The following is a 72,089-nucleotide window of genomic DNA, read 5'->3' as shown; positions in this document are numbered from 1 at the left end:
ACTATATAAGTTCAATGCCATCCTGATACGAATACTTTTTATCCTTCTTCAAAGAATTGCAATAACTGATTACCAACTTCATATAGAGGGGGAAGAAGCCCAGAATTAGCAGAGAACTCCTCAAGAAGAAGGACAAAGTGGGAAGGCTTGCTCTACCTGACGCACGTACGGCCACAGTAGTCAAAACAGTGTGGTACTGGTATAACGACAGACATTCAGACCAATGGAAAAGTGATAAAGACCCATAAATAAAAACATCAGCATACAGGCAACTGATTTTTGATAAGGACCCCAAAAATATCAAATGGGAAGCTGATTCCCTCTTCAATAAAGGGTGCTGGAAAAAATGGATATCTACCTGCAGAAAAAGGAAGCAAGACCCCGATCTCACTCCATGCACAAGAATAAGCTCAAAGTGGATCACAGACCTTGAAATAAAACCCCAAGAAATTAGGGCCATTAATAAGGGAATTGGGACAAACCTGAGAACCTTGACACAGGGAATACCTAGGCTATTGGAAATAGGAAGGGCACAAATATAGAGGAGTCACAAATAGACAAGTAGGCTATACTGAAGATAACTTACTTGTGTACATTGAAACACTTCACCGAGAGAGTAACAAGAGAGCCCACCAACTGGGAAAAACATCTCTAGCAATGACACATCAAATAATGGCCTTATTACTAAAATCTAAAAATATCTTGAAAGCTTACAATAATAGAAAAACTAACTGCCCACTGAGGAGGTGGACAAAGGACTTGAACAGAAGTTTCAGAGTCTGAAATTCTAATGGTCCATAAACATATGAGAAAATGTTCCCGATCATTAGCCATAAGAGAAATGCAAATTAAAACAACTATGAGATACCACCTAATACCCTCAAAGATAGACCAATACAAAAAATCAGAAAACAACAAGTGTTGGAGGGGCTGTGTGGAGACAGGAACTCCCATCCACTGCTGGTGGACCTGTAGGTATGTACAGCCACCATGGAAATTGATTTGGCAATTTCTAAAGCAGATAGAAATTGAGTTACCATACGACCCAGCAATCCCCTTACTGAGCATATACCCAGAAGAGGCAAGAAACAAACCACGGCCAGACATCTGTGCTCCAATGTGCATTGCAGCACAGTTCACAATCGCGATGAGTTGGAAACAACCCAAATTCCCATCAACAGACGAATGGATTAAAAAACTGTGGTACATACATACAATGGAGTACTATGCATCACTAAAATGCAGTGATGAACGCATGAAGCATATCACCACATGGGAAGAACTGGAAGAAATTATGCTAAGTGAAGTAAACCAAGGGCAAAAAGGACAACATGAGTCTGCTGAGTTAAGTTTATAAAAAGAAAAGAAAACAATGCAAAAGGGGCACAGGGAAAAAAGCTACTGTATACAAACACCCCAAGTGTGAGGTCCAGGTAGTATGGCAGGGGCCAGACCAAATCCAGGGGTACATATGGTAGCCAACTATAAAGGAGGGGGTGGGGAAAGGGGAGAGAAAGATAGAGATGTGTGGCAGGGGAATAGGGCACTGACCCACCCAAGGGGAGGGTATTGTTTGTGTCTCCACAGAGAAAGAGGGACCAGACTTAAATCTGATGTTCCAGGATGTGAATGCAGCATGCCAGTATGAAGAGGGGAGTCAGTGGAGGGGCCCGAGGGCTTGGCCCCAATCCCAGCTACCTGGAAAACTGCCCCTCTACCCAGAAGAATTTACTTTAGAGGACGACACTGAAGCTGCAGCTAGGGGAGAGGGACATGTCTGATCAGAGCACATGGGAGCAAATGAATGGGGAGGAAGAGAGAGTGGAGCACATCCTGGCCCACCAGGCCTGGAGGACGATATTCCCACTATGAACAGCCAATGTACAGAGTGGACTATATGGTTGAGAGCCCACTATGAGACACAATGTCCCTTGCTGACCCATGGCCCTGCAGGGCACAACACTGGAGACTCAGTGTCAGGATTGGCCTGGTCTGACCCACCACAGTGAGGCAAAACACTAAGGGCATACTGTAGAGCAATGGGGGAGCAGAGCAGGGAGCTCCCGAGGGAGTGCAAAGGATAGACTTTTGGGCCAGAGCATGGTACCCCATCCAACTCGACTGGAGGACACCTAGAGGTCAAAAAGCAGACCTTGATCTATTTACAGGTGCTTAAAAAAATTTTTTTTTCTTCTTATATTTAAAATTAATTTTTTTTCTTGGTCACTGTTTTTCTTTTTTGTTGTAATTGTGTTCTCTTGTCACTTTGTCTTGGTATGCCTTGTTTTTTGTGCATATTATTATATCTGCAGATTTATTTAGATAGGCTCGATGGTCAAGGAGAAAACAGTGGGATCGATGGTTCCGGGGGGGACATGGGAGAGGGGGAGGTGGGGGAAAGGAGGTGGTGTGACCAACTTAGGGACAAGGGAGCAACAAGTGATTCAAAATTAGTGGCAAGGAGGGTGTGAGAGGCCTTGTGGGGATTCAGCAAGGGCAATGTACCCAAATGAAGGCTGAGCATGATAATGGGACAAAAGGAAAGTAATATAGAGGAGAGAACTAAGAGGCAAAGGGCATTTATAGAGGTCTAAATACAGGCATGTACATATGTAAATATATTTATATATGAGGATGGGGAAATAGATCTATGTGCATATATTTATAGGTTTAGTATTAAGGCAGCAGATGGACATTGAACCTCCACTCAAATACTTACTCAATGCAAGAACACTTGGTTTTATTAAATTGGCATTCCATGATGCACACCTTCCTGACAAGATCGCTGAAGACAAATGTGTGTATTAGTAAATGTGGTGACGAAAGCTGATGATGCCTGGCTATCAGAAGATATAGTGTCTGGTGTCTTAAAGACACTGGTCAGCTTTCTTCACCACTTTTGCTTATGCACCAATTTGTCTTTAGCGATTGTATCTTAAAGGCTTGAAGGTAAACAAGCAGCCATCTAGCTCAGAAGCAACAAAGCCCACATGGAAGAAGCACACCAGGCTGTGTGATCACGAGGTATAGAAGGGACCAGGTATCAGCAATCAAAGAACAAAAAAATCATATAATTGTAAATGAGGGGGAATGCAGAGTAGAGACCCAAAACCCATCTGTAGGTAATTGACACCCCCTTACAGAAGGGTCTCAGGGAGTTGATGAGCCAGTCAGGGTGCAGGGTAACAACGATGAAACATACAACTTTCCTCTAGTTCTTAAATGCTTCCGCCCCCCCCTACTATCATGATCCCAATTCTACCTTACAAATCTGGCTAGACCAGAGGATGCACACTGGTATAGACATGAGCTGGAAACACAGGGAATCCAGGACAGATGATCTCTTCAGGACCAGTTGTGAGAGTGGCGCTACTGGGAGGGTAGAGGGAAGGTGGAGTGGAAAGGGGGAACTGATTACAAGGATCTACATATAACCTCCTCCCTGGGGGACAGATAACATAAAAGTGGGTGAAGGGAGACGTTGGACAGTGTAAGATATGACAAAATAATAATAATTTATAAATTATCAAGGGTTCGTGAGGGAAGGGGTGGCAGGGAGGGAGGAGGAAAATGGGAAGCTGATAGCAAGGGCTCAAGTAGAAAGGAAATGTTTGAGAATGGTGATGGCAACAAATGTATAAATGTGCTTGACACAATGGATGAATGTATGGATTGTGATAAGAGTTTTAAGAGCCTCTAATAAAATGATAAAAAAGAAGACGGTGGTAGAGATCAGAACAGTGATTTATTTGGGAGGCATGAAAACAGATAGAAGATCTTAAAAATAGCTAGAAAGCTAAAACTTGTCACAGTAAACATTAAAAAAACCCCACAGTGACTGTGCATTTCTCTATAGCAACACAACACAGGAGAAGTACATAGATCAACGGTTTCTGAATTCCAAAGGAAAATGATTTACAACCTAGAATTCCACAACCAGTCAGTGTATTAGTTAAGTGGAGTGGAATAAACACATTTTCAAACAAGCAAGATTGATTCTGTATATTTTTACTTTAAAAATTGCTAACATTTAAAAAAATAAACAATTACTCTAAGAAAGATGAAAATACAGACCCGTGGAAAGAGGGGCCTCACACTCATGGGAGGCAAAATGAGCCTGCAAGCTGGTGGTGAGGAGAGGTGCCAGGAGGGGTCAGGCAGATGACGCTCTTTGCAAAGTTATTCAGCAAAGGATACATAGTCACGCTTTACTGTATTCCCTAGTTGTCAGTAGTGGTTGCAGAGTACTCATAATGTAAACTCTGCATAGTGAGATATTATCTGATTCAAATAGACACTTATAAATTTATTTCAACTCATTAAAGACTATGATATTGGACATTCGGTGTTACTGGGAGAGATTCATATTCATATCTATCCCAAAGAAAAATAATCCAACAGAATGTGGAATTATCAAGTATCCTTAATATTGCCTGCAAGCAAGCTCCTTCTGAAGGTAACTTTAACATGGACACAGAACTTTATCGATAGGGAGCTTCCAGAAATTCAAGCCAGACTCCCGAGAGGATGTGGAATGAGAATTCAATTCCTAATGTCAAATAGAACTTGAGTGAAATATGTTTATCTGTGTCTTATCGAGTATGCAGAGGCATATGGCCTTTAGCGCCTCAGGTCAGCATTGCAGATGCTGGCACAGATCTGCTGTTGACAGCCTCCCTGTGTGCCAGCAGGAGTCCTCTGGGATCAGGTACTCTGACAACCCACAATGGTGTCCTGCAAAAATCATTCAGTTTTTTTTTTTCATTTTAAAATTTCCCTTCCATAGATTTTTCCCCCTTTTTCTTTCTTTTTTTTCTCTGATATTTTTCCATTCCCCCTTTTCCTTATTTTTAATTACTTTTCCCTTTCTTATTTCTTTCTTCCTTGCCCTTTTCCTTTATTAAAAATACAATGATTATTTTCACTTTCTTTTTTTAAATTAATTTATTTTTTAAACATTTTATTAGGGACTCATACAACTCTTATCACAATCCATACATACATCAATTGTGTAAAGCACATCTGTACCTTCATTGCCCTCATCACTCTCAAAGCATTTGCTCTCCACTTAAGCCCTTGGCGTCCGGTCCTTTTTTCCCCCCTCCCTCCCTGCTCCCCGCTCCCTCATGAGCCCTTGATAATTTATAAATTATTATTTTGTCATATCTTTCCCTGTCTGACATCTCCCTTCACCCCCTTTTCTGTTGTCCATCCTCCAGGGAGGAGGTCACATGTAGATCCTTGTAATTGGTTCCCTCTTTCAAACCCATTCTCCCTCTACCCTCCCTGTATCGCCACTCACACCCCTGGTCCTGAAGGTATCATCCGCCCTGGGTTCCCTGTGCCTCCAGCTCCCATCTGCACCAGTGTACATTCTCTGCTCTACCCAGACTTGCAAGGTAGAATTCGGATCATGATAGTGGGGGTGGGGGTGGGGTAGGAAGCATTTAGGGACTGGAGGAAAGCTATATTCTTCATTGGTGCTACATCACACCCTGACTGACTCATCTCCTCCCCTAGACCCCTTTGCAAGGGGATCTCCAGTGGCGGACAAATGGGCTTTGGGTCTCCACTCTGCACTTCCCCCTTTGTTCACTATGGTAAGATTTTTTTTTTCTGATGATGCCTTATGCCTGATCCCTTCGACACCTCATGATCGCACAGGCTGGTGTGCTTCTTCCATGTGGGCTTTGTTGCTTCTGAGTTAGATGGCCGCTTATTTACCTTCAAGTCTTTAAGACCCCAAACGCTATCTCTTTTGATAGCCGGGCATTTTCTTTTTTAATGTTTTATCTATTCCCTATTTTATTTTTTATTCTGGTTTCTCCTCTGTTTTTTGAAGGGTTGGGGAATGTCCCACCTAAGAGCACCTGTACCCACATTTGTCCAGTCATGTCCACACCTCATGCGGCCCCATTCACTGGGTGAAGTCCACCATTCACTCATACACCACCTGATCAATGACAGACAGTGACCCCCAGCATCCCACTCCCTCACAACAGCTCTACCTAAAGGAAGAGGGAAATACTCACAGACTCGTCTTCTATCAGACCTACAAGGAGACAAGTAATGACGGTCTAAGTGCTAATAAGCTAGGAAAGAAAGTAGCACACCTGTTTCACTGACTTGTCTACATCAGAACAAAATAAAGCAAAACAAAAAACCAAACCAAAACAAACAAACAAAACACCCAGGCAACACATACAATCACCAATTAAATAAAAATACAACATCACAATGTTTCTGGTACAACAAACGATTTCAGTTTACAGAAATACGATAGAGTGGCTCAACAGGTGACTAATTGCAGAGAAATTAAACTTTGCTAGGAAGAAATGATATTGAGACTGTGTGAAATTCAAAAGAATTAGAATTTGAGGAAAGTGCAGACAAAATTAAAACACAGGCAGAAATGTAGAAGAGTTCAGGAAAACATTACAAGAAAAGAGTGACAAAATAAATGAAAAATCAGAAATTATACAAAAAAACTAAACAGAAATCCAGAAAATTAATACAAAAATAGCAAAAATAGATAATGCATTGATAGGCAAATGAGTGCAATTTAATCAACAGAGGATGGAATGAGCCGATCTTTAAGAGAAACAATCAGAAAACAGTAAGAAGACTAAGAATTATGTGGGACACCATTAAGCAGAACAACTTTTATGTAGTCAGAATTCATGAACAGTAAGAGACAAAAGATAAAATAAAAAATATCCAAACAGGAGCGTCCCTAAGGAAAATCACCGGGACATATCATAATCACCTTTTTCAAAGTCAAAGATAAAGAATAATCCTGAAATCAAGTTGGGAAAAATGAGAAGTTATCTACAAAGGAGAACCAATAAGACAAATTCCAAATTCTCAGAAGAAATCAAGCAAGCAAGAAAGCAATGGGATGACATACATAAAACTTCGAAAGAAAAAAACAGGCCAATCAAGAATCATATGTCATTTTGTGATGATTACCTTCCCTGACATGATTGCTGAAGACAAAAAGTTTCATAAGGAAATGTTGTGAAGGAAGCTGATGGTGCCCAGCTGTCAAAAGATACAGCATCTGGAGATTTAAAGGCTTGAAGATAAGCAGCCATCCAGCTAAGAAGCAACAAAGCCCACATGGAAGAAGCACACCAACCTGTGCGATCATGAGATGTCCGTGGGAATCAGGTAACAGGCATCAAAGACCCAGAACAAAATATCACATCGATGTGAATGAGGGCGAGGGTGGAGTGGAGGCCCAAAGTCCATCTGTAGACAATTGGACATCCTCTTACAGAAGAGTCACAGGAAGAGAGGAGCCAGTTAGGGTGCAGTATTGCACCAATTAAACATACAACTTTCCTCTCATTCTTTAATGCTTTATTTTCCCCAGCCCCCACTATCATGACCCCAATTCTACCTTACAAGTCTGGCTAGAGTAGAGCATGTACATAGGTACAGATAAGAGCTGGAAACACAGAGAATCCAGGACAGATAAACCCCTCAGGACCAATAATGAGAGTAGCAATACCAGGAGGGTTAGGGGAAAGTTAGGGGAGAAAGGGAGAACTGATCACAATGATCTACATATTGCCCCCTCTCAGGGGGACAGACAACACAAAAGTGGGTGAAGGGAGACATTGGTCAGTGTAAGACATGAGCATTAAAAAAAATAAATTATTGAGGGTTCATGAGAGAGGGAGGGTGGGGAAGGGGGAAATGAGCTGATATAAAGGACCCAAGTAAAAAGAAAATGTTTAGAAAATGATGATGGCAACATATATTCAAATGTGCTCAACACAATGGATGGATGTTTGGATTGTGATAAGAGCTGTACAAGTCCCATTTAAAATGATTTTTAAAAAAGAATCATAATACCAAAGAATCCCCTTCAAATATAATGGCTAAATTAGAACATTTACAGGTACATGGAAGTTAAGGAAATTTGTGGAAATCAGGCAAAACTTGTAAGAAGTATTAAAGAGAATTCTTCATATTAAGAACCAAGAACAAACTGAGATTAACTCACAAGATGTCACCACTCATAAAAGAACCAATATTCAAATAAAGCTACAAGACTGAAAATAGGGAGCCAGAGGTATTAAATTCTAAACTGTACAACTACAAAGGAAAAAGAAGAGTTAAATTGTGTAGTTATAGAATTTCTATATGGAGAGGAAGTCTAGATGATTTCAAGATCGGATAAAGAATTCAAACTTTGGAATAAAATAATAAATTATAGGATAATCTCCAAGGAAGCTACTAAATCTTCTCATCCCAATAAGAAGAAAGTACAATGAAATGATTTAATTTTTGAAAAAAAAGGAAAGCAATAAAGATCTACTAAATACTAAAACAACCACAACAAAAGAAATGACAAGAAAATCCACAAGTAAAATGAACGCATCACAGAAAATTATATGGAACAAAGAAGCCAACACCACCACCAAACGACAACAACAAACAGTAAAGTGACAGCAATAAATTCATATCTATTTATAACCACACTGAATGTAAATGGATTAAATGCGTCAGTCAAGAGCGAACAGAAGCGTGGATAAGAAAACATGGCCTGTCAATAGTCTATCTACAAGAGACTTGCCTTAAACAAAAATAGAAATAGAGTCAAGATCAAAGAACATAGAAGAAAAGAAAATTATGTTCTAAAAAGCTCAGGAGTGACAATATTAACTTCTAATGAAACATAGTTCGGTATAAGAGAGAAAAAATGACATTATATAAAACGGCTTCAAAAAGTTAATAGAAAATTCAATTATCTTTAAATCTATGTTTTCACCCAGCTTTTAAAGCCATCCATGTATTGATTAAGAGGACATTGTCATACTAAATACCTGAGTACTCAATGAAACAGTCTCGAAGTACATAAGGCAAATTTGACAGGATTAAAAAGATCACTCCACAATAATGGCAGGCTATTTGAATACACTGCTTTCAATGGGTACGACAGTTGCAAAGAAAACACACTGAAGTGCCGAAGAACACAGCCAACCAACTTGGCCACCTGAACATATGTATGTACGTTGTTGTTGTTGTTAGAGGGCACGGCGTTGGTTATGACCCATAGAGACCTGATGCACAACAGGATGAAAATCCAGCAGGTCCTGTGCCCTTTTCACACTTGTTCCTGTGCTTGTTGCAGCCACGGTGTCAATCCATGTCACGCAAGGCCTTCCTCTGTTTCACCTCTCCTCCACTTTACCAACAGTGTCTTTCTTGGGGACTGATCTCTCCTGACATATGTCCAAAGTATGTAAGACCAAGTCTTGCCATTCTAGCCTCCAAGGAGCACTCAGGCCTTACTTCTTCCAATACAGATCAGTTTCTCCTCTGAGCAATTCATGGTACTTTCGATATATGTCTCCAGCATCATGATTCAAATGCACTGAATTTTTTCTACCATCTTCCTTTATATTTAGTATCCAATGTTCACCTGCCTACGATGCAAGGGAGGGTTCCATGGCTTGGGTCAGGTGTAGCTTAGGCTTCCACAGGGCTTACCAGAAAATCGTCACCGTGGTCGACTCCCTTTCAAGAAATCAGCTCCTCTTCAGTCACATTTTGAGTGCCCTTGGACCCGAGGGGCACATCTGCTGGCAGTACTTCTCATAATGTTCTGCTTCCTTTCTTTAGACTTCAGTATCTGAAAATGCTTTGAAGCTAAGCATAAGGATTTCAACCATTTTTTCTCCCAAGTGGAGAGTCAAGTCCTTCTTTGCTGTCTGTTCTTTGCCCAGAAACGCAGCTGAAACCTGTTCACGCTGGGTCACCCTGCTGGCATTTGAAATACCAGTGACACAGCTTCCAGCATCCCAGCAACACCCACACCACCACAGCACGACAAACAGATGGTGGAATTTAGAAGTAATTTCCAGCTTTTCTATCTCAATAAAATAAAATAAAATGCCTCTCTCCATTTCTCTCTCTTCCATTGAGACCTTCTTCATTGATTTTACACATATATTATATTCCTTGGGTGTTTTCATATGTTCTGGAGCTGGTCTATGTTCTGGGTTTCTGTGTATGTGAGAGTGTGGTAATATACTTTACACATACAGTGTATGTGACGTGGTGTGCGCCATGTTGTGTAACCAGCACTATTAGCCATTTCCAAATATTCCCATTACTCTTTACAGAAACTCATTGTCCCTAACCAATGAGTCAGCTTCCCGCCCTCACACCTACCCCCGCTAGTCACTAATGCACTTAGGTTTGTACGCACTTTTCTATTTTATTTTACTTTCAAACAATTTATTTGAGAAGTGGATGAAGATTTACAGAGAAGATTGCCAGTTTGACATTAAACATGTCGTGCACACTTTGCTTCATTCGTTCCAATTCTCTCAATTCAGCAATAGTCACCCCACCTCCTCCCTAGGTTTCTCACCTCCACACATCCTTCTCTTCGAAGCCCTTTAAACTTGTCCTTGGACAAGTGCTGTCCCTTGACTACACTTTTCTAGTTGAGATATCTCACACAAGTGGAATAAGACAATAGTTGTCATTTGTGACCAACTTATTTTCCAAGTAAAAAATTATCTGTCCAGTCTGCTGTCAAATATATGCACTGGCTTATTTTATTTATGGTATTTTACATTCCTTGAAGTTCTGTTTATCTCTTTTTCAACCTGTCCCATTTAATGATCTGCTGTCCTAGTAAATATTTTCATGTTTGTCATTTGTTTCTTGAACATGGTCAGAATAATTTGAAGTTCTACAAAAACTAATGGAAAAAGCTGTACGGATGACTTGGTTAGTTTATCATTTGATTTCTTAAAGAATCTTTCTCATGTGATTATATTTACTGATTATCTAGTAATTTTTGATTCACGACAACTCCTTGACTTGAAAAATGAAACAAATGGCTCTGTTCTTCTGTTTGCTTTGTCAAGCCTATTGTGGATGGTCTCGCTTGGGCCGACATTAAATCAAATAAAATTTGAGAGTGCCTGGTTCATTCAAACTATGTAGTCCCAAGGTACAAACACTTGCGAAGAGCTGTCAGTGGTGACAGTCTTCCAGTGACGAATTCTTTTCTTTAAATACTTATCCATCTCATTCTCTTCAGTACCAACACAGCCCACTCCATTGCCCCCAGAAACTGGAGAAACTGAAAAATGACTATTGATCTGGGTTGCTCACCCTCTCCCTCCTGAGCTGAAACTCTGAATCCTGACCTCTTTTTGTGCTGGTGTGGCTACACAATACTGATGACGAAACCACAAACCAAACTCATTGCCACCGAGTACAGAATGACTCACAGTGACCCTGTAAGACAGGGTAGAATTTTCCCTGTGGGTTTCTGAGACTGACTCTTTATAGGAGTGGACAGCCTCATTTTTTCTACCAAGAAGCGACTGGTGTTTTTGAGTTGCTGACCTATGGTGAACAGCCCAGCATATAACCACTGTGATGCCAGGTCGCATAAGAGCTGTAATTCCCTTATTTCAGATTCTGACGTCGTAGGGCTGGGATTGTGTCTGAAATCCTACATTCCTGACAAGCAGTGGAGGAGGCTGGTTCTGCTCACCATGGAGCACATTTGGGATACAAGATGGACACCACAATAATGTGGGCACATGTGAACAACAGCCAAAGAGAATGGCATGGATTGTGTATAGGAGTGGTGGACATGATTGAATTAGTACTGAATTATACATTTGGATGGACAAAGGGATAAAACCCTACGGGAGGTCCAGCCTGGCTAGCTGAAAAGAATGGAGAAGGTGGCATATCAAGAATTTATACCTGTGTGATTCTTCTTATAGGAAACTCTTGCAGAGGTAAATTTTTCTCATTATATTTGGCTCACCATGTATTCTAAGAGCAGGTATTCCTTGACTGTAAAAGGTATCATCTACATGCTAGGAGAGATAAATGTAGGCTATGTGATATGACCAACGCGCCCTCACCTCCTTTAACGGAAGTATCAAACAAGTGCCTACCCCACGTGAAATGCTAAATAGCTGAGGGTAAACGGAGGACCCTGAAAGGACCCACATTTTATCCATTTGTGGTCATGGATGAGTTTTCATTAATACAGGCAACAACCACACCAATGTGTCCTGGATGTTTGCTCCTCTGTACCTTACATCAGGATGCTGACCTCTTGTCAGCACATCCTAATGAGTCTAGTCCTGTGTCGGAAGGGGGTAGAGTAATTTACTGACGTCAGACTTTCTTTTTGGAGCATAAAAATGAACTCATTCCCTCTTCTCCCTCTCTCAGATTCTCCGCCATCCTGAGTGTGGTGTTGCCCCAACGTTACCATGCCGTCTCATAAGACTTTCAGGATAAGGAGATTCCTGGTCAAGAAACAAAAGCAGAATCGGCCCATTACCCAACGGATTCGAATGAAAACCAGTAATAAGCTCAGGTACAACTCCAAGAGAAGCTATTGGAGAAGAGCCAAGCTGGGCCTGCAGGGAGGCCCCTAAGGGATGGCACGCATGGTCGTACTTGCCCAGGTTCACATCATGTTGAGTTGTGTTAAGACTTTTGCCACCATCTGGTCAATTGAACTTGTATTGGCAAATAATCGGATTTCTTCCTTGGTTTTCATGCTCCCGCATCAAGTTTAACAATAAATAATTGTGTTAGTTTGGGTAGACTAGAGAAACAAATCCATGGACACACATATGTGTATAAGAAAGAGAATTATATACAAGAGCAATTGAACATTGAGAAAACATCCCAGCCCAGTCCAGATCAAGACCATAAATCCGATATTAGCCCATATGTTCCGATTCCAATCTATAAAGTCCTCTTCAGACTCTTGAAACACATGCAATGACGCCGAATGAATAACGATCACAAGTCAGTGGGTAGAAAGTCTTTGGATTCGTGGCATTGGAAACATCTCAGCACTGGCAGGGGTCTCTACGTGGCTTCTCTGGCTTCAGAGGTCTGATTGCATCAGGGTAGGTCCATGTGGCTTCTCCAATTTAGGGCACTATAGTTCCTTGTGTCTTGTCAGCTGCAATATCTCCCAGGGAGTGGCAGAGAGAAGTGTTCCCCCCCTCCCCCGCCTCTAAGGAGGAAGTACAGGATTTCCCAGAATTCTCAAGAGAAGGCCATGCCCACACAGAGGCCTTATCGACTATGATCTGATTGACAAGCTAGACTCCACCCCTACACTCTAAATGCTCAAATTGACAAACGATTATGTATCAACCACAATAATGTGAGGCTGTTGGTTTGAGAAAAAAAATCAACTCAGGATAGTGCCTTCTCCTACACCACTTGATTTTGAATCCAAGTTTTGGCTCAGGGATACCTACTTCACTTTTAAGTACAGGCTCTTCCACTCCACCTTTCTGAAGGGAACACCTCCCCAGGACAAGATCATAATGACCTTTTATAACCTACTTACTTTCAGAAGAGCATAGGAGGCAAATGGGAGGAGGGTGTCCTCAGATGGCCAGGTAGGCTGGTGGAGTGGAAGATCTGATTATAGTCATGGCAAAGGGGCTGGCAGAAATAAAGAGCATGACTTGTCTCAATCTGGGAGATAAATGGGAGAGAGGACAGGGGACCCCCTGGGGCCTGATGAAATGCAAGCATCACTTTCTTGCTGTATTAGTTGTACCAGGAAGGTGTCACATACTGGGGACTGTGCATACTCTTCTGTAACCAGAATAACAAGCTCCCAACCCCAAAACTCATAGCCTTGGAGTCAATACTGACTCAGAGTGACTCCCTGTGTGCTTCTACACTGTACCTGTTTAAGAGAGTAGAAAGCCCAGTGTTTTTTCCTCAGAGCTGCAGGTGGTTTCCAATGGCCAATCAGATGGATGACAGTCTAACGAATGACCACTACACAATCCAGCAAGGTACAATTCTAGTTCATGGAGGGTCCTCCGAGGTCTAGAGCTGTAAGCAGACTTTACCAAATGCACAGTCTAAAAGTCACAAAACTCAACTTTGAATAAGCGCCTTTTGAATACAGTCTTATGCTTTGTACCCAAAGGTGTTGGTAACTTCGATCTTCTGAGTTCTCCCAAAGGCAGATCCATTTAAAAATTGCTCGCAGGGAGCATAAGGAATCAGTAGGGAAGTGAAACAGGGAGAGAACGAAAGCCAATGAAATAACTCTGAGTCAGTTACTGTTGTGGATCATGAGCTCCATCCCAGTGGGAGCCACCTGAGAAACCCTGTGGAACATGCCCTAACATTGTCCACCAGTCTTCCTTGGTTGAGGTTGCCCTCTAGTTGCCCTTGGAGTTGAAAGTTCTTGAGCTTTAAACGTGCTGAGAACCCTGAGGGAATGGGGCAAAGCATCAAGTACACTGTTTTGCCTTTTCTTTTATGGAAGACCTAAGAAGAGCCAAAGACTTCTGGATCAGAACACTGAAGCATATGGTGGGCCTGCTTGCCTATGACACTGCACCAGCATCGTGATCTAGAGTCCACAGAAGGCTAGGTCCTCGGGAGCTGGTCTTGCCCTAGTGGGACCAGTGATGAAGCGGTATGCACTGTGGCTTTGAAAATCTGAAGTAGGTCCTACTGGAGTGATATTTTTCCTGGTCAAAATGTACATGGGACTATGGGGGTGTGTCTCCTCATCCCTCTATTCAGGGTTCACATTCTTAGGACTATTGCTGAGTGTCATTTTGAGAAATGAGAATCCAATCATCGACCCTGGGATAGTCCCACACTATTTCTTCCCTCATGCTCAGTTGTTTGTGACTATTTCCTGGTCATTTCTCCTCAGGATTTAGTGTGTTCTTCTTCCTGTGGGTGTGTAGATAGGTAATACTACACTGTACATGACGTTTATTCATTTAAAGTCTCAATGAATTCTCTGCACCAGGAACTAGTGAACTACCCAGAGGGCTGGGCAGTTCTAGACCCAATTGAAGCAGAACCTCCTTTCTTACTCATGCAGATAAAATGCCTGTGCCCTATTAACACATATTAGATCACGTGAGAGTCAGAGAAGCAATCACTCAGGATTGCATGCACAGAGAGGCATCTATAAAGAGTTTGGTGGCGGTATCACCTGGATCTGGGAAGTTGGCTGGCCTATGATATTCTCTCGCTCCTAGGTCTTTGTCCTATCATCGTAGGGCTCTGGGACTAGACTTGGACAGCATTCATGGGTACAGTTGCTTCTCCTGGGAAGTAGACTGTAGACTGTAGCAAGTAGACTCCTGGGAAGAAGATGAACATGCTAAGTAAGTTCTCAGGAGTGTAGATTTTGGTTGAACATAGCCTTTTCCTGACCCAGGGACAATTTGTGGCCTGGAATTGGCTCATAGTCTCTCCTGGGAAAATCTTAGCCGGTCTGAAACAAAATTACTATAATAGAAAAGAGATCTACAGTTAGCTAATTATAAGGTCCTCATGGAAAGCACCAATTGAGAGGAGGGTTATTCCATTCTCTAGCCCTCACATACGAGTATTTGTGTTGTGATTTCTTTACAGTCTCAGCCAGGAAAGAACCTCTCTTCGGGAACATTCAGGACATTAGTCACCAGGTGTGGTTCTTTCAAGACCAGACTCTCATAACCGTTCCAAGGAAGCATGGCGTCATTCCAGGTAAGTGGCCAAGATTTGTTGGGGTCACAGCCCCTTTGGCCAGTGCTGTTGTGAGTTCTGTGCTCAGCCTTTTATTTCACGTACACGTGCAACTGCGCCAACTCAGAGGTGCAGCCATTTCACGGGAAACAGGGACTTGGAGATTACCAACAATGATCTAGGTTCTAGATCTATGACTGCGGTCGTGATGTCAAAGAAGACTCAAGGGGCCGAAACCGGAAAATGAGGAAATAACTTTTCCTGTGACTCTTTGAGGTCAGGCCAGTTTTGACTCGATTGAAGTCTGATTTTGCAAATGGACCGAGTTTTGTGTAAAGGGAGATACGTGTCTTGGGAAGATAGCGGGTGCTCACTTGGTGTGCACTCCTTTAGTGAATTCAGCCTCAATTACCTGCTTCAGATATGCCACTGACACCTGAACTCTCGTTTCATTGTTGCATTCTCAGTCACCGTGACCTTAATTGCATGCAATTATCCGGAAACTCTTGAGAAAAACAAAGGCAATCCCATTTATCTGGGACTGGAAGAGCCGCAGGTCTGCCTGTGCTGCAGAGAGGTAGAGGGCCAGCCCACACTGCAAATTATGGTGAGTAGAAAAACAAGGTATCTTGTCAAGGTTTGAGTAAGGTAGAGGAGACCATTTAATTTTAATGCCATTTGATAACATCCCATACATCAATTGTTTCAAGCATATTTGTACATATGTTGCCATAATTATTTTCTGAAATTTTACTTTCTATTGGAGCCCTTGGTATCAGCTCCTCTTTTCCCCCTTCCTTCCCCCCTCCTACCCTTGTAACCCCTTGATAACTTACAGATTATTATTGCTTTTATGTCTTACACTGACTGCTGTCTCCCTTCACCCATGTTTCTGTTGTTCATCCCCCTGTATGTGTGTGTGGGATTATGTGCCGATCATTTCAATCAGTTCCCTCTTTCTCTCCTCCTCCCCCGACCTTCTCCCTACCCTCCCGGTATCAATATTCCCAATTCTGTTCCTGAGGGGTATCTGACCTGGATCTGTGTGTCATGAGCTCTTATCTGTACCAGCATACATACTATGGTCTACTAGCCAGAACTGAAAGGCAGGACTGGATTCATTATAGTGTTGGGAGTGGGTGGTGGCAGTGGTGGTGTTGGTGGTGGTAATGAGGAAGCCTCAAAGAACCAGAGGAATATTGTGTGTTTCATCATTGCTATATTGTGCGCTGGTTGACTCATCCCATTCTTATGACCCTTCTGTGAGGGGATGTTCTATTTTCTACAGAGGGGTTTTGGGTCTCTGCTCCAGCCCCCTCCTCATTCTCAACAATATGTTTGTTTGTTTTGGGTCTTCTGGTGCCTATTACCTGATGCCATCGACACCTCATGATCGCACAGGCTGGTGTGTTTCTTCCATGTGGGCTTGTTGCTTCTCTGCTAGATGGCCACTTGTTTAACTTCAAGCCTTTAAGAACCTAGATGCTATAACTTTTGATAGCTGAGCACCGTCAGCTTTCTTCACCACATTTGCTTACGCACCCGCATTGTCTTCAGAGATCGTGTCAGGAGGGTGAGAAGGCCAGAATGTCAGAATCAAGTATTCTTGCATTGAGGGAGGGCTTGAGCAGAGTACCAAGGTCCTCTTCCACTTCCTCAATGCATTGCCATATAAATAAATATACGTTCTTAGGTCAATACCTCTATTTTCATAAATGATTATATTTACATAAGTGCACACCTATACTTACACCTCTATCCACAGCTTTGCTTCCTAGATCTTTCCTCTGTTTCCTTTTCCTTTCCTCCTGCCCCACCATCACACTCTTCCTTCTTCTGCTTCTTAGTAATTCCTCTCAGCTAGATTACTATTGATCCAACATCAGTGGAATCTCTATGCCCTTCTCATTGTTGCTTTTATTTCCCTGCTTTCTCCTCCAGCTTGCTTCCCGTGCCTATCTTATATATGTAGGCAAGACAAAAATAACAGAAACAAAACAAAAGTTTGAATAGAAAGAGATTTAAAAAACCCTAGCAGAAAGCCCATAAAAAAAAAAGCTTGCATAATTCCAGGTCTATCTGCTGGCCTTTAGGACTATTTCCCCACCAGTCTTAGAGAGGTTCTGGAAACTGGCCCTCCTCTCCCGAAGTTTATTTTGCAGGCTCCTCAGCGGTTTTGTGGGTTAGCTTTACTCCCATCGCTCATCTGTTAACTTCCCTTCTTTGTTTGCTCCACTGTGGGGGTTGTCAGACTGGACACACTCACCTCCGTGTGTCCCCAGTATTGTCTTCTGACGCAGTATGCTCCAGTGAGGGGACATCATGTCTTGAGCTCTCGTTGACCCTACAACAGGTTCTCTCTGCCTTAGCAGCTACCTGCAGGGATATCATCCTCAGGATGAGGTGTGCTAGTAGGGGGTCTAGTCCCCCACTCTCTCTTTGTCCTTCTTGGTTTGCTTCTGCATGGATGTGGCAGGCTGACCCCTCTCCCCAACCTGCAGGTTTTGTGTTGACCTCTGTAGTACATATTTCTAGTGGGGGTGAGGGTGTGGGAATCAATTTGGCTCTGATTGGGGCTGGCCCTGTAGACCTCTCTGTTCATGAGTTGCTGTATGTGGTTATGTTGCCCTCAAGGTTTGGCGTACCATGGTGGGGTCTGCACTTACACTCCCATTTCTGTGGAAACATAAATGATACCCTCTTGCTGGGTGGATTAGGGCCCTAATCCCCTAGTGTCTTTGTCTCCCTCTTTTTCCTTTTCCTCCATTTCTCCCCTTCTTTGTGTTGGAATGACATGTACATCCTTGGGTTTGGTCTTTCCACTGTTCAATTGCTGTATCTCAGCCTGTAAAGTGTGAGATAAGTGGCTTTTCTTCTATACCCATTGTGCTGATTATACTTACTTCAGTGGATTCGCTTGTGCTTTTGTGATTGGCTAACTTCACTTATCATAATTTCCTCCAACTCTTCTCATGATACAATGTGCTTCATGTGATCGTCAGTGCTTTTTAAGTGATGTGTAGTACTCCATTGTGTGTATGAGCCAGTGTGGTAGCTATATAATTGTCCATTTAAGAGGATTAAGAGTGTAGGGGTGGAGTCTAGTCTGTCAATCAGATCATAGCCAATAAGGCTTCTATGTGGACATGGCCTTCTCCTGAGAATTCTGGGAAATCTGGTGTTTCCTCCTTAGAGGTAAGAGACTCTCCGCTCACACCCTGGGAGACATAGCAGCTGACAAGACACATGGACCCACCATAATGCAGCCCTGGGTGCTGGAGAAGCCAGGCCACCGGATCCAAAGACTTTCTACCCACTGGCCTGTGATTTTCTACATTCAGTGTCATTGCATGTGTTTCATGAGGCTGAAGAGGACTTTATAGATTGGTATCGGCCATATGGACTAATATTGGACTAATGGACTTGATCTCAACTGGGTTGGGATGTTTTCTCAATGTTCAATTGCTCTTGTATATAAATCTCTTTCTTATACACACGTGTGTCCATGGATTTGTTTCTCTAGTCTGCCCAGACTAACACAGCCAGTTTTTGAATCCACTTGTCTATTGATGGGAATTTAGGTTGTTTTCAATTCTTTGTGATTGTAAATTGCACCACAATAAACATTGGAGGGGTGAAGTCTAGTCTAGATTGTAAACTGAGCCACAATAAAAATTGCAGACAACTGGCATTTTTGTCCATTTTTTACGTATTCTGGGTATATGCTCAGTAGAGGGATTGCTGGGTCGTAAGGTAACTTCATTTCCATTTGCTTTAAATATTGTCAGATGGCTTTCCACAGTGCCAGTACATATCTACAGGACCACCAGTGGTGGAGGAGAGTCCCTATCTCACCATCAATTCCAAAATTTGTTATTCTCTAATTTTCTGATTTTGGCTATCCTCAACGATGTTAGGTGGTATCTCATAGTTGTTTCAATTTGCATTTCTCTGTTTGATAACGATCAGAAGCATTTTCTCATAAGTTTATTGACCATTCAGGTATCCTCGCTAGTGAAACTTCTGTTTTGGTCTTTGCCCACTTCCTCAGGGGTTAACTATTTTTCTCTTTTTGCAGGCTAGGAGGGTATTATAGATTTTAGTAATAACTCATTTGTCTGTTGTGTCATTGCTAAAAATCATCCCCCAGTCTGTGGTTCTCTTGTTACTCTCTTGGTAAAGTCTTTGGACGAACACAGGTGCTTTGTCCTTAGTATATCCCACTTGTAAATTTCATCTCCAACTGTGTGTGTGCCCTTCCCTGTTTCTGTTAACTTATGTATTCCTGAGCCAACGTTCTTAGGTTTGTCCTTATTCCTTGATTGATGATCTTGATAGTTTGGGGTTTTACTTCTAGGTGTGTGATCCACCTGGAGTTTGTCCTTGTGCATGCAGTGCGTATGCTAGTTCAGGTAGACTAGAGAAACAAATTAATAGACACTCATATTTGTATAAGAAAGAGCTTTGTATAGAGTAAATGTATATTAAGAAACCATCCCACTCAGTCCAGATCAAGTCCATAAGTCTTATACTAGCCCATATGTCCAATGCCAATCTTTAGATTCCTCCTCAGACTCATACAACACATGCAATGACACTGAATGCAGGGAGATCTTTACCAGTGGGTGAAAAGTCTTGAGGATCCAGTGGTGGTAGATGCATCTTAGCGCTGGTGTGACTCTCCACGTGGTTCTCCAGCTCCAGGCTTGTGGCTCTATCAGTGCAGCTCTATGTGGCTTGTCAACAAGAATGGTTAGCAGTGTGTGTGTCCTGCCTCCAGTGAGTGATTTATCTCTATATAGTCTCCAAATGAGGTCATCAAGCAGTGTTCTGATTGATAGGCTAAACTCCACCCCTTCACTCTTAATAGTCTCAATTTGGCACCAGATTATATAACTACCATAGTGAGGTAAGGGTCTTGTTTCATTTTTCTACAGGTGGATATCCACTGTTTCCAGCACCACTTATTAATGAGGGCATCCACCTCCCACTTGATGCTTTTTGGGCTCTTGTTGAAGATCAGTTGTCTATATGCTGGTGGTTTTATTTCTCGGTTTTATGTTCTTTATCATTGGTCTGAGTATCTGTCATTATTCCAGTACCATACTGTTTGACTGCCGTGGCTAGATAGTAGATATTAAAATAGGTAAGGTGAACCCTTGGACATTTTCCTTCTTGAGGAATTCTCTGCTAATTCTGGGCTTTTTCCCCCCCTCTATAAGAAATTAGTGGTCAGTTTTGCCAATTATTTGAAGCAGATTGTTGGTATTTGACTTGGGTTAGTGTTAAATTTATTTAATGCCTTCGGTAAGTATTCTTCCATTTGTGGAGGTCTCTTTTGGTTTACTGTAGTAGAGTTCGTAATTTTCCGTGTATAAATCTTTTGGGTGTTTTTGGTTAGCTATATACCTAGATATTTCAGTTTGCTCTTGGCTATTGTGAAGGATAATGCCTTTTGGTTTCCTATATACATTGGATATTGCTGCCAGCACTCCTGTTGTGGAGCTTCATTCTTGTCTTCTTTTCGCTCTTAGACAACGTTATCTTGGTCCATATTTTGTGGGGTGTTGACATCTGGATGGAGTTGAGTTATATGGTGATATACTGCTTGAGCTTGGTGGTTGTTGGTCTTCTGACCACAGTGAGTCAGCAAGGATTTTCTGCAGGGTTGGGTGTCTTATGGTGTATTCTTTGAGTTTTTCCTCACCATCTTTCACAATAGATAATTTGGCAGGGCAAAGGATTCTCTGGTGGGAGTTTTTTTCTTTCAGCTTTTGGAAGACATTACTCCACTCTCTCCTCCTTCATGGTATCTGCTGATAGGTCTGAGCATATTTTTACCTGAGCACCATTGCATGTGACTGCCTTTTTTTCTATTGCTGTTCTTTTCCCTTGAAGATGGATAATTGAACTATTATATGACTTGGTGAGTTCTTCCTGGGGTTTAGTCTAATTGGTGTCCTCTATGCTTCCTGTATGAGTGTCTGATTCTCATTCTTTAAGGTGTGGAAGTTTGCTTCCATGACTTCCTTTGCTAATTTAGCTGGAGATTTCTTTGTTGCGTCTTCTACTGGAAGACCAATTGTTCAAATATTGTTCCTCTACACAGCATCTGTCATCGATCTTCGGGTTTCTTTTGCTGCTTTGATTATCTTGTTTGATTGTCTTTTCCATTTATTGAGGTCTACCTTATTGTCCTTGAAATTGCTGGTACAATTCTCCGCCGCTTCTAGTCTGATGGTGAGGTCCTTTATCTTGTGTTTTGCTTTTGTTACTTCATCCATTAGTTCTTGTATTTCCCTTTGATGCGTGAACTTCATCCCCTCTATCATGGACTTCATTTCCTGTATCACTGCGTCCTTATTCTGCGTTGCTTCCCTCATATCCTCTACTACTCCAGGCAGCATTCTGAATATTTCTTTTTGTTGCAGGTCAACATGTTTCTTCTGTGAGTGTCGTTAGGTTTAGGATTTCTTCCACTGTTGTATTTTGCTTTCATTGTTTTCCCATTGAGGGTGTTGAGGTATGCTGCTGTCCGTGTTTTTTTATTTATTTTAAGAATTGGGTGCCATGTTCCTGGGAGACCGAGGGTCCCTGAGCTCTTTCTCATTGTAACTGGTCAGAGTGGATTTGGGGACCACTAGTGGTCTCCTGTGATGATGGGTCAGGCCACTCGGTAGGGGAAGTGTTGCATGGACTCAGTGGCCAAAGGCAGTGTGGGAACTTGGAAGGTGTACTGAGTTTGGCCATTGCTGGTATGTCTCTGGGACGACTTGGGGTGGGCCTGCAGTGTTGGCACAGCTCTGGTATGGACTATCTGGCCACCATTTGAAATCTCTTAAAGACTCTCTATGAAGCCCAAAACTGGTAGAGCCAGTGTTTGGCTTGGGTTGTGGCTTTCAGCCCTTGGCTTTTCCTGTTTTGTTATGTTAAAATACTAGGCTGTGCTCTGGGGATTAGCATTCTGCCTGTTTTCTTATGCTAATATAATGTTAATAGACCAGGGCCAGGTTTCTGGTAGTTTACATAAAGTTAGGCAAAGGAAGGCAGCCTGAAATTGTAAACGTTAAAATTTTCTTCTTCTTATAATGGACTTGTGGTATGGCCTGGTATTGGGCTGTGCTGTGCTGTCCCCCAGGGAAGGGGGATGAGATTAGCTGAGTGATTCAGGGGCCAACTAGATCTGAATTCTTCCCCAGCTGCTACCCTTTGTCACTCCTCGCTCTCCTGCACAGCTATGTCACTAGTAAATATCCCAAGTACTTCTCAAGTGTTGCAAATTAGTTACTAACTATCCACTGTTATCCAGGCTGGCAGGCATGGAGCTGGCAGGCATGGAGCTGGCAGGGTGGGGGGCGGTGGGAAAGAGGCTTGCTGTGTAGTCACTTTCTTCCTGGGCTGGGGAGGAAGAATGCAAGGTGGATACCAGAGAGGGGAACTATGGGGTGTGAAGACTTGTAGCTAGTTCTCAGAGGATCTCAGAGATCCTGGGATTATGACCACCCTTAGACAGCAGTTTGGGGAAATTACTGCACACTACAAGTCTCGTATCTTGGACATGGGAAGGGGTGGCAGACTCCATCCCACTGGATCTGGTGAGGGATTAGCAGAGCCCACAGGCTGACTGTGAATTTAGAGCATTTCAGAGAGTTCTCGAATCACTCCATGGGTGAAAATTGTAGGGTGAGGTCTGAAACAGACCCTAATACACTGAATCTATTTTTAGCACCCAGCCTCCCAATATTTGTCTCCTTACCTCTTAATTTTCTGATCTAACAAGAGGAGCACAGGGCAGGTGATTCTACCTGGACACCATCTTGACTCTCAAGACCATTTAATTTATAAAGAGCTCATCTAATGGAAAATTTAGATATTAGAATCTTTCAATAGACATTTTATTATTTACAGGCATATTTACTTTTGGTACTTTTCTCAGTCGCATGTATTGTGAAAGAATAATAAAAAATTATAGGGAGTATTTTGAAAACTACCTGCTTAATCCCTTTTAATTTTATTTACATACATAATTTGTCAAGGATTTAGGGTTAGGGATAGGGTTAAAAAAAGTTGTCAAGGATATATAAATATACACACACACATACCAAGATCAGCAAGGACTTTAACAGTTAATTATTTTAAGGTGAATGAGCATATCAACTATTTTACATAAAATGGTTTTTAATTTTAAGTAAAATAAACACAATGATTTGTAAGAAATATTTTAGTAATTGCAGAGTACAGTTTTTAAAAATCTATAGGTTATATGAAAATAACTATGAAACCAGGCATTTGTATGTTATAGGAACCACCTTGGCCCTATTCAATACTAGGCGAGGCAGAAAACTTGACTTAATGATAAAACATAAACACCAGTCCAGAGACATTTTTGACTGGAATAATATGCACTGCAGCAATGAAATGTAGCCTCAAATATTAAATAGTGCTGATATTGGAGAAAAGTGACATAAAGCAATGATTATTTCAATTCAAAATTTACTGTCAATGTGATTTGTGTATGCTTCAGGTCACTCCGTTTTTCTAACAGATAGTGGCTAATGCAGAATTTTGCATCCTCCAAATTTTTATGCCATTGACTTCTGATTTATTAGAACCACTGAATTTGTAGCCTAAAGCTTCAACCATAATGTTAACACATATAAAATTATTGGAGTTTGTCATTTTAAACTCTACTGTATGAACGAGAGGGCTCTGGGCCTGCTGTAGCAAGCCTATCTTGGCCACAACATGTTGGTGTATGGAGAATCTTGAACAGCTCAGCTCTCATGTTTTTCCCCACCTCTCCTTTCTACCTTTTAGAAGCAGAATATACTGGATTTATACCACACGAAGGAGCCTGTGAAACCCTTCCTCTTCTACCACAACCAGAAGGGCAGAACCTCCACTTTTGAGTCTGTGGCCTTTCCTGGCTGGTTCATTGGTGTCTGCTCCAAAGGACGCTGCCCGCTCATTCTCACCCAAGAACTGGGGAGCACCTACAACACTGATTTTCTCTTATCACTACTGCGGTGACGTCAGGCTGGATTTAGAGCTGCTGGCAGATATCAACAATCTCATCTCTGATTCTTCCATGCTATCAATGCTAATGAGATGAACAGTATATATTGAACTAGTAAGTGATGAATTATTTTAATAATCTCCAATTATCCAAATAGAAACCATGTTGGATGGATTTTTTGGGTGTTTTTTAAAAAATCATTTTATTAGGGGCTCATACAACTCTTATTACAATCCATACATACATCAATTGCATAAAGCATATTTGTACATTCATTGCCCTTTATTTAGACCTCTAAACTGCCCTTTGCTTCCTAGCTCTCTCCTCTATTTCCTTTTGCTTTCCTCTTGTCCCACTATCATGCTCAGCCTTCATTAGGGCTTCAGTACTTCCTCACGCCCTATCGGGCCTCCCACACCCTCCTCACCACTGATTTGGATCACTGTTGTTACCTTGTCTGTGGGTTTGTTAACAGCACTTCCTTCCCCCCAACCTCCTCTCCCACGTCCTCTTGGAACTGTTGGTCCCGTTGTTTTCTTCTCCAGATTGTTCATCCAGCCTATCTTATTTAGACAGATCTGCAGAGATAATAACATGCACAAAAACAAGACAGAGCAAAACCAAACAATGACACAAAACAATAACAACAACAAGCCAATGACAACAAAACAAAACATGAAAGAAAAGCTTGTAGTTTGTTCAAGGACCATTTGTTGATCTTTAGGAGTGTTTTCCAGTCAAGTCTGTTGGGGCACCAAGCGCTGGCCCCAAAGTCTATTTTTGGTATTCCCTGGTGACTTTGTTGCTCTGTTTCCCTTGCTGTTCTGTTCCACGCCCTTAGTGTTTTGCCATTGGATGGATTTTAGGCAGCAAAATTTTAACTCAGACTAAACCAAAATATCAAACGTGCTGCCACTGAGTCTATTCTGACTCATAGCAGTCCTTTAGGAGTGAGCAGAGCTACCCCTCTGGATTTCTGAGACCGAAACTCTACTGGAGTAGAAAGCCATGTCTTTCTCTGGTGGAGCAGTTGGTGGGTTCTAAATGCTGACCTTGTCACTATGCTGCCAGGGCTCCTAGCTTAGGATAGGAAGGAAGGTGCTCTTGCTGGGCTCTCTTCCCAAAGGTATCTTACTGCTCCATCCCCAAAAGTTCATGTGTGCGTATTGCTGACCAGCTGCAGTTGAGTGGATTCTGACTCACAGTGATCCCTTTCTGATTCATAGTGATCCCATTCTGACTAATGGTGACTCCATCCATGCATGTCAGAATAGAAGGGTGCCTCTCAATGTCATCAATTTTGGGAAAGCAGATTACCAGATCTTTCTTTGAGGTACATCTCCGTGAGCTTAAACCTCTGAATGTTTGGCTAGCAGCCGAGGGTGTCGATGGTTTGAACTACACAGGGCCTACTAATACACCCACATTAACCTCACATTCATCGCCATTAGGTTGATTCCCATTCACAGCCACCCTCTAGAGCTTCTCAGGCTGTAAATCTTTACAGGAACAGCGAGCTTCATCTCTGTACTGGGAAACCGCTGGTTGCTCTGGAACACCCACCTTGCTGAGAACAGTCCTGTGCTCACCCAGCAACATCACCAGGACTCCTTTGTATATCCATAGTGGTGATCTAAATGCGGGGTCAGGCTCTCTGTCCTCTCCTGGACATCATGCAGGAAAACATCGCACAGAAATCGAGGGGTTTGTCACAATCATGTAGCTGATAACAAATAATAATAAAGGTCTATTGAAAATATCTTGTGATTAACATTTAAATAAGAAATGAGGATGGCAGTTCTTTCATTTGAGGCTACCTCTCTGGATTTCAGCAATGTTGTTCTGCAGTATGATGCCTTTCCTGTTTGATGAAGATTACTTGGATCATGAGGGGGAAGATACACAGAAGTGCCATTAAAAACCAAATACTACAGAGAGGATATAGAGAAATTAGAACTTTTAAATACTGTTTATGGGCATGTAAACATGTACAATTACTATGGAAACAGTATCACAACCTAATACTGCTAAGAATGAAAATTCCATCCGATCCAGGGCTACTACTACTGGGCAAACACCCCAAAGAAGTAAGAACAGAGCATGAACAGATGTATTCTCTCCCATGTTTATTTCAGCACAATTCACAATAGGCAGAATCTGGAAGCAGCCCAAACACCCATTAGCAGAAGAATGGTACAAGAAACTGGTACATACACACAGTGGATTACTATGCATCTCTAAATGACAGTGATGAAATCAGAAAACATCTCATGACATAGATGGACCTGGGATCCATTGACTGAGAGAAAGCAGTCAATCACAAAAGGACAATACTGTTTGAGGCCACTACTATAAAACTAAACACCAACACAAAGGCAAGCTCCTGTTTTCAAGTCATCCAATCTTCTCGTCCAGATTTCCTGGCAATGAGGTAGTATGCCTGCCTAGAGCTCATGAATCATATACCATATATACTTGAGTAGTAGCCAGCCAAATACAAGCCAAGGCACCTAATTTTACCACAAAAACTGGAAAACTTATTGACATGAGTCAATAAGCCAAGGGTGGGAAATGCAGCAGCTACTGGTAAATTTCAAAATACAAATAGATACCAATGAAATTACATTAATTGAGGTATTAGTAGGTTAAATGGCTTTGAAGATTTATTTCAAAGAAAAACAGTAAACTAGCTCCGTAATGCGCTGTTCCTGCATACACAGTGTTCTTGCATATATATGGGAAATGCTAACACAACACAAGTAGTAACATTGTGTACACAACACAGCATGTATATTATGAGCCTTAACACAGACTGCTCTATGCAAGCATAGTCAACACTGGGTTCAGACAGGGGCTAATAAGAAAATAAAACATAGCAGATTAAGTACTGTAAATAAGTGTTCTGTAAATCCAAGACCAGAGAAATACTGGTACTTGTATTCAGCAATGCTTGGGTGGAGCAAGAGGGCGTGACCCAAGCACAGGTAAAGGCTACTTCATTGGTCACAGCCCTGGAGAAGAGCAGGAGAAGAAGAGCAGACCCCATCCGACATTCATCTGACAAGGATGCGGTGCGCCCCAGGTACCAGCACACAGAAGCGGGCAGGTTCTTGCCCAGTAAGGCACGGACAACTCAGAGGCTGCTGGTATGCAGGAGAAAAGAGCAGTGATCTCAGCAGTCTCGGACCACACACAGAGGCTGCAGGCACCCGTTCGGAGACTATAACTGTGTAGGGAATAGAAAGCCCTGTCTTCCCCCAGAGGAGTGGTTGGTGATTTTGAACTGCTGGCCTTGTGGGTTGCTGCCCAATACACAACCACTATGCAGCCAAGGTACCTTCAGGACCATATAGCATTCCCTTATTTGCACATCTTAAAAACCACCCTGACAGGGGAGGCCTCGCCCCAGACGAATCCATTTCTCACGATGCTGAGAGAGGGAAGAGATCAATGAGTGCCTGTCATGCAACATTACTCTGTGGTCGCCTTGAATCAATGGCCACTCGTCCAACAAGTGTGAAGAAGAAGTAATGTTCTAGAACTGATTGCAGTGGTGGTCTCACAACTCCTACGAATGACATTGAACTATTGAACTGTATGAGATGGAAATTCTAGATTAGTGAAGTTGTTAAAGATAAACAAACTCACTTAAAAAATAAAGAAGAAATGGGAAAGAAAGCTACTGTGTATCTCTCCAGGTTTGGTTGATGTCTCAGTGAAGTTATGCGTCTGGCAGTTTGAGTGAAGAGCTGCTGGTTTTTAAAATGAAGCGTTGACTTACAAGATTATCAGTAGATCAATTGAATCATTACATTTTTGGAATATTTTCCCCCTTCAGTTTCTGTGCTGTGAATGGAATGACATAACAAAGTCATGATATTGATGCCCAACATGAATAAAGAGCTTTACTGTTAGTAACGCAGATCCACAGAGGATCTGTCCTTCATAAGGATAAATCAGAAGGATTGCTGGGGAGAAGTGGAATCTACTTAAACTCAGGTTTTGTCAGGTCTTGATATTGGTGTGGGTGCTATAAATATAAGAAAGAAAAAGAAAAAGCCAAGTTAAACAAAAAAACAGAATCAACTGAGAAAGATATAAAAGATGGCATAGTAAATTCAACATACCAGTAATAATAAAAAAGATGGATGGGTTGAAGTTTAATATTTAATGAGAAAGACAATCATATGACTTATCGAATCACATACACACACAAAGTAGTATAACTATGAGTCATTGATAAAAAAAATAATGTAAGGGAAAATAATCCCAAATCGTTGAAATGAATGAAGACAGGTCAGGCAGATGGCTATCTCCCCTCCCCCCCAAAGTAGTTGAAAAGATCATGTTTCATCAACTCTAAGATCTTATAGGTTGCAAGACACAGATTAACCTATACACTGCTAAGAAACAAAACAAAACTACTGCCAATAGCACTATGGTACAATACTTCATTATATTTGTATACTTATTGAAAGAGTTTCTTTATAAAGATTTAAACCTAACCAGGGGGAAGGGGTGGGGTGGGGAGGGAGGGGAAGGGGGAAAAAAGGAAATCGAGCTGATTCCAGGAACCTAAGTGGATGGCAAATTTTGAGAATGACGAGTGCAACGAATGCATAAGGGTGCTTTGCTCAATTGATGTATATATGGATTGTGATAAGAGTTGTACGAGCCCCAATAAAAAGATTTATTAATAAAAAAGATTTAAACCTATATATTTTATAATCTAGCTGTCTTTCTTATTCAGAGTTAAGGAAATCTAAGTGATATGTGTTTGTTACGGCACAGAGCTCCTCACATTTCAGGTATGTCTCTGCTTAATCAGTTTTGTACTCAGAATCATCAAAGTTCCTCTTTCCATCTAACATCTTCTTGGTGTCAGCAAGTGGAGCAGAAATTTTGAATAAGCTTTCTGGGTGTTATTCCAAGCTGCTCATCTTCATGTCATGGTTTAGGTACTGCTGCCTGTTTGTGTTACTTGTTTGTTGCCTTTGTAGGATGTGTCAAATGAATGTCAATAAAATCCAGGATCCCTATTTCTTCTTCAAACTTTTTTTGTTTGTTTTTTAATCACGTATTGAATAACACATGAAAGGGATAATCAATAGGAAAAATAGCCATATTTGCACAGGCAAAGAAAATCACAGTGTTTGTAAATTTCTTGTAATGTAGTAAGATTCAGCCCAAGTTTAGAGATGCTAAAGTTGAGAAAATGTGTTTTTGAAATGATAAAATATAGTGGCCGCGTCATCTGGGTGATTTATCTTTGTCTCATCTTTGCCCTGTTTAAGAAGGAATACAGAGGGCTTTATAACACGAGCCCTGGTGGCACTCTCTGGGCAGCATTTGACTGCTTCATCAATAGGTCGGCGCTTCAACCCCCCTCGCCACGTCATGGGCGAAAACTGAGACTAAAGATTCATAGCTTCAGAAACGTGATTAGGTTGCCATGAGTCACAATCATCTAGATGGCAATGGGTTTGGTTTGAAGTTTTTTTCCTAGAACATTTCTGCAGTTTGCTGGATCCCAAACTGTCTCTCCTAGTAGAACACCTGGGTGGTAGAGGACCAGGCAGGCACCGGAGAAAGCGGTGGTTAGACCCCTTTATTCACGAACTGAACTGAACCATGCGTGAAGTGCTCCTGGAGTTCTGAGCTATGGTAGTTTCAGGCTTCATGCGACTCTTAGACCCGTATCCAAGTCATATTTATCTTATCGTGTGATATTTTCATCTGAGGACTGCTAACGCTCCTTCTCTGTTTTACAGCAAAAGAGATCTGCTTCACGGGCAAAGTAGAAATGCTTTTAATGGTCTTTTAAAGGCTACAGGAAAAACAGACAAGCTTGTGAAAAACTAAAGTTAGATTCTAGGACGTAGTTTTTGCAGATTCATGATTCATGACTGTGTATTAGCACCAATAGGACTGTATGGTTATATACGTAGATTCATATGTTTCAAGGCAAGTTGTGCATGCTGAATTTGGACTAATAAGGTTTACGCCCTTTACAAGAGTTGGAAGGACTTGTCCACCAGCAATCCCTGCCACCAACACATACACACCACCACTACTCATCTGTCCGCTTGTCACTCTGGGACAGTTTACATGGTGATGCGATGCGGGAGCTAAGCCATCAGTATTGCAACACCAGCAGGGCCACTCAGGTGGAAGAGATTTCAGTGAAATGTCCAACGAACAGACTACACCGAAGGAATAGGTTCTCCACGCCTGAGGAATTAGTCAGTGAAAGCCTTATGAATAGTAGCAAGCATTGTTTGAGATGGGGCTGGGCAATGAGCCCCTCGGATTGGAAGGCACCCAGAATACAGCTGGGAAAGCGCTGTCTCTTCAAAGCAGTCAACCTTCATCACACGATGGAGTAAGACTTTGGGACGATCATTTGCTGCTGGAGCACAACTCTAAATAAGAAGAAACAGATGAAAACACTCCGCTAATGCATGGAAAGTGGACTGCATGAAACATGGATCTAGCAAAACCGGAAATCATTAGAAATGAGATGAGATCTAGAAAAATCAGAACCCATCCACTAGTAAGCTTAAATGGGTTGGTATTGGTCATTTTGAATTACACAAATTATACAAATTACTTTGTATATTGGTCATTTTGAATTATACAAATTACTTTGCCAGGTATGACAAATTCAAGTGAAAGGGTGTCACATTTGTTGTCAGAAAGAACATTTAAAGATAGATCTTGAAGAATAATGTTGTCTGTAATTGGATAGTAACTGTACACCTACAGGGGGATCTAGTGAATACAACTTATTCAAATTGAAATACCAAATATGAAAGCTGGTGACAAAGGAACAGAAGAATTCTAGCAACTTCTCTCATCTGAAATTCATCAAACATATAAGAAAGTTGCATAGAGAATTATTGGTTCTAGAATTGTGAAAGTTGGAAACAAAGAGGAAGGAACAGTAGTTGGGAAATATGGCCGTGGTTTTATAAACAAAGCTGGAGAGCACACAATAGTATTTTGCAAGACCAGCAATTTCTTCGTCATAAACACCTTTTTCAACAACATAAATGATGGCTATACATGTTGCCTTTACCCGATAGAATACTCAAGATTTGAATTGATTACAGCTATAGGAAGATACAGTGGAGAAACTCAAATTCATCAGCGAAAGCAAAGTCAGAGACTGACTTTGGAACAGACCATCAATTGCTCATATGCAATGATCAAGTTGAAAAAAAAATTCAAGCAAGCCCCTAGGAGCCAAAATACAACATTGAGTATATTCAGAGAACATTTCAAGAACAGATTTGACTCATTGAACCTGAGTAAGAGAAAGCCTGAATGGCTGTGGAAAGACAAGAACATCACACGTGAAGAAAGCATTTAGGTTGTTTCCCCCTTTTTGCTCTTGCACTTAGTGCTGGGATGAATGTGGGCATGCACATATCTATTTGTATCACAGTTCTTTTTTCCTCTAGGATATATGCCCAGTTGTAGGATTGCTGGATTGTATGGTATTTGTATTTCCAAATTTTAAAGGAATCACCATGCTGTTTGTCAATCAAACCACTGTGTAATTCCATCAACAGTGCATGAGGATTCCAGTCTCTCCATACCCTCAGCAGCATTTGTTAATAATCTTGGGGTGAGATGATTTCTTACTGCTGTTTCACTTTGTACCTGTCCAATTGCTGATGATTATCAGCATTCTTTCATGCATGTGCTGTCTTCTTGAGTGAGGTGTCTGTTCACGTCCTTTGCCTAATTTTAAATATGGATTGGGTGTTAAAGTTTTCTGTGAATTTTGGAGATTAATTTCTTATCCACTATGTTGTTGCCAATGTTTTCCTGCCAGTTCGCCTTTCCTTTCAATTCTTTTGGTGAAATGTTTTGATGTGCAACAGTGTCTAAATTTTAAGAAGTCCCGGTCATCTAGTTTGTCTACTGCTGTTGGTTTGTTTTTAGTGATGTTTGATAGTGCACACAGACTATGGTGCTATATATTATGCTTGTAAATATATTGAAGGATTTCCCTTCTATTCCTACTTCCCCCCAGCATTTTTCATTAGGAATGGATGCTCTTTCTGAATTGATTCAATTGGGCAGTTATATTTCCTCATTTAATCATGTGGTAATGTTTTAGGGGACAAATGAGACCCCAAATTTCTAATAAAGCCTAAGGAGAACATTTACTAAGTCTTAAGCAGGACACAGACTATGACAAAACATCCCCCTGGGGGAGACTATTAGCATGCGTTCATACTGGAGTCCTAGAACTTGCAGAAACTCAGTCCCTTCACTAAGACACGAGAAGGGAAGGAAACGGTCACAGAATCATGATTGGTGGCAGATCAGTTTCCGGGGGACTACAGAAGTGGGACTGGAATTATGATGGACACCCTTATGTTATGCTAGATAGACGAGCTTACAAGATTGATTTGGAGCAGGAGCGGGGTGGAAGCACTAGAACTGATTGTGATGATGTATATACAACTAATTTTAAAAGTGATTTAACCACGAAATTGTATGATTTGTGAATACTATATCAAGAAAACTACTAGAAAAATAATCTCAGTGGGGGAGGTGGGGAAGATTGGCTTGGGACCCTATGACCAAGTCAGTCAGAGTGTGATTTATGACCATGTGACCCTATTTCCATGAAGGGAAAACTAAGGCCCTAAGTGCTACATGATACCTCCTAGCACGGGCTAGGGAAGGCGTAGTAACCCACTTTCTAATCCACTCTGCATGAGGGCAAGGCCATTCACATTATTGTTAAAGTGGTCAGAGAGAATTCAATGGAGGCTGCATATATATGGACAGTCAGAAACGGATTTAGGGCTTCCACTGTAAACCATAGCCTTCTGCAAACCCAGAGCTCAGAAACCGAAGTTCAAATAAAGTGGGTTATGTTGATTGTTGGACTAACGTTGCATCATCTGCAAGTCTTGTATGAACTCCATCTGAGCCTGATCTGTTGCTGTTATTGTTATTTAGTTATGTTGTTGGGTCCCATTGGCTAGAATTTTGTTGAGAAGTTGGGGATATCCCATCTTTTTCTATATTTTGGAAGAGTTTGTGTGGAATTTGGTGCCAATTCTTCTCTGGATGTTTGGTAGAATTCACCTTGAAGCTGATTGAACTAGAATCTTTTGTGTTGTTTAGAGTTTTTAAAAAAATATTATTAATTGGAAGTTAATAATACATCATATCATCCCATAGTGCAATCATGTCAAGCAGGATTGTACAGTTGCTACCACAGTTTCCAAACACTCTTTTCCTTCCTGGACCCCTTGACATCATCCCTCTTTTAGCCCCACCCCCACTGTTCAGGTTCTTCTTTTGTTTGCGCTGTTTAAAATTTCTACCTGTCTGTGTTCATTTAGGTAGGGTGGTTAGTGCTTTAAAAAATCAAAGTGCTCAAAGCATAATTCTCTACTAAATAGTTTTTTGGTTTAAAGAAGACTTCAGAACATAACAACAACTCCCTGCCATTGAGTCCACTCGGACTCATAGCAAGTCTACAGGACAGACTAGAACTGCGACTGCACATATTGATGGCAGCAGGATACCTCGCTGCCCTCCAGAGGAGTGGCTTGTCCCTTGGGATTCTGGCCTTGCTCGTCATCCAAAGCACAACCCATTATACCACCAGGGCTCTTGTTACAAGGGGTCTTTTAGAGAAAAGGGTTAAAGGTTATTACAGAGAATGGATTTGGGGTTTCATTCTGCTTTGATAGCTCCAGAAAGTCTAGGTTCCATAAGTTGGGATTGTCTTCTGCATTTCCCTCGGTTGGTCAGGATTCTTCTATAGAACCTTTGGTCAAAATGCTCAGAAATTATGACAGTCTGACTGTTGGATGTCTGGTTGATAACACTCGTCTCCACATTAAGAAAATCTTCTGAGATTCCCCTACTACCCTTCACTTTTCTGGGCCTTAAATGAGAATGAGATAGCCCCAGAGACCAAATCATATTATTTCCTGGGTAAGGAGATAGCTTGGGATATAGGCACATTGTGCTTCCCAGTGGGGAGGATGCTTCTCTTTTTCGTTCAAGGTGATGTTGATGATGGAGAAGGCCTGAGAGATCCGAGATCCTGGACCAGACCCACAATCCCATGTTCCACAGAGCTCGCTCCACACTGCTGGCTGTGCTTGGAAAGTCTGTCTGACGGTCAACATTCTGGACTAGACCAAGTCCTTCCAGCCCTTCTTTTTCTCTGAAGATAAAGGAGCCTTCACAATGGACAGTTTAAAATGGGTTTGGTCATGTCCTTTTGTTTTCAATAAATAGCCACACCAATAACTATGTAACAGAAGTAGCTCCTGGTAAGAGATCTCAAATGCAACTCTGACCTCTAATGGCCCCACTGTGTCAGTGCACAGAGTGGTGTGTGTAGTGCTGGCTGACATCCCAGAGTCTGAGTCCAGTCTGACTACACGATGAGAAGTTTGGCTGATGTGTGTACAGAGCTAGAAGAGTAACGACTTCTAGGCACAACTGGGAGGCAGTGGGCTTGATCATTTGACAGGGAATGATCTCAGAGCAGAGAGAAGAGGCTAACTTCACAGTTTCAAATACTAGGAATAGGAGAGGGAGATACAGAGATAGATAGGAGGACAAAAGTTTGAGATATAAGAGTCTATGGATCCAGTGGCATGGTCCCCTTCCCTATTCGCCTCCATCTATTCTTGTGTTCTGGGTGAAAGATGCAGCAAAATAAACTCAGCAAGAAAACAGTTTTCCCAGGTCTGACAGACGAGGCCTGGCAAACTATCCCTCTTCTCACCAGCCCGTAGGCAAGTCACATGCCTGTGCTTTCAATCAAATCCAGGGAAGGGTGGCCTCGGATTTCTGGATCTGGTGTCCTCACTTTCGTATAGGAGAGCAACCTAGTCCCAGATTGGACCCTGGAAATCAGACTCCTCAATCTCACACTCAGTGCCATTGAGCTGATGCTGACTCACAGTGAACCTAAGGGCAGAATGGAACTGTCCTGTGGTTTTTTGAGACGATGACTTGTGAAAGCCTCATCTTTCTTCTGGTGGAGCGGCTGGTGGTTTTAAACTGCTGACCTTGCAGTTAGCAGTCCAATGTATAACCCTTATGCCACCAGAGCTTCGGCCAGACAACTCCCTCATCTTAACTCTCCGGGCATAGAGCCGAAATTTGTTATGTGGCATGAGTCAGGAACAAATGTTGAACTCCGATGCCTGTGCCTGTGAGTGGCTCTTGCCTGGTCCTTGCCTAGAACCAAAGGCGAGAGAGTCCCATTCAGCTCATCACAAAACCCAAGAACATCCCCAAAGGGAATAATCAGATATCTTAGTAAGCAGTCATCCTTCTGCCATAGGGCCCACCCTTCTTCCTATGGCAAAATCTTAGCTAAAAAAATTAACTTTAAATTCAGTTAAGAGATAGTGTTCAAATAGCTAGAGTAATGAACAACCAAACTGATGAAAGTATATAACTTCCCATCTGGGGTGGAAGAATAATGACAAAGGAAACAAATATAGTCACATCAATCACACCAAATAAAGGCCAAAAGAAAAAAGAGAGAAAGAAATACAGCAAAAAGAAAAAAAATAGAATAAGACAATAGAACTAAAATAAAGGGATAAAAAAGAGATGGTAGAAAGGAATCCACTTATTTCAGAAATCACAATAGATTTATATTAAACCTATAGACAAAGAAAAATATTTACAGAATAAAAAAAGATTAACTACATGATGACAAGAGATATTCCTAACACAAAAGGGTATGTGTAGTTTTTAGTATGGTGGAATCTACTCTTGTTGGATCAACACTTTCACAAGAAAAAGTGTAAGCCCTGATGGAATGAATACTTTGCAGACATTAGTGAATGAAAACAAGCAATTAGCAGTCCAATGTATATCCCTTATGCCACCAAACAGGTGGATTCTTGAGGGAAATAGCATGGCTATTTTTATAGATGTAGAAAAAGTGCTCGACAGACATTCACACTTGCTCATGATGATAACTCTTAGCACACCAGGACTAGGAGAAGACATTTCAATGTGTTAACAGAGTATCCACAGATAACCAAGAGCCAGAATTAAAGTGAGAGTGGAGGAGTTTTCCCTATGTTTGATAAGAAGACAAGGATATCTTCCCTCCCTCCATTTCTACCCAACATTTTACTGGAGGCTCTCACCATTTCAATAGCTTCATTAAAAGAATACGAGGCATGCAAATCAGAAAATTAGAATAATAGTCCTTATTTCTAGAGATTATGGTTGTTTACATGGAAAATTCTAAGGAACCTACAAAGTAACTTCTAAAACTTGTAAGTGAATTGAATAAAGTAAGAGAATACAGTGTTGGTTTACAAGAGTTAATTGCATCTTTACACCCTCTCAGCAATTGAAAAATAAGACTAAACTCAATTCCATTTTCAAAAGCGTCAAAAATATAAAACAAGTAGGAATAAATTTAACAAAGGGTGTAAAAGACTGGTATACTGAAGTCTAAATGATCCTACTAACAGAAATGAAAGAATACCTAGTTATTTAATTTTAAGTGTTCAAGGATCAATAGTAAGTTCTTCTTGGATCAGCAGGTGTCGAGTTCTGGGGCAAGATGGTCCACTGAACATACATAGGGATGGGGGAATCCTTCCACAACAATAAGGGGAGAATCAGCACAAAAGAGGGACCAGATGACCTGAAACCTCAGAAAACAGCTGGACAGTTCAGCGACTTGAACCTTTACATCCTGGAGACTACAGAAGCAAGTTGGGGCAGGGGAAGAAGGGGCAACCCCACTTGAGAGGGATCCAGTGCTCATGCTGCCCTGTTGGCTGCAGATATCCATCCAGACAGCCATGATCTGCCCCCCAGTCACCAGACCTGGACCTTGTGTGACTGACACAGCTCAGTGACCTAGCCAATCCCAGCATGGCTCAGTGCCTAATCCTCCATCCATGCCACCCCTGTGGATTACATTACTGCAAAAGACAGAACTCCAACAGAACTGAAAGCCTAGATGAAATGGATTGTCTAGAAATGCACTATCTACCCAAATTACCGCAGACTGATGTAGAAAACTTCAACATAACATAACATAACATAACATAACATAACATAACATAACAACAACAGCCAAAGAAATAGATCAGGTCATTTATCAACTCCCAACAAAGGAAGTGCAGGGCCAGACGGCTTCGCCAGGGAATTCTAGCACGTTCAGAGAAAAGTTGACACCCATTATGCACAAAAGAGTCCAGATTATAGAAAAGGACAGCATTTTTATGAAGCAAGTTCATTTTATAAAGCAAGCATGACCCTGATGTCTAAATCAGCAATGACATTACCAAGATAGAAAACCTATATCCCTCACGTACGCAGATGCAAACGTTTTCAACAAATTACTGGCCAATACAATCCAACAAAAGATTTTTTAAAAATGCACTGTAAGCCAGTGACTCAAACAATTAATGTAATCCACCACAAACAAAAGATAAGAACCATACGACCATGTCAATCTACACACACATGACATGCAGTTGGTCATCTCCAACATGCATTCCTGATTAAAAAAAATACTCAACAAAATAGGCAAAGTGCACTAAGCCTAATTGCCAACATGTGGCTCAACGGAAGGAAAATGAAAGCATTTCGCTTACACACAGGAACCAGACAAAGATGCCCTTATTCTCTCTCTCTCTTTTTTTAAGGGGGAAAATGAATGACTAACTTTATACGGAGAGGCAAGCAACCCAACTGATAAGACCCCAAGGGTTTCAATGCTTCTTAAATATACTTGTGGGCCAAGTGGCCCACTTCTTGTGGCTTCTCGTGGTCATTATATGGCATGGCTCTGGTGGAAGTGGGAGTTCTGGGATCCTGTTGGACTTCCCTTCTGCTCACAGCTCCCTTGAAGCTGTGTGACTGTGCATTGTTGTAGTCATCTCTGGTGCCAGACAGGGCTTTCATGGAGGCTTTGAGTGCCTAAGCCATTCTACCAAGCAAGGAATTCTGTTCACCCCAATATGTGCCCCACTACGCGCACCATGTACCATCTGCTTTAGCCAATGATTTGAAAACACCAAAAGTGTACTGGAGGAATCTAGGTTGAGTCAGTGCCTTCTCTTTTCTGGGTTATAAAAGCCCCCTAATCACGGCAAAGAATGTGCATATGTGCTTTATACAATTGATGTATGTATATGTATGGATTGTGATAAGAGTTGTATGAGCGTCTAATAAAATGTTTTTTAAAAAAAGGAAAAGAAAATGATGAGGGCAAAGAATGTACAGATGTGCTTTACACAATTGATGTATGTATGGATTGTGATAAGAGTTGTATGAGTCCCTGATAAAATGTTTAATAAAATGTTTTTTAAAAAAGAAAATGTATTGAAAATTATGATGGCAGCAATCACACAATTATGCTTGATCTAATGGAACTATGGGCTATAATAATATCTGTAAGAACTTCTAATGAAATGTTTTTTTAAAAAAACTGTATGTAAAATTTGAAAATAGAAGCATATTCAGTAAATTCATTAGAAATCAAACAAACAAAAAAAGGACTGCATCTGGTTTCTAATCAGTTTCACCCTTAGGTCAGTTTAAACTTAGCATTCACCTGGTTACCAGTATTCTGTACACAAACCTGGGGAGGAGGCACATAAGCAATGGGAAAGTGGGGGAGAGGGACAAGAAACAAGTATACAAGGGCTCAAATAGAATGTAAATGTTTAGCAAAAAGAAGGTAAATTCTTAGAAAATAATGATGGCAACATACATACAAATATGCTTGATGCAATTGATGTATGGATTGTTATAAGAGCTGTAAGGTCCCCCAATAAAATGATCCTTAAAGAAAGAAAGATACAAGTATATTGGGTTTGTGCTATGTGCTAATTGTCTTCTGCCTCAATCTTTGTCCCATCCAGCCTTCATAGCAACCCAGTGAAATGTATATTACTCTTCTCTCTAGAGGAAAATTAAATGAGACTCAGAGAGATGTTCCAAATTTTCCAAGGCCACACAGCTAATGATGATGCTGATGAAAGAACTGAATATATATATATATATATATATATATATATATATATATATATATATATATATATATATGCCAGATACTATTTCAGACAATTTACATGCTTTAACTCATTTGATCCTAACAACTATCCAAAAGTAAATACTATTATCTAAGTTGATAGCTGAGGACACCGAAACGCAGAAAAGTTAAGTAACTTGGCCAAAGACACACAGCTGGTAAATCACAAATTGGATTTGCCCTGAGACCGTCTTAATCTGGGGTCCGTATTTTTCCCCCACAAAGAATCATGCAATTTTTGTCACAGAGAGATGTCACTCTACCCCTGGAATGCAAAATCAGCCATAGACAATATGAAAGCACATGAGCATGGCTAGGCTCCAGTAAACTTCATAGAAGTATACAGTGAGCGGAACGTGGCCCGTGGGCGAAACGCTGCCAACCTCTTGTCTGAATTGTGACATCAACAGGACTGAGAGCACAGCAGGGTCTGAGGAGTAAAATGAAATTCCAGAACAAAGTGATACACCTGCTGCCGATGGCAGGACCTGCACTCCCCTCCGATTTAAGATGGAAGCGCCCAACGTGAGAAGCAGCAGGTGACTGCTGTCCCCACATCATGGACATCGACACCATCAGACTTTGATTCAACTCTCTTCCTTTCAAAATTGCCTTACAATCGGCAACTTATGACCCACACCTATTTGCTGTTTTCATATTCTGACATGCCTGAGCTCTGCAGGCGTAGTTTAGATTTAGTAAATGAGCATTAGCAAAATGTTTGCCTTGTGTCTAATCCTCATTGTTTCCTTAACCACTTCAGTCGTTTAAGTTTTTAATCGGTGCAAGTGAGTCGTCTAGGCATTCAGTCCAATAAGCTTTCCTCTATACGGAGGCTTTCCTTTTCTCACTAGTACTTTAAATTCTGAACCCCTGGCTGTCTTCATGACCGTGCCATTAGAATTGTTAGATGTCCTCTTCAGTTTACTTCTTTTATTTAACAAGAAACTGCATAATGCTCCCTCTAAAGTGAACCAGGGATCTATAGAAACCTTCTATATATGAATATATTTTGAACTCACTCTTAATTGTAAGCCCCAATTTAAGAACAATTAGTTCTTCTGATGTAGCCCTTCTCTGCTTACGCTAAAGAAGTGACCACTGAAGCCATAGCTATGTGCTGTAGCAGATTGCGGTGATGAAACCAGATGGTGCCTGGTAATTAGAAAGAATAGAGTCTGTGGACTTACAGGTTTGACTTGAAGCAAATAGCCCTCTAAGGAAGATGTCACATAGAAAGAACACCAGCCGATGTGATCCAAGGATTGTAAGTAATAGAATCCAAAATCAGAGGAGGAAATTGTGTTAGAGCTTAAATCCCGAGCACTTGCTTTGCAGAAGGCTATGGATGACAGTGAAACCTCAAAATCAATTTTCAGAGTCCATAGGAATTAAACCTCCACTGAATCCCCTTAGACCACCGACCAGGCAATTAAATAGCGGGGCTTCAGACAGAGTGCATTGGGAAGTAGAATACTGTAGAGTAGATACAGTTAGGTTAAAATTCAGCAACTGACCTTTTGTTTTCTTTTTTGAAACATTTACAATTTGTTCTAGTTTTTATTATTTTCTGCTTTCTTTTGGATTGAGGATTTTCTTGGTTTAATTGTTGTTGGAATTTTTTTACATGGTTTTCTTTATGTGCAATCCAAGATAGGTCAATGTATAAAGACAGAAATGAGACTTTTAGAAATATGACATGAGAGATTGGAGGAAGTAGAGCACTAATTATAATGGATACAAAAATGAAGACAATCATCTAAAATTGGAAGGAAAAAAAGAAACACAGTGCCAGGCAATTCCCTGGACTTTAAATGTGATACGGTGTACAATTCATGCAACATTCCTCTCTTTGAGGCAGTAGCATGCCTGGTATGTTCAAAGAAGAGCAAGAGGTCTACAGAGCTCGAATGTGCTGCATGGGTAGAGGAGGGCTAGGCCCAGGATGAATGGGAATCCAATTGTGTAGGGTCTTAGAGGCGTGTTGAGGACTTGACTCTTATTCTCACAGATATCGAGAGCACAGAAGTGGCATGTCATGACCTAGGTAGTAAAAGGATTACTCTGTCTGCTATGTTTCAAATTAATACAGGGGTCAAGAGTTTTGTATTCAGTGTCCTGGCTCAAATGCTAATTACTGATCTCATATTAGGAAATGTTATTTTTCTATGTATCAGTTTCCATATGCCCCAAATCAAGATAAGGATAACATTCACCACAAAAAGCAATTATGAAAAAGAAATGGCACAAACCTCTAAACATAGTTACAGGGACATAGTGAACACCAATTGAGTATTGATTACTTTAATGATGATGGTATAGTAGTATTAGTACATTATAATGAACTGTTTGTGTGTGCCGTGTGTACAGTGGCTGTGTGGAATATGCATTTCTGCAGCAGGAGCAGAAACCAGCCCTCATCTCCAGTGCAACGGACTTTCACAAGTGTAGTAAGAAGCCACACTGGGGAACAGCGTCCTTCTGAAGTCGGCAACAGCTTCCCGGGCACTTTCCCAGACTTACTGAGCTCCTTGGAGAATCCACAGTGTCCACTGAAGACTGTGGGCTGAAAACAGCAAGAGAAGAAACTGCCGACTGTGAAGACAAAGCGCAGATGGGCTCTGTAGCAGTGTAATTGGTTATCTAATAATTTGTGAACACAGTATATTTTTAGGCAAATAACATGCACCTTCTACATTCGTTTGGCCACCACTGCCTCACCCTTGGAGGTGTTGCTGTAAACATTGTGGTGCCATTTTAAAAAATCAACAACAACCAAAACTAACATTGGCGTTTTTAAACCACGGCCTGTAAGGTGTTAATTTGGAGGAAAATAACATTGTCCTTAGGTGGTCCCTGATGCAGTTGGATAAAGTTCTGGGTCGCTAACTGAGAGCTCAGTGGTTCAGTCGAGCCCACCAACTGGAAGAACGATGTGGCCATCTGCTTCTGGAAAGACTTACAGCCTCAGATACCCATGGGACAATTCTGTGTCATTTAGCATTGCTATGAGTCAGAATTCACTTCACCACAGTGTTTTTTTGTTTGTTTGTTTTGTTTTTTATTTTACTTTTTGTTACGAATTGGGTGAAGGTGTACAGAGAAGATCAGTTTCGGTGGTCCAAAAGTTTGGTTTTCAACAAATTTAAACCAAGAGTCTCATAGAGTAAGTATATCACAAAAATTTATTTTCTTGACTAATAAATGGGGTAACCGATAAAGCTGATTCAAAGGCTAATTCGGGGAACAGAATTATATCATCAGTCAGAAAAAAATACTGGAATAGGTTGGCTAGATTAGACTAAAACCTATTTGATAAATTGCAGGTCAATAAAATGGCAGCCTAAAGGCTCTATTTTCTATTAGAAATCACTTGCACTTTATCAATTTCTCTTAGTGGACATCTACCTTCACAGAGTCTGGGGCTAGTCAACAGACATGAATATTAAGCTACGATACATTCCCTAGAGAAGGAAGTAGCTATTCTTGGAAACTATTTGATGTGTTCAAGGGTGGCAATGAAAGCCAGTGGAGTCAACATTTTATTTTATTTCCAAGTTTAGAAAATTCTGCTTAGCAGATTTCATGTCATTTCCCCCTCTTTCACCTTCTTAGTTCATGCATCCCTCCTTCCCTCCCTCCCTTCATTCATCTATCTGGTATTCATCCTCCTGGAAGCACACTGCAGAACAGACAGCTTTGTGGCCTTGGCAAGCTCCGCCCTGTCTGGTTCTGTTCATGCCTCATCCTGTGGAAGGCAGGAAGTGAGGATCGCTCCATTCGGCTCCTCAGCGGTGTTCTGCGGGCACCTGAGCGCCCTTCACAGGGGCCAGGGAGTCAGAGACGGTCACCTGAAGGAGATGTGATTTTAGCTTCTTTAAGTGAAACAACACTCATATCTAGTTTTGAATTCAGGAGGACGCATACCTGATATTCTGTTGACTTCAGGGAACCAGTTGTGGAAATGGCACTTTTACTTGGGTTCTTTCTAAGGTGGGTGGCTGGGGACCTGCCCAATGTGGAGACCACCAATTTACCTTCCTTGCTTTTTCAAAATGGTCGTCTTAGCAACAGAGTATTCTAAGCACCGTGGGAATGTTTCTTCCATCCATAGCTCTAAAACATCAGATGGAGCTGTGCTTGTAATACTTATTTACTAACTTCATAAAACTCATTATACTTTTGATGAAAGAGTACATTTTTATTCCCTTGTGTTTTTTATTTCAGTCAATAGCTTAATACTTTATTCTTAAACTTTTTAACACTCTAAGCCTTTTGAGCCAATATACATGAATTTCATCTCTTCAAAATATATGCTTTAACAATAAACAGCTTCAGTGGTCCTTAAAACAAAATTAAATTGATTGAAATCCACGGATCCTTACCATTACTCAGGATCCATTAGAGAGAGTGCCTGGAAATGTTCAAGTGGCACAAATTGTTCCACGATCAAATCTTATTTCCTGAAGTAGATATTTGAGAAAGAGGATGTGAGCTAGATTTTATTTACTAACAAAACAATCAGACACTCGAGCAAACAGGATGGCACAAAGATATGTGTTGGAATGTGATTTCCCATGGCACAAAAAAGTCATTGATCATCATCATCCTCATCATCAATGGTCATGCTACTATGGTTGATTGCCAAGTGAATTCTGACTCATCGTGGCTCTTGTGGCAGAAGAGAACTGCTCCACGGGGTTTTCTAGACAGTGATCTTTATGGAAGGAGACTTCCAAGGAGCAGCTGGGTGGCTTAGAAATGCCAACCTTTGTGTTAGCAGGTGAGTGTTAACCATTTTGCCTTAATTGACTGGACTGATAGCGATGCACAGCTGTGCCCTGAAGTGCGATATGAAACCCAGCTCCCTGCCGTGGAGAGATGGCAGAGCAGGCAGCCCGGTCTCACTCCTGAGGAGCAGCTGGGGACTTCCATCTGTTGGCCTTCTGCTTAGCAGCTCACCGAGTCAAGACTAGATAGCCAGGGATTACTCATCGTCAACAACGAAAGCCAGTCCACTGTATTGCTCTCTGAAAGCAGCAGGCGTAAAGGGAGAACAGGCGGGTGGCCCTGCGATGGGCTCGGTGGCCGTCTATAGTTATATGCACAGAGGAGGGCGCAGGACGGAGGGCTCTCCCTGGCTTCCTGGTCACACACTCAGCGACAGCATCTCCGCGTTGCTCTCTTTGGTCATCTGCCTTTCGGGGTTTTACTTTGAGGAACAGGGGGCTCAAACGTCTTCAAGGCAGGAGCGCCCCGCCTCCAATGAACCCAAAACAGAACTCACGGCCATCCAGTTGAGATCAACTCCTAGTGCCCGTGGAGGTTTCCAAGGCTGAAACTCTATGGGAAGAGAAAGTTCTCTTTCTCCTGTGGCTAAGAAAGAACAGAGGGAGAGGAAGCCGGCAGAGGGAGGGAGAAAAGGAGGAGGGGCTAGAGAGAGAGGGAGGGATGAGGAGGAAGAGGTCATGCTGAATAAAGTTGTCCCTGTGCTGCTAGCTGTACTGACTTCCTTGGATCTGGAAACACCTGATGGGTCAGTGAGTTGGAAAGTCCTGAGGAAGTTCTTTCAAATGATTGCAAAGGGTTTGTCTCCCCAAGATGCCCTCCTCAGAGGAAGAATGAGCAGCAGGCGTTTCTGGTGGCTTTAGGGCGGTGTGAAATCACGCTGGAAAACCCTGCTCCTCGCCAGGTTGTGGCCGCAGTTTCAGGGTTCCTCCCTAATGCATACTTAAAAGGGCTGAGCCATCCATGGAGAAGTCGCTGACACCACAAGCTGTGGCCTGGAGAAACTCCGCGGTGCCCTTGGGAGACTAGTTCACTCTTCTCTGGCTCCCAGACTCAGGATACCCATCTCTGTGCCACGTCCCTGCTACACAGCGCTGGCCCGCAGGCTGCTTCTACTAAGGCTTTCTGTTATTTATTTCAAAACCGAGGAGCTTATGTACTGTGGAGTTCAAGATGGTCCTCAGTGGGGTGCTGTGCTTCCGGTGAGTATCTGACCCCCTGACTCTGAGGGGGTGGTGCCCCTGGGGGAGCTGAGTCTGGGTAGACCAGTTTTCCAAGCTCCTGGGGCAGGAGTGGAGTACAGGTGCTCCGAGCTGTGGTTCTTGCAGGAGGGGCAGATCATTGGGAAGCTGTGAACAGCACCTCTCTGTGTGAGAGACATTCTCCAGACTTCTCGAGCTACTTCATGGGGGCTCCCTGAGGTTGAGGAGGGACAAATGAACCCCCCGAGTGGATGCTAGGCTATAAGCAATGAGAGTGGATCCGGAAGTCAGGAGACCTGGCTTGGCACGCTGCTGTTGCCCCCCACCACACTAAATTGATGTCAACCCAACTGTTCTGTGCTGCCGCCTCCTTGCCATCTCTTGAGGTAAAATATAAATGAGTGGTCGTTTACTAGAGCCAGGCACTCTGCTATGCCCTGGATTTTACAACAGAGAAGGAGCTTGCTCCTGGCTTTGATTGACCTCAGACTCTGGAATAGCACCCCCCAAGATGTGCTGCACAAACCTGAAGTCCTATGAGATGCTCGCTCTTTCTACAACGAAGCTCCCTGGTCATAAATGTGGGAAAAGAGGTTTTCTGTGGCCCCTTTGTCGAAAATGACCATGCAATTTAGTATATTAATGATTTCCTGGCTGTCTGAAGTAAAGAGACTTGCTTAATTGTACTTAGCTGAACCCCAAACCAATGCCCACACGGCATACTCCCCAGATCCCGCCTTATTTTACAGCCGGAGAAACCCACGTTCAGGCACATCTTTCATTTCGCAAGGCATTCGAAAATAGATTCAGATCATCGAAAAAAAATTCAAAACGTAAAATGAAGGGGTTACATTAAGAAGTTCCTCACGTAGTAGGAAAATCTGTGTTGATGTCATTAATATAAATGAAGAATCAGGTTTTAACCTGGGGGGGGCGGGGTAGGGTGGGGCAGGGGGCAGGGATTGGGGGAAGGAGAGAGGCCAGAATTGCAGTCAGTTTTGACTACTGGACAGACTAGAACTGGCCCCTGGTGTTTCTGAGGCTCTAAATCTTTACTGGAGCTGACAGCCTCATCTTTCTCCTAAGAGCAAGTGGTGGGTTGGAACTTCGGAGCTTGTGCTAGCAGTACAAGGCATAACCCACGAAGCCACCAGACTTCCTACACTGGCCTATGGTTTATCTACCTAAGAGTCTTAGTTTAGCCATGGGAGGCTCAGACTCAGAGAGGGCAATCAGTCTGCCTGTCAATGAGCCGGGGCCTCTGACTCTCAGCCCAGTTTCCTTCCCAACACAAAACAGGTGATTGGTGATATAGAAAAACAAAACTGACGAGGACGAAGGAGCAAACTGCAGTCTCTGAGGAGAGACTGGGATGGGATGGGGCCTATGGATACAGTAAGATCCCAGCAGGGCTAGGAAAGAAGACAGGGAGGGGAGGGAGATAAAATAAATGCCTGATGCAGGGTGACCGGCTCTCTGGAGTCGGCCACCCAAGGGCCAGTCCCTCACTAACAGAGTCTCGCGTGATCCCCATGCTGCAGAATGAAGGACTCGGCTCTGAAGGTGCTTTACCTGCACGAGAACCAGCTTCGGGCCGGTGGGTTGCACGCCGGGAAGATCATTAAAGGTTTGTGGCACCACATGGCCCTGCTGTCACAGGTCTTCACACCTTGTGAGGGGAGGGGACCTCAAGAGGGCTTAGGATCGCCATGTAAAGGAACACGGGCCCATGAAGCTCGGGCCTGGCCCACTGGCCATGGTGTCATCTCATGGGTTCTGAGGAAGGACGAGAAAGAGAGAAGGTGGGTTTCCGCGCTGGCTGCAGACTGTGTGCGGAGGTGGGAGCATTTTCCACGTAGAGTGTTTCGACAGTACATTAGAGACGGGCTTTGTCCCATCGGCCCATTGCCCAGGGAGCCAGTGCTCTCAGTGCCCTTCTGCCTATGGGGTTGGGGTCTCCGCCCTTCTACTTTGGGTCCCCTCTGTTCGCTGAGGGGTCTGAATTCTCGGAGTACCGGGGCCAAAGAATGGGTGGCATGCCCTGGTGCTCCTCTGCCCCCTGGCTCCACTGTACCAGAGCCTGCTTTCTAACACGGGGCTCCCTCGCTCCCCTAGGACACTCTCCCCTCGTGCTGATGCCCACTGATACTAGACTAGACCACCTGTGGGTAGTAGAATGGTACGGTGAGGGATGGGACCCCCCTCTGTTTTCAGGAATCTCACCGGGGGCGGGAGGGCAGGGGCGTAGAAAGATATCCAGAAGATACTGAACAAAGCCAGGAACAGACAAGAGGGGAGAGAGCCATAGTGTGCTACAGCAGTTCAGAGCAATCTTGGAGGTAAAAGACTTAAGCAAGGCCTGGAAAGGTAAGGATGATTTCATCCTGAGCAAAGGGATCGGTGGAAGATGGTACAGTATACTTCTAGATCACAAAGTTCATTCTGGGCTCACTAGCAAGAGATACCCCGCCACCACCTCTTTCCGCGGGGTTGATGCAACAAGAAAGATACTATGGGGCTTTCCTTTGGCTCAGCCTTACAAGGGGGTATCTCCACAGATCTCGTCTCCAAAGTCGGGGCCAGGGAAGAGGGACGGCAAGAATAGCCAAGACCACTGTATCTGGTCCTTCCTTCCCTAGGTGAGGAGATCAGCGTTGTCCCCAATCGATCACTGGATGCCAGGTTCTCCCCAGTCATCTTGGGCATCCAGGGAGGGACCCAGTGCCTATCGTGTGGGATGGGGGAGGAGCCAACCCTGAAACTAGAGGTAAGTCCTGTCAGGCACCCTCCCCATCTTGTGACTAAGTCAACAGATACTGAACCCGGTGTGGGTCTGGTAGCTGAAGAGCCACCACAGAGAACAGCATGACAGGCTTTGGGTTCGTTTTAGCTCTGTCTCTGCTCTTGAGCCTTGTCTGTTTTCTCTGGCCAGCTCTCCTCTGTTACCTCTGTCCATCACCTACTGTGTGCCCCTCTGCTCGTAGCCAGTGAATATCATGGAGCTCTACCTCAGCGCTGAAGAATCCAAGAGCTTCACCTTCTACAGGCGGGACACTGGCCTCACTTCCAGCTTTGAGTCAGCTGCCTACCCAGGCTGGTTCCTCTGCACGGCGCCTGAAGCAGACCAGCCTCTGAGACTCACCCAGCTCCCCGAGGATGCCAGCTTGGATGCCCCCATCACAGACTTCTACTTCCAGCAGTGTGATTAAGGCAGTGTGCCCTCAGAACTCCCTGGGCTAGGCTACCTAGGGCAGCAGATAGAGGAGGAGACTGATGGCAACCACTCCCTCGCTGCTGTCACTGGGCATTGGGCCGCACGCCCTTCTCCTGGGTCCTAGTTTAGCTAAACATATCTGAGACTTAGGTGAGGTCCATCCTGTACTTTCCTTCCTTATTGTGCGGTCCTCATGTTGTGTGATGTTGTGATAAGCAGGAGTGACACAAACAGCTTTCTGGGGGGCCAGGTTTAGAGGAGAGCTGGCAAGTAGTTAGTCTTAATTGTCAATTGGAGTCTTGGGTGGCACAAGTGGTTAACCTGCTTCTCTGCTAGCAGAAAAATTGCAGTTTTGAGGCCAACAAGAGGCGACTGGGAAGAAAGGCCTGGCGACATACTTTTAAAAAAATCAGCTATTTAAGACTATGAAGTTATGGAACACAATTGTATTCTGACACACATGGGAAGCCATGAGTAGGAGGAGACTCTGTGGAAACTGCTGTTGTTTTCTGTACTTGTAGACCCGTCGCCCTGCACTCTGTAAGCCACCCTGCCTGTGGTTGAGCCCTATTGCCATCAGATGCCCACAGAGGTAGTGTCACTCACGACAGTGCAGGCGAGAGAGGGTGGGTGCCCTGCCCAGCTCCCTCTCTCATTCCTTTGCCGCTGCTGCCTTCACATCCTTTTCCATGTGTGTCCAGGAGATATTGGTCCTTGTTCTCTAGTCCTGGGCATGAGAGGGTGGTGGTGCTTGGGGAAATGGTGCCAGCTTAGAAGGTGATGGAAGATGGGCAGGGCGTGTTGTGCATTTTTGAAACTCAAAGTTCCATAAAAATCCAAGAAGCTGGTCTCTATGCATATGAGATATATGCTCACGGTACCTTAAGTGAGAATAGCATGTTATAAGGTAATCTATTGTTTAATTCCATAGTAGTTAAGAACAAATCCTCCTACCTAGAGAGTTCCGCATAGAAAAATATCTGGAAGCAGGCCTTTACATTTTAGCAATATCAGGGTGAGGCCTTTCTTTCGGCTCTTTTTATTTATTTGTACCTTCTACGAGGGAGACAGAACGCTTGCATGATAATAAAGAAAAGAAATTAATCCTGAACTAAACAGCGTGGACATAGTGTTTCTCATGATTGTCCTCAGCTTCCATGTCCCTCAGAATTGGAATAGACTTGAGCTCGACCACTGTCCACTGTAGAAGCAGGGTTCAAAAGACAGATTTGGGCGAAGCAATTGAGAAAGAGGACCTGATGGGTTAAGTGTGGCTGAAATCTCATGAGCTTGCCATTTACATACAAAAATAATTCCTATCCTTTGACCTGGAGATGCTAACATGTGATGGTCAATTTTCCAAAATGCCACCAATGATTCATAAGTGATATATCCCCTCTCGCCTTGTCCCAGAATTGATGTAACGAATTAAATGTGGCAGAAGCGATGGCCTGCCATTTCCAGAATTAGATGCACATAGAAATGCTGTGCTTCTATCTTAGGATTTCTCATTCTGTCCTTTGAACCACTCCCTTTGGACAAACACAACCGACATTTGTGAGCTGCCCTTTTGAGAGACCTGTGTGGTGGAGAAGTAAAGTCCCGCCAACATCACATAAATGAGCTTGGAAGCAGGTCCTCTAGAGCAGTGGTTTTCCACCTTCCTCACGTAGTGACCTTTTCACACAGTTGCTCATGTTGTGATCCCCTAACCATAAAATCATTTTCATTGCTACTTCATCACTGTCATTTTGCTATGGGGATGAATCAGGTGACCCCCGTGAAAGTTTCGCTCGATCCCCCAAAGGGGTCGTGACCCACAGGTTGAGAACCGCTGCCCTAGCCCCAGCCAGTCCTCACATGACAGCTCCACAGGCTGCAGCTTCAGGAGGAACGCAGAGCCCTAATCACCCCGCTAAGCTGCTCCGGAGTCCTGACTCTCAGGAAGTGCTTCGTGTTCCAGAATCCTAGGATGCAAGCAGAACAAACCAATTCACAGGAACAGAGCAATAAATGTGCTTGTTTATAATGGCTGTGGTTTTGTGCAAAATTCTTGCTTTCCCTCCCAAACGGAACAACTGCTTTTTAATTTTCCTAAGTGATCGCTTTCAAAAGTGTACATACTAAATTTATTGCATAATTTCTCTCTCCATGAGATTTACCATCTTTCTTGACCATCTTTATACTTTCAGTCATACAGAGCAGAAACTGTCTCCAGTTTCTAATTAAACCGTAAGAAAGAAGAGCAGAGGAGAGACCTAGATCTGAGCTTCTGTATATTCCACATTCACTAATCAAACCAGCCTGGCAGGCTCAACGTCTGCTGCAGCCAGGGCAGAAGGGGCTGCCTCTGTGGTCTTAGCAGCTTAAGCTGAAAAGCAGCTTACTGGACAGCAGACAGGACAACTCTTAGCACTGGAGAACATGAGGTGCAGGTTCCAGACTGTGCTTCTGCAGGCCCAGTACACACTCTTTCTTGGCCCATACACCCAGACACAGTTTCATGTTGCTCCCTCTACTTTTAAACTCTTCACTCATTCTCTTTGGCTAAAGTAATCTTTAATGTTTTAAGTTGCTGCTAACGTGTCACCCACTTAGCAAAGTTATGAAAACTGCTTAGTCATAACTAAATACGTTGAGAAAATAGTCGCTGGCCCTTGGAGCTCAGGAACTTAGTCTCATGGGATAGTGAGCTCGATTGGTATAAGCATATTGACACAAGCAATGCTGTACACTCTAATTTGGTTAGTGATGATTGGGGTCTTAAAAGCTTGAGAGTCAGTACTCCCTCAATGCAAGAATACTTTGTTCTGTTAAACTGGCATTTCATGATGCTCACCTTCCCAACATGATCGTTGAAGACAAAGTGGGTGCATAAGCAAATGTGGTAAAGAAAGCTGATGGTTCCCGGCTATCAAAAGATATAGCATCTGGGGTCTTAAAGGCTTGAAGATAAACAGGAAGCCATCTAACTCATAAGCAACAAAGCCCACATGGAAGAAGCACACCAATATGTGTGATCGCGAGGTGTTAAAGGGATCAGGTATCAGGCATCATCAGAACAAAAAATCATATCATTGTGAATGAGGGGGAGTATGGAGTGGAAACCCAAAGCCCATCTGTAGACAACTGGACATCCTCTTACAGAAGGGTTGCAGGGAGGAGACGAGCCAGTCAGGATGCAGTGTTGCAACCATGAAACACAACTTTCCTCTAGTTCCTAAATGCTTCCTCCCCACCCACTATCATGATCCCAATTCTACCTTACAAATCTGGCTAGACCAGAGGATGTACACTGGTACAGATAGGAACTGGAAAAACAGGGAATCCAGGGCGGATGATCCCTTCAGGACCAGTGCTGAGAGTGGCGATACTGGAAGGGTGGAGGGAGGGGAGGGTGGAAAGGGGGAACTGATTACAAGGATCTACATATAACCTCCTCCCTGGGGGATGGACAACAAAAGGTGGGTGAAGGGAGACATTGGACAGTGTAAAATATGACAGAATAATAATTTATAAATTATCAAGGGTTCGTGAGGGAGGGAGGAGCGGGGAGGAAGGGAGAAAAAAAAAAGAGGATCTGATGCCAGGGGCTTAAGTGGAGAGCAAATGTTTTGAGAATGATGAGGGCAATGAATGCACAAATGTGCTTTACACAATTGATGTATGTATGGATTGTGATAAGAGTTGTATGAACCCCTAATAAAATGATTAAAAATAAAAGCTTGAGAGTCACCATTTAAGGTACAACTATTGGTTTCTCCCTATTGGGTTGAAAGAAGAATGAAGAAAATTGGAGATAGATAGAAATACTTAGTCTAATGGACTAACAGACCATGCAAACAGTAATGACCATGACCCTGAGACCAGAACTAGATTTTGCCCAACTACAACTACCATTTTCTCTGAAAGAGATCATCATAGAAGGGTCTAGATCAGTGGTTCTTAATCTCCCTAATGCTGCAACCCTTTAATACAGTGGCTCATATTGTAGTGACCCTCCAACCATAAAATTATTTTTGTTGCTACTTCATTTTACTACTGTTATGAATCAGGTGACCCCTGTGAAAGGTTGAAAACCACTGACCTAGATAGAGTGGGAAAAAAATGTGGAACAATATTCCAAATCATAAAATCAGACTAGGCTTACCGATAGAATGACTAATGAAACCCCCCAGGCTATGTCCCTGACTCAATTTTCAGGTCTGGAAATGAACTCACCTGTAGAATGTTTGAGTCACATAATAGAAAAGTCTATAGAGAAACAATAACACTAGGAAGGTGCCCATAACCTAAAATACTTAACTATTTAAGATAAGAAAGGGCAACATTCACCTATTCTGATTTCATATATAAAAAAATATATAAAACATATACAGGAGGCAAATAGTAACAGTGACAAAACAAAAGAGAAAAATCTCAACTGAAAAGAAAGAAAATATTAAAAACAGAAACAACTTCAAAATCTCGATCAAAGGGAGATCAAATGATAAGATGTTACATTTAAGCCAAACTGCCCTAATCTTCCATAATCAACTTGATCATGTTCTCTATCAGAAAACAAGGCTGTTCATATGCCTGGCCGATGGTGAGGGAGAATTCACCATGGGCTTAATCCATGGGGGGGCCTGCAAATGGATTTGGGGTTTCACTGTCATCCACAGCCTGACTGGTTAACGATTTCCTAGGGGCATGGCAGAGGAGGTTGGGAGTAAATGGGGAGCTAATAACAAGGCACGTGTGAAGAACATGTTCTGACGTTGATTGTGGTGATGACTGCACAACTTGTCTTAATATGACTGAATGTCGTCACAGTGTACGAAATGTGAATTATACGTCAACGAAACTTTCTTCTTGTAAAGGCAGCTTGAACCCAAGCACACTGTTAAGAAGGGTTAGGGAAGAAGGAGGAATGAAAACAGGAAGCCCAGGGAGGAGGTGGGATTTCAATCAATGAGGTGAGACAAAATGTGCATGAATTGCTTAATGGGAAATGATGGTGTTCTGAAAATATTCACCCGATTCACAACTAAAAGTTAAAAATAAAAAGCCATTTCCTCCCGGAAACGTTTGGTCTGACCACCTGCTGTGATTGATAATACTTTATGCCCATCTCTATGGTAGCCTCCCCGTCTCTATGGTAGACTCCCCATCTCTATGGTAGCTTCCACGTCTCTATGGTAGACTCTGCATAGTACAGGGACTGGAAGTCTATGCCTCTGGGACTAACTCAATGTCAAGGCTAATTCATTCTGCTTTCTCACACCAACCATGGTGCTTGACAAATCATTGAAACTCAGTGAGTACAGACTGTGGAAACTATTTCTCCATCTTGGAATTTTATCTTCCTCTCCTCCACCCATCGAAGCAGGTCAACACTTTAGGGAGGGGCTCTAATTCCACCTCATGCTTGAAGGTTTTTCTAGCCTGAAACTATTGCTTCATCATTTGTGAGATGATATAATTCAAAAGGGATTTTAATCTGAATGGCATATGGATAAATGTTAGTGGCTAAGTTTCTCTGGAGACCACTGACTAAAAAGGCTTCACGACTGAGATCAGTCCCAAAGAGTCTTAAGAATGAGTTTTCTGAATTGCCTCTGGGGCTTCTGGCATTTGTTCTCAAATCTGCATGGATGTAAAGGCACGGATAACTCAGCTTTCAGTAGTAAAACGGGCACGAGGAATCCATGTTATCAGAGAGACCAATCCCTGGAAAAGACATCATGCTTGGTAAAGTAGAAGGTTAGTGAAAACAAGAAGGCCTTCAACAACACGATTGACCCAGTAGCTATTAAACCCTAACAACTGAGAAGATTTGGAGTCCATTGGTGGTACCCAACAACTCTCCACGGTGTGGTAATAGGGAATTAAAAAAGGAAAGCCAAAAACAAAAAAACATTGAATTGTTGTTCGTTTCCATCAGGTCTGACTCATGGGGTCCCCGGATGAATCAGAGTAGAACTGTAGCCACAAGGTTTCCAATAATGGTGATACTTTCTCTGTGTCAACTAGACATTCCATGCTAGGGATGGAGTCAGACCGCTCAACCAGGTCACTGATGTTGTCCGCTTGGGAGCGTGGTCTTCTCCTAAGTAGGAAGGACCCTCTCTCTCACCTCACCTTCCTGTTTGCTGACCTCTAAAGCTGCCAGAGCCCTGCCATGTTTCTGCTGACCTTGGATCCACAGGACTCTGCGCCCACCAGCCTGTGATCTTCCTGCATTCTGTGTCACTGCATGTGGCTATCTGAGTCTGAAGATGGATTTTTGGACTAGTGTCAGACTTAGAGACTTGAGTTGGACTGGGCTGGGCTATCTTCTTTATATGTAATTACTTTTATATAAAGCTCTATATAAAGCGCTTTCTTATACATACATAAGTGTCACTGAATTCGTCAACCCAGCCTAACACAATGACTGATATTTTGGGGTGGATCACCAGAACTTCCAGAGTGGCTCCTAAGATAATATTCACAATAAACAGATTTCTGGTGCGCGTGTACTTGGCACCTTGGAATATTCTTATAAAACTAATGAGTACAAGAACATTGGTGGTTTCCTTCTTCTTTCACTGGATGAAATGGGCAAAGAAACGATTGAGTTCAGGATTTCAAATTTCCAGATGCACCACACAAGTGACCCCAAGTCCCTCGCACCCCTCTCGATAGCCCGTCTGCTAGACAGGCAGGGAAGGTATAAGTCTTGACAGTCTTTGACTCCATCCCATCTGAAGGTGGCCTCCTCTGGCCCCCTCCCAATGTCCTGCCTGCCGGATAAGCAAAGAACGTAATTACCGAATATTCCCTCCCAATCTCACCCCTGGTTTAACTATTGTATAAATCCCATCTACTGCCTTTGATCAGGAGAGTTTTTCCAGCCTCCTCTCAGCCCAGCTAGCTGGAATAAAAAAGCTTATTCTTTAATTTTAATAAAGTGATGTGGTTTGATCTCACTCCAGTCTTACAGTTATGTAAGACCTGCTCACCTACCCCAAGAGTGACCTGAGGACATACCTTTCACCACAACTGAGGGAAACATTTGTGATGGGAGTCCTTAGGATCCTTGGAGCGTTTTGTTGTATCTCTTTTCCATAAGTCAGATGCTAGAGTGGGAACTGCTGTCACTAAAGAGAAAAATTACATACAAAAGGGAAAATTGGATTCCTGGGTGACTGGGGCCAAGTAGCAGCCCTTAATTACTGCACAAGGGGGGCACTGTGACCACAAGGGGCATCAGAGTCAAATCAATACTCAGAGTAGTATGATTTCCAGAGACCTCCCATTGAACAACAAATAAAAACAAACACTAACTGAGATCTCAGAATTTCAGACAGCAGCTGAGGTTGTGGAGAATTGAGGTGACTCCCCAAGTGGATAAGAAGAGAAACAGGGATAGAATAAAAAACTGGGATAACCCACCTGCTAACACAGAGAACACCTGCTCATTACAATCACTTTGGGATGGGGCTGCATAACACCCCAATCAAGGAATACAGAAGAGGGCATAATCTGAGGAGATTGTAGCCTGGATTTTAATAAACAATTATGGTGGCACAAAGAAGCTATGAGAGTTTATGTAGCACATTTAGGAAAGGGCAACAGGAGAGCATGGTGCTGCAAGAGAATGCTGATGCATTTCACTAAGGCCTGAGACACACAGCTATGAGGACCAGGAGAAACATCAAGGGAAGCAGAGCAAGGTGAACACTTCAGACTGCTACCACAGATGGAAATGGCCAAGAATTACCCCTCTAGTAAGGGTGCACCCATGAGGGAAAGACATGCCACTGCTGGCAAAGAAAACTTGAGCATCACCCCTTATGTCAACATTAGTGAACACCTAATACTTCTTCCCTGGACATGCTTATTGAATTCCAGAGAACTTCTGTATCAGCATGGAAAAAAAATAAAACAAAAACTACAAGGCTAAGTGTGCCCTCACATGTTTCTCAGGAGAAGATGTCATCCCTGCTATTACTGGGTCAATCCTGACCCACAGTAACTTGCGGCACTGAGTGGAACTGCCTGTGGAGTCCCCAGGAATATATCTCTTTGCAGAAGTGGGCAACCACATCTCTGTAGAGTGACTGGTAGATTTGGGGCCGGGCCTTTTGATCGAAAGCCAGGAAGTTGGCCCTGTGCCAGCAAGACATCCAATTAGAAACATTTCTTATAAAAAAAATAGAATATAAACTTTAAATAAAAAAAGAAAAACAAAGATAGCAAAATGTGTGTTGGGCCTGGTTGACTAGAGAAACAAATCCAGTGACATTCATAAATGTGTAAGAAAGAGTTTTATAATCAAGAAGTAATAGTATATAAGGAAAACATCCCAACCCTGTCCTACCCAAATCCATGAGTCCAATACTAGTTCACAAGTCCTTATTCAGATTCATGCAACCACATGCATGATGCTGAATGCAGGAAGATCACAGGCCAGCGGGTGCAGAGTTGTGTGGATCCAGATGGTGGTGGATGTATCACAGGTCACAGGCAGGTCTCAGTGTGGCTCTTCAACAGGAAGGTGAAGGCAGAAAAAGATGGGGAGAACCCCAGGAACTTCCTTATGAGAAGGCCACACTCATTAAAAGGTGCTATCATGTGGCTTGATTGACAGGCTAGCCGCCATTCTAACACTTTTATGTCTTCAAGTTGACACAAAATTACGTAACTACCACAGATCAGATCATTGCTTGTCAACCTGACACTTTTACACAACTCTTTAGCCATACATAATTTTAAAAACAAAGACAATAGTAAAATCATATTTGTGCCTGACAACATAAAATTGAAATGGTTGCAACTTAAAATGCACTAGCCTCACTTAAATATAATCCATAAGTGAATGAAACAAGAATATTCTATGCCTAACAATTGCAGTTAAGTGGACACACCGACACCATAATCCTATAATTCTATAAACATATTTCCCCACCCATGAACGTTTGTTAGCCAGTCACTTCATGCCTCTATCTCTCCAATTTGGGGTATCCAATTTCCATATTGTCCATATATATCAACCCAGATCCCTGAGGAGACAAGCATGTTCTTTGATATAAAGAATCGTCATTCCAGGTGAAAACTTGTGAGTCCATATCTGTAAGCAAAGTCAATTCAGGACAGGACATCCATAAAGTCAGCAGCAATATGCACCAATTCACAGGCTCAAAAATCTTCTCTTCATCTGGTTGCGTTCTGGTCAACTCAATGTGGGCTGCCTCGCTTAACCTCAGCAGGCTGCCATTAGCCACTTTGCCTTTCAACCGTGGGTTCCTTTACAAACCCTAAACAACCCTAGCCCCCTTAGGCCAGGCCATGCCACAGGCTCGGGTCCACACAACTCTTTAAACGTCAGACCAGTCAGCCCTCTGCTGTCCTCTCTTCTAGTTCCTGTGAACCAGGTCCAGGAGTGTCACTGACCAGACTCAACCCATCTTTCTATTGCTGCATTTCTTCCACTTTTATACAACAAGTGGATCCAGGTGGTCACCCTGGGAGCTTTTCAGGCTTCCTTCAGGTTTTCTTTAACTTTCATTCTTAAAGAGGAGAGTTTCTTCATGGCTCCTGATTTTTTCCAGCTTTAGGAACAAACCACTAGTTCAATTTCCAAAAAGAGTAAAATCCCTTTTTTGCCCCCTCTCTCTCTCCAGTCTGCTAACAGCTCTTTCAGCAAGTTTTTTAAAATGCAAATGTCCCGAACACTCAAGGCACTGGGTGGGGCTTATCTTTTCAGACTCTTCCTTGCCAGCATGTCAATTTAATGGCTGAAGGTACTGGGCTTACATATTTTAATATTTCCTAATAATCATTTATAACACACATTCTATCAATAACCGTAACTAGAAAAGATCAATATAATCCTCATACAGCCAGATCCTCAATGCATTCTTAAAACAGTCAAATTCAATCCTTCACTAAGCTAACCCATTCATATGCAATATGGCCTTAGGTCTCTGGCTACATCAAGCCCCCATGAGCTCAAATTTACACTTATCACATTCATTTTCACCATTTCAGAAAGATTAACCAAAGACAACAGCCAAAGAAAAATATCAAAACTTTAACTTCTCATATTCTTCCCAGAAAACAATCGAGTAAACAGTGTGGGCCTATCTGACCTCTGGTGAGCCACTGAAGAAAAACTACCATAAGGCAGAGGTCAGACAAGGATCTACTCTCCATCTTCATGATTTGTTCCTCCAGTACCCTACTCCTGGTGCCAGAAAGTGTTAGGCCAGGTTGACTAGAACAACAAATCCATTGACACTCATAAAGGAGGGTGTATCCCTAAAAACCCGATGCTCATTTGTTTTTTTCAATGTAAGGGGAATAGTGCATTTGGAGTTTGTTCCACCAGGTCAGATTGTTAATCAAGCTTTCTATTTAGAGGTTCTGAAAAGATTGCCTAAGAGTGTGCAACAAAAAAAGGCCTGCTTTGTGGCAGACCAGGGACTAGTTTTACCACCCAACAATGTACCTGCTCAAGCAGCCATCTCAGTGTGCCAATTTTTGGCCAAAACCAGCATACAGCTGTTTCACCACACACCTTACTCACCTGACCTTGTTCCATGCACTTTTAAAAATTTTTTCTGTGGATAAAGAGGGACATGAAAGGACAACAATTTGAAGATGTAGAAGTGGTGGAGATAAAATGAGGGAGGTGCTATTAGTCATCCAAACAGATGAGTTTGAAAAATGTCTCCAAGAATGGAATGGCAGGTTTGACAAATGGATTAAGTGTAATGGAGAGTACTTTGAAGGTAATAGATTGTTTTTAAAGAAAATTTTAATACACAGCTTTGAAAAAGTTCCATTTTGAGGGAGGGTTACCCCCTCATATGTGTAAGGAAGAGCTTTATAATCAAGAAGTAATTGTATATCCAGAAAACATCCCAGCCCAGTCCAACCCAAGTCCATAAATCCAATACTAGGCGATAAGTCCCTCTTTACTCATGCAGCCACATGCATGATGCAGACTGCAGGAAGATCACAGGTCAGTGGGTGCATAGTTATGTGGATCCAAATAGCAGTGGCCACATCACAGGTCTCAGGCAGGTCTCAGTGTGGCACTGAACAGGAAGGTGAAGGCAGAGAGAGTGGGGGAGGATCCTAGGACCCTCCTTATAAGAATGTCACGCCCACTAGGGAGCACCATCTGGCTATGACCTGATTGATAGGCTAGACTCCACCCCTACACTTTTATATTTTCAAGTTTACCTGAAATTATGTAACTACCACAAAATGGTACATATTCCATAAAAATTAGTAACACATACGACTGTAAGAAAAGAAAGATTAGCCAAAAGCAAAACATGAGGAAGAAAATTCTATGGAAGCACTAGTAATACAATGATGGATGTTTTAGATGCTGGTGCTAAATATGTGTTTAAAAAGCACATAAGCTCAAACTCACTGCCTCTGAGTCAATGCTGACTCATAGAAACCCTATAGGATAGGGTAGAACAGCCCTTATGGGTTTCTATGACTGTAGCTCTTTACTGGAGTAGAGAGTCTCATCTTTCTCACAAGAAACACCGATGGTTTCAAACTGCTGACCCTGTGGTTAGCAATCCAATGCATAACCATGATACCACTAGGACTAGCTCACAAAAATCAAACAAGTGAAGATTAGGAAACAGAGAAACAAACTGAGAGACTCAACATGGAAATTTAAGATATCAACAACAATGAAAAACAAAGGAAATTACTGGAACTAAAGAACAAAGCAACCAAATTAGATAAATCAAGAGAAATGTCCAACAATAGAACTCTGTAGATAAGGGACAGTATAAATGAACAAGAAGACAAAGTAACTGAACTTAATAAGTCTTAAGAGAAACAAGAGCAAAGAACAAAGAAAATAAAACAAAACCATGTGGAAATGTGGGATTCAATTAAGAAAGCTAACAGAATTATTGGAATCTCAGAGCACCCGACAATAATAAAGACATAGAAAATATTTTCCAAGATATAGTCAGAGATACAGTTCTCAGACTGGAACAGAGAACCAAACCTACAAATACAGAAAGTCACACTAATTCCAATCAGAAGACAGACAAAAAGATAAACTCTGTGCTATATCCTAATACAATTCTTGAATATACAAGACAAAAACTGTGAATTAATAGGATTTAGGATGTAAAGACTTATCAACAACTGAAGATACTAGAACTTTATATCCGCTTTAAGAAAATTTGCCTCCAAATTTAAATCTGGAAGTCACTAGAATTTAGAAAAGAATTATAGCTATGTGTTTTAAAATATTTTGGGTGCATACATTGAGAATTGCATACAAATTTTCATAATGTCTCTTAAAAGATCCTTAAAACATTTGTCGGCCACTGGAGATCCCCTTGCAGAGGGGTCTAGGGGAGGAGATGAGTCAGTCAGGGTGCGATGTAGCACCGATGAAGAATACAGCTTTCCTCCAGTTCCTAAATGCTTCCTTCCCACCGCCGCCCAGCACCCACTACCATGATCCGAATTCTATCTTGCAAATCTGGCTAGACCAGAGGAAGAACACTGGTGCAGATGGGAGCTGGAGGCACAGGGAATTCAAGGCGGATGATACCTGCAGGACCAGGGGTGTGAGTGGTGATACTGGGAGGGTAGAGAGAGTGGGTTGGAAAGAGGGAACCGATTACAAGGATCTACATGTCACCTCCTCCCTGAGGGATGGACAACAGAAAAGGGGGTGAAGGGAGACATCAGAGAGGGCAAGATATGACAAAATAATAATTTATAAATTATCAAGGGCTCATGAGGGAGGGGGGAGTAGGGAGGGAGGGGGAAAAAAGAGGACCTGATGCAAAAGGCTTAAGTGGAGAGCAAATGCTTTGAAAATGATGAGGGCAATGAATGTACAGATATGCTTTACACAATTGATGCATGTATGCATTGTGATAAGAGTTGTATGAGACCCTAATAAAACATTAAAAAACAATGAATACAATAGCAATTATGAAATAAAAAATTTAAAATCTTTCAGGCAATCATTTGAGACATAGCTATGGTTTTCTACTCATCAGGAGCATAACAATAAGAAGGTAATAAAAAGAGCAGAGAAGAAACAAGTCCACCTGTGCCACAAGCTCACGTACCCGAGACCATAAGAACTAGATGGTGCCTGTCTCCCACCGCTGATTGTGCCACAGGGCTCACCAGAGTTGGCCCTCAATAGAATGGGGGATAAACATGGACTTGAACGCAATTGTTATTCATTTATTTTTTTAAAGTAGCCTTTCAAACTATGACTGTAGACAACAGACAACTTCCAGAGACTATTTCCCTGAAGCACTCTCAACCTAGAACCAAACCTACCCCCTGAGATCACCTTGTAGCACACAAACAAAAGATAATACCTGTAAGATTGGAGTCCTGCTTCTAAACCATGCAGTGCAAATGTTCCCAATTATTCAATAGCAATTCTTACAAGGTCGAGGTGCTGGGAAACCAGAGTACTAAAAAGTCGACAAACAGAATACAATGGATGAGAATGTTTACACATTGAAATAAAGGAAATTATTGTCACCAAGCAATTTGTGTGGAACTTGTCAAATGGGAATATAGCTTGCTTTGAACACTCACCCCAAACTCAATGAAATATTATTTAAAATTCAAAAAGTGAGTTATGGCTATTAAACCAATCCTCAAAATTGAGCCAATTTACAAATCCATAATGCTGTGAATAAAGTAGAGGTCAGGTCACCTTGAAGATGAACCCTCATTAGTGCTGAACATGTACATTATTCAACTTCCCCCAGCTCTCCTTTCAATGAAGCTACCAGTGCGACTAATGGATTAGGTAAATGTAAATCATCAGATTTTGTGGTGATCACTTGACTGGCTTTAACTGACATGAATCTCAGGAAACCCAAAATATTACTATGGTCTGCCAGTAGAGTGGAAGCTTATGGAAGTTACATGATTCATGGATCTGTGTTAGGCCGGGTTGAGTAGAGAAACACATCCAGTGACACTTATAGATGTGTGATAAAGATCTTTATCTCAAGAAGTAAGTAAATATTAAGGACACATGCTTCCCAATCCACCTGAAGTCCATAAATCTGATACTGGTCCATAAGTCCCTCTTCAACCTTACAAAGTCACATGCAATGATGCAGGAAGCTCACAGGCCAGTGTGTGCAAAGTTGTGTGGATACAATGGGAGTGATAACATCACAGGGAATTGGCAACAACCAGGTCAGCCAACAGGAATGTGAAGGCAAAGAAAGAGAGAGAGAGCGCGAGAGCCAGAGTGCGAGAGAGCGAGAGCGAGAGAGCGAGAGCGAGAGCGAGAGCGAGAGCGAGAGCGAGAGAGAGAGAGAGAGAGAGAGAGAGAGAGAATAATTCCCAGGGCTCTCCTTGCTTGTAAGAAAGTCACACCCACAAGGAGCTATGATCTGATTGACAGTTTGAATACCACTTCTACTTCTTTTTATATCTTCAAATATAAAAATTGACATGAAATTATGTAACCACCAGAGGATCTTTAGCTCATACCCATTTTACAATGAGTCTAATCAATGGATTTTAAACACAGATGAACCAAGGGGGTGACTTGGCTTCAAACATTAGTTAATCTCCAAGAAAGGAAAGGTCTATCCCCAGAGCATTGCCTTATTTAACAGCAAGCATTTATAACCGAATGAATTATGATCCCCCAAAATGCATGTTGTAAATTTTAATCCATGAATTTGTTGCAGGTTCGGGTAAAAGAAGACCACTGTGGTATTCAATTAGAGTTATGTGACGTCTTTATTGATTATCAGGCTAGCCTGGACTGCAGGGGCGATGTTCAAAGGACCTGTCCACCACACTGCAGTGCCCGTCTTCCCTGGCCACGCCTCTTTGATATTATTCAGGGAGGGCAGATTACAGAGAGCAGGAGAAAAAGCAAGTTAAAATTCATATATCACTAAGTAAGCAGTATGGACAGAAGTAAACCAAGAATATATCTAGGTCAAGTTTCAGGCGCCTTGTTTTATGATCCCATTCCTGGATTTCGTCTCCAGTTGCCCTCCTGGAGAGGGGAAGTGGACTCAACACCCCAGTTCCTGGGAGAAAGACTCGCAGCTTCTCTTGAGAGGAGAGAGGGGCAGTTGGAACAAGGCTTGCTCTGAGGGCACTTACACACCTGCATTCCACTGTGATGTTCAAACAGGTGACCTCAGGCCAAGCAGAGGCCCGTCAGAGGGAGTAGGGTGGGTACCCTCACGGAAAAGTGCTCTCCGGACAGTTCTGCCTAAACGCGGCACATGAGCTTGTCTATTTCAATACCTGGGTCCATGATCTCATTTGGAGCTAGGTTTTCTTTGTTTAGTCAAGGAGACAGTATTAGTGTAAGGTCTCTCCTAAATCAATCTCTTTTGAGATATAAGAAATATTTCAGTTTGAGATTAAGCAAGAAACACAAATGAAGGGCCAGGGCATGATACACACTACATGATCACTAAAGAACCCAAGAATTAGGTTTCTTGAAGATTTTTTTAAACGAATAGTTTTTAATCTGTGCTAATTTTGCTAGATGGAACTTCCTTTTTCTCTTAGGAGTCCTGGGTATTTTTTGTTATTTTTATCTGAGTTCTCCATTTCTTTAAAAAATCATTGTATTGGGGGCTCATACAACTCTTATCACAATCCGTACATAATATCCATTGTGTCAAGCACTTTTGTACATTTGTTCACCTCATCATTCTCAAAACGGTTGCTTTCTACTTGAGCCCTTGGTATCAGCTCCTCATTTTGCCTCCTCCCTCCCCTCTAACCCCTTCCCCATGAACCCTTGATAATTTATAAATTATTATTATTTTGTCATATGTTACACTATCCAACGTCTCCTTTCACCCACTTTTCCACTGTCCATCCACCAGGGAGGAGGTTATATGTAGATCCTTGTAATCTTTCCCCCCTTTCTCTCTCACTTTCCCTCCACCCTACCAGTATTACCACTCTCATCACTGGTCCTGAGGGGTTCATCTGCCCTGGATTCCCTGTATTTCAAGTTCCTATCTGTACCTGTGTACAGCCCTGCTCCAGCCAGATTTGTAAGGTAGAATTGGGGTCATGATAGTGTGTGGGAGGAAGCATTCAAGAACTAGAGGAAAATTGTATGTTTCATCATTGCTACACTGCACCCTGACTGGCTCATCTCCTCCCCATGGCCACAGATGGGCCCTGGGTCCCCACTCTGCATCCCCCCCCCCATTAATAATGCTATGATTTTTTTTTTTTTGGTCTTTGATGCCTGATACCTGATCTGGTGTGCTTCCTCCATGTGGGCTTTGTTGTTTCTCAGATAGATGGCCACTTGTTTATCTTCAAGCTTATAGGACCCCAGACTCTATGTAATTTGATAACTGGGCACCATCAGCTTTCTTCACCACGCACCCGCTTTGTCTTCAATGATAGTGTCAGGATAGGCTGGTATGCTTCTTCCATGTGGGCTTTGTTGTTTCTCAGCTAGATGCTTGCCTGTTTATCTTCAAGCTTTTAAGACCCTAGGCACGATATCTTTTGATAGCCGGGCACCATCTGCTTTCTCCATCACATTTGCTTATGCACCCATTGTCTTTAGCTATCGTGCCAGGAAGGTGAGCATCTCGGATTGCCTAATTGTTTGTTCTCCGTTTCCTGAAGGTGAGTTTACACATAGGAATATATAGGTCGATTGCATCACTCAAAAATCTTATCCATATTCCAAATCCAATGAATTTTTGTTCCTTCAGAATCTTTTGAAACAGAAACTAAAACAATCCCCACTGACACCCAGTCAACTCTGACTCATAGGGACCCTCAGAGTAGAACTGTCTTGGGGAATTTCTGAGACTGTAAATCGTTACAAGAGTAGAGAGAGTAGAAGTCTCATCTTTCTCTTGTCGAGTGGCTGGTGGTTTGGGCAGCCCAAAATGGAACCCACTACGTGACCTGTGGGTCGTGACCCCTTTGGGGGTTGAATGACCCTTTCACAGGGGTCACCCGATTCATAACAGTAGCAAAATTACAGTGATGAAGTAGCAACCAAAATAATTTTATGGTTGGGGGGCCACCACAACATGAGGAACTGTATGAAAGGGTCACGGCAGCAGGAAGGTTGAGAACCACTGCACCGTGCAAATAGAAGGAATGACGAAGTCAAAGAGCGGGGCAGAACATTTTAAAGAGTGCCATGAGAAGACAAAGGAAAATATAATGAACTGAACCAAAGACCTAGAGTTAGAAAACCAAGAAAGAGGAACACACTCAGCATATCTTAAACTAAAAAAAAATTTTTTTTAAAGCCTCAAGATGCCATATTGAAAGATTCTATGGACAGAATAGCAAATAGCACAAGAAGCATCAAAAAAAAGATGGAAAGAAGACGCAGTCACTGTACAGAAAAGAACTAGCCCACACTCCACCATTCCAGGAGGTGGCATATAATTAGCATATAATGAAGAACCAAAGGTACTGAAGAAGTTCAAGTTGCACTGAAAGTATTAATCAAAAACAGGCTCCAGGAATGGATGGGATACTAATTGAAATGTTTCAACCAGATGACGAACCACTGGAAACACGCGTTTTTTTGGTTTCAGCAACTCTCTGTATTCTTTACATCTTTTTAGTGCTTCCTATAGCTTTAAGTATTTTATCCATTTCATTTTTCAATATTGCAATTTGAGGCTTGAATTTTTCTTTAGTTCTTTGATATGCTGAGCATGTTTTTCTGTTTTGGGTTGCTAATTCTATGTTTTTGCACATTTCATTATAATGTTTTACTTTGCAATTTCTGCTCACGTCTTTAACTCCATTTCTCCCACGTGCCTTAGCTAGTCTATGATTAAGAGCAACTTTCAGCTCTTCTGACATCCACAGGGGTCTTTTCTTTTTTATTGTCTGTTTAATCACCTTTTTAATCACTGTTTGCCTTCTTCGTGCATGATGTTCTTGATTTTATCCCACAGGTCATCAGGTCTTCTGCCATTAGTGTTTAATGTGGCAAATCTGGTCTTGAGATGTCCTTGAAATTCAGGAAGGATAGACTCAGCTCATAAATTTTGGCTCTCTTGGACTTGTTTGAGTTTTCTTCATCTTCAATCTGAACTTACAGATGAGCAGTTAATGGCGTGTTCTATAGTTGGCCCCTGGTCTGGCTTCCGCTGCTCAAGTTGACCTTCTCGACCGTCTCTTCCCACAGCTGTAGTCAGTTTGATTTCTGTGTGTTCCATCTGAGTACATTCACATGTATCCTCGCTTTATGTATTGTTGAAAAAAGATAGTTGCCACGAAGAAGCCGCTGGTCTTACCATGTGATCTCCAGCTTTGTACCAAGACTATATTTTCTAACCTGTTTGTTCCTTCCTTTTTCTTTCCAACTGTTCCAATCCCATTGCAGCTTGATTGTCGTTTTGATCAACTTCAGGCTGATCAAAGGAATTCAGTTTACATCCAATAATGTGTGATAATGGACTCACGCTCATGGAGTTCATTGATCATACTATGTTTCCCATAATTCTGAAGCAATTGTTTTGGTGAAGCAGTGAATAGTTTCGAAGGCTTAGTAATGGTACTAGCTAGTGACAATACTTGTGGGGCTGGGGCAATGTTTCACAGAAGGCTGTATATGCTCTAAATCAGCATGCAACATATGGGGCTGATATCCTATAGCCAGAATTTATGGGTACAGCAATTGAGAGGTGGAAATGGGAGTAGTGCCAAACACTGTTGCCCTTAGGGATTCCTTAGCAAAAGGCTTGTCCCTGCAGCTTTCTGGATTAATAGAAAAAAGATCTTAACTCCAAAATGAAGAATGCTTTTACCAAGAAACACAGCAACAATCCCACTGAAGTGAAAGGGAACAATACTCCAAGTTATTAGAGATTTTGTGCCTCTGAATTAATAATCAAAGAAAGGAGTTACTTTACTGGCTGCTGGGACTGATCCTGATTATCAAAGGGAATTGGATTATTATTCTACAATAGAAGTAAAGAGGAGTATGTCTGGAATATGGAAGCTCCTTTAGGGTGTTCTTAGCACTACCATGCTCTGCACATAAAGTCCATGATGTTTTGGGATGTCATACCCAGGACAGAACAAAAAGGAAGCATGAAATGGGTTGACATCACATCAAAACGGCAACCCGGTGTCTTGAAGGGATGGTAACTGAGTTCCTCTGAAAGTTCTTTGCAGAACAAAGAAGTAGGAAGAGGCAAGAACAAGGCATTAGACCAGATGGAGTAAGGTTTCCTCATGAAATTCTCAGAGCACGGCCCTTGCTACCCTCAAAGAATGAGCAGGTGCTTTGTCATGATGGGGAAAAAATTCCCCTGCGCAGTTATTTCTTTCTCTCACCTAGGCAGTTTTCATTTTCCTCATAGTAACCCATTATTATCCTGTGTCTTTTGGGAAATTTTATCAAGGTTATCACTTTGAAATCACAAAACACAGTTGCCAAACTTCTGAACTCTTTGCATTTGATTTTACTGGCGCAGTTATGAGAGCAAGCTTCTGATTGGAGGGTCTTTCCTGCTCAGCAAGAATAACAAAGCTGAGAGCCAAGCACACTGTGCAAGCACAAATACGCATAAATAAGATAGGCAAGGGACCAGGTGAAAAGGTTTACTGGATAGAGAAGCATCCTGCAAAGGGAAATGAAGAATGGCCTAAAGCAACACAAACCCTGTCTTGCTGAACTAGGGTTTAAAAAGAGAGTTGTTTTTTTTTTCCCAAGGGAGAGTAGGGGGGAAGGATATTGTGTTTATTCATGAAAGGAAGTGGAGAACTGGGGAACTGAGCCCATGTGGATGATATTATAATAATTGGGTGTATGCAACAGGTGACAGGTGTTCAAAATGGAGACTGCAGCAAAGGCTTCTTGGTAGGATCGCATCACTTACTCTGGAATGGTAAACATGCTCCTGGCAGCAGGTTCCTCAGGTTCAAGTCCTCTGCCCACGTGTTCTGTGTTCTTGGGCTCACCTGGAGGCCACAGTGTCTGGATCACATGTGTCTGGTCTGCTTCTCTGTTTGTGTTTAGTTTCAGCTGGCCATATTCTGAATGCTGCATATCAGGGAGTGGAACTAAAACACATTATTCTTACAGGGAGAAAAGCATTGTTTGTAGAGGGGAAAATAAACTGAAAATGGCATAGGCTACTGTAATTAATTCGCCACAGATTAAAGTTAGCTAGATGCGACTGTGATTGAGCCCATAGTTGTGGACTGGGAAATTCTTCAGAATCATCTTGGAATATGGGAGAAGAAGAATCCAGTCCCTTCCTAGTTTGTCTCAGCCTAGTTAAACTTTTATTTTTTTAATTAAAATTTTATTTTATTGGGGGCTTTTACAGCTCCCATCCCAATCCATATATATACCTATTTTGTCAAACACATCTTTACAAAGATGTTGTCATCATCTTTTTGGAAACATTTTATTTCTACTTGAGCCCCTGGTATCAGCTCCTCATTTTTCACCCACCTTCCTTCACTGCTGTACCCTCCCCCATGGCCCCTTGGTAATTTATAAGTTATTCTTTGTTTTCATGTCTTATACTGACTGCTGTCCCATTTCACCCACTTTTCTGCTGTCCATTGATGGGTTCTGGTATCAGGCATCAAAGGTAAAATACAAAGGTACAACACAACAATAGATTGATCATTGTGATCAGTTCCAACTTACTCCCCCTGCCCCCCGTTCCTTTACCCTCCTAAGGTCACTGCTCCCCTTATTGGTCATGAGGGTTTTATCTGTTCTGGATTCCCTGTGTTTCGAGCTCTTATCTGTCCAGTAAACATGTTCTGTTCTAGTCAGATTGGTAAGATAGAATTGGGGACATGATAGTGGGGGAGGAGGAAGCATTAAAGAACTAGAGGAAGATTGTGTATTTAATTGGTGCTATCCTGCATCCAGACTGGCTCTTCTCTTCCTTGTGGTCATTCTGACAGGGGGTGTCCAATTGACTAGTGATGGGCTTTGGGTCTCCACTTTGCGCTCCCTCATTCCCATTGATATGCTTTTTGTTTGTTCTGTTTTGAGATTTTGATGCCTGATACCTGATCCCATCAAAACCTCATGATCGCACAGGTTGGTGTGCTTCTTCCATGTGGGCTTTGTTGCTTCTCAGCTAGGTGGTTGCTTGCTTACCTTCAAGCCTTTAAGACTCCAGACACTATATCTTTTGATAGCTAGGCACCATCAGCTTTCTTCACCTCATTTGCTTATGCACCCACTTTGTCTTCAGCGATGGTGTCAGGGAAGGTGAACATCACAGAGTGGTGGCCCAGTGTTCATTTGCTACTGTAATACTTTATAAATAAATATATGTAGATAGCTCTATTACCCTGTCATTGTATATAAGTGTTTATACGTATGCACATACTTGTGTTTAGACCTCTATAATCGTCCTATGCCTCCCCATTCTTTCCTCTATTTCCTTTTACTTTCCTCTTGTCCCGCTATCGTGCTTGGTAGGGGCTGATGCCCTTGGCATCATGTTCTCTTTTTTTTAACCTTTTAAAATGTCTTTTTATTTATTTTTATTGTTCCAAAACCATTTTATTAGAAAGGTATTGGGAGGTAACACAGATATCATATCACTCCATAGTTCAACCACGTCAAGCAGTATTGTACAATTGCTACTACATGAGTTTCAAAACTTTCTCTTCCTTTTTGAATTCCTGGATATTATCTCCCCCTTTCCCCCTCCCCAACTGCACTCCCCCCAAAAGTCTTATTCTATTTGCTTCTCTGTAGGTTCATCAATCCTGGATTTCATATACCGAGAAACAGAAAAATGTAACAAAAATTCAAAGGGCTCTCTCCGATGACCAAAAAAACCCAATATAAAGAAAAGGGGAAAAGAGAGAAAGAAAAACATATAAAATGCTGGAAACCATCCCAGGCTCAGCACGTACGGGAGGATCAGCTGACAAGGTTTTAACCCTTTCTGTCAGGTGCATCATTTGGATCTTCTATAGTCATCTCTCCAGTGCGCTCTGCTTTGTAACCAGTTCATTCCCATCCCTCCATTACATATAGAGGGAAATCACTGGAGGCTCATATCCTATATAGATCTCACAAATGCATCTTTGGCTCCCATTGTCATCCATAGCCTTCTGCAAACCAGAATCTCACAGTTTGGGCTCTGATACTATTTTCTCCTTCAGCTTCAGATTTGTGATTTGAATTCCTTCTGTCACTGAAGTTGGAGTACTTCTTCCATGTGGGTCCAGTTGCCATCGCAGTTAGATGGTGGCTTGTTTGGAAACAAGCCTTTAAGACCTCAGATGTGATGTTATCTGATAACTGGGCCATCTAAAGCTCTTCACCACACGCCGATGTAGCACCCATGTCTTTCTGCGTTTCTTTTCTGAGGGCGAGTATCAAGCAGGGCCATGATGGAGAAACTAATTGTTCTTTGATTAGGGCTGTGATTGAGTGGGAGCTCCAGATCCTCTCAGGGATCTAGGGCTTAGAGACATTACCCTTTTATTGGAGAATGTTATAAATCATTCCCATGGGGTATATGGGAATTCTATTGATAGTATCGTTAAATTAGAAAATGCTACAGAATTTGAAACACCATTTAGAAAATGGAAGATAGCTTTTTACACCAAGATACATGGACTGCTGACCTGTACAGATAAAAAACTCACGTGACTGGACATTATTTATACAAACAATGAGGGTTTGAGAGGGGACAGAACTTTCAATGATGCTCATTCACAAAGGCAGAAGGACCTTACCTGCTGTTCTACGAAATGTCATAAGAAAGCAATGAGAGCAGGGATATAGAAAATATATGGTAGTCATGGACCATTCACTGGACACCATAAGATAAGAGATCTGAACCAAAGACCAATGAACTCCAAATCCATAACCTTGGGATAGCAGTCATCATATTAGGGTGTTAACCACATTTTATTTAGCCTGAAATTGTGCATGTATGAACTGAAACTCTAATAGCATTACTTTTTATTTACCCTCAGATGTATCTGTATGTATGCATGCATATATGCATTTATTGGTCCTGTTTCTCTAAAGAACTCTGATTAATACACTAGTCCTCTCAATTATCTTTTCATGTGTTTACAAGTTTGATCCCCAGCTAAACTATAAAACTACTTAACAACCAGGATTGAAGATTGCATTTCATTGAAACAACTCAGTAAATACTAGTTGACTGCCTAGTACCCTATATTTTGATCCTTCCCACAGAGGGGTGACAGATTTGGCAGGGGTGTTAAAAATGGTCATTGACTTTAGAAAATGGAAATCTATCCCATTCCTGCTCTCTC

At 42.2% G+C, this 72,089-nt stretch overlaps 2 protein-coding genes across 2 annotated transcripts; both read left to right on the top strand.

Moving 5' to 3' along the window:
- Positions 1-12,269: 12,269 nt before the first annotated feature.
- Positions 12,270-24,549, top strand: LOC142460957 (interleukin-36 alpha-like). Its single transcript, XM_075562662.1, has 4 exons — positions 12,270-12,363; positions 15,427-15,540; positions 15,987-16,126; positions 24,337-24,549. Exons 1-4 carry the CDS (start codon positions 12,270-12,272, stop codon positions 24,547-24,549), a joined length of 561 nt encoding a protein of 186 aa, XP_075418777.1.
- A 21,023-nt stretch (positions 24,550-45,572) lies between these two features.
- On the top strand, positions 45,573-48,810 carry IL36RN (interleukin 36 receptor antagonist). The gene is made up of 4 exons (XM_075562545.1): positions 45,573-45,601; positions 47,143-47,228; positions 48,241-48,368; positions 48,586-48,810. Exons 1-4 carry the CDS (start codon positions 45,573-45,575, stop codon positions 48,808-48,810), a joined length of 468 nt encoding a protein of 155 aa, XP_075418660.1.
- Positions 48,811-72,089: the final 23,279 nt, after the last annotated feature.

This window comes from Tenrec ecaudatus, chromosome 11 (assembly GCF_050624435.1).
Source record: "Tenrec ecaudatus isolate mTenEca1 chromosome 11, mTenEca1.hap1, whole genome shotgun sequence".
Classification (NCBI taxonomy): Eukaryota; Metazoa; Chordata; class Mammalia; order Afrosoricida; family Tenrecidae; genus Tenrec; species Tenrec ecaudatus.
The sequence above is the reverse complement of the archived record's forward strand: the minus strand, read 5'-3'. Positions and strand labels throughout refer to the sequence as shown.

Bases quoted from the DNA above. Each gene is read 5' to 3' on its own strand.
- LOC142460957 (XM_075562662.1), top strand. From the start codon at position 12,270: ATGCCGTCTCATAAGACTTTCAGGATAAGGAGATTCCTGGTCAAGAAA. The intron at 12,364-15,426 runs GTAATAAGCTCA...ATTTCTTTACAG, and splicing joins ACGGATTCGAATGAAAACCA to TCTCAGCCAGGAAAGAACCT. The intron at 15,541-15,986 runs GTAAGTGGCCAA...TTGCATTCTCAG, and splicing joins GAAGCATGGCGTCATTCCAG to TCACCGTGACCTTAATTGCA.
- IL36RN (XM_075562545.1), top strand. From the start codon at position 45,573: ATGGTCCTCAGTGGGGTGCTGTGCTTCCG. The intron at 45,602-47,142 runs GTGAGTATCTGA...CCCATGCTGCAG, and splicing joins AGTGGGGTGCTGTGCTTCCG to AATGAAGGACTCGGCTCTGA. The intron at 47,229-48,240 runs GTTTGTGGCACC...TTCCTTCCCTAG, and splicing joins CGCCGGGAAGATCATTAAAG to GTGAGGAGATCAGCGTTGTC.